General features: G+C 43.3%; 1 protein-coding gene, 4 non-coding genes and 2 pseudogenes across 5 annotated transcripts; 2 read left to right on the forward strand and 5 right to left on the reverse strand.

The window, feature by feature from the left end:
• The first annotated feature begins 9,522 nt into the window (after positions 1-9,522).
• On the forward strand, positions 9,523-9,600 carry LOC121978999. The gene has a single exon (XR_006111300.1). It is a non-coding gene; the product is annotated as a small nucleolar RNA snoR35 (small nucleolar RNA).
• An 11,080-nt stretch (positions 9,601-20,680) lies between these two features.
• On the reverse strand, positions 20,681-20,896 carry LOC121978466 (annotated as a pseudogene).
• A 6,718-nt stretch (positions 20,897-27,614) lies between these two features.
• LOC121978467 (protein MIZU-KUSSEI 1-like) lies at positions 27,615-28,253 on the forward strand. Its single transcript, XM_042530808.1, has one exon. The coding sequence runs from the start codon at positions 27,615-27,617 to the stop codon at positions 28,251-28,253; it is 639 nt and encodes a 212-aa protein (XP_042386742.1).
• A 324-nt stretch (positions 28,254-28,577) lies between these two features.
• On the reverse strand, positions 28,578-47,341 carry LOC121978468 (annotated as a pseudogene).
• Positions 47,342-47,544: 203 nt separating this feature from the next.
• Positions 47,545-47,616, reverse strand: TRNAD-GUC. Its single transcript has one exon. It is a non-coding gene; the product is annotated as a tRNA-Asp (tRNA).
• Positions 47,617-47,715: 99 nt separating this feature from the next.
• On the reverse strand, positions 47,716-47,787 carry TRNAD-GUC. Its single transcript has one exon. It is a non-coding gene; the product is annotated as a tRNA-Asp (tRNA).
• A 100-nt stretch (positions 47,788-47,887) lies between these two features.
• TRNAD-GUC lies at positions 47,888-47,959 on the reverse strand. The gene has a single exon. It is a non-coding gene; the product is annotated as a tRNA-Asp (tRNA).
• Between the last annotated feature and the right edge of the window lie 24,130 nt (positions 47,960-72,089).

The raw sequence follows: 72,089 nt of genomic DNA on the forward strand, positions 1-72,089 counted from the left end.
CTTATCTGTATCATCCATCAAGTCTTCTTCAAAGAGTTCATTGATCATATGAGTGGTGAAGTGATTTGGATCTTCAGGCATATTGTAATAGAGAATGAAGCAAAAAAATGAAGTCAATAAAATTGTTAGAGAGAAATGAGTACAATTGATGATAAAAGTGAGGATGATATTGTTGGCGTTATTGCTGTGTGAAGTAATGATGTTGGTGTTACTGTTGTGTGAAGTAGCATAAACATGATTTATTGCTACGTTATTGCTGTGTGTGATAATGTAGAACATTTACTCCACTACCATTACTACTTCCAAGCTATAAGAGGAAGATGAGACCGGAGAAGGTGTGTGAATTAGTTGTGAAGACCATTCAAATAGAAGAGGGCTTTGGTTTGTGAACTCCGTGAAGAGCTTTTCAATCTCATTTCGTGATCACTCTTACAACATCAAGCAGTGACCAAGAACATCTCGGGAGATCACTGTGAGTTTTATTTTTGTATTTCATGCTATTAGATGCAATAGATACAAGTGAGGGGTTGATGCTTGTATTTAAACGGAAAAATATATAACGACTATATAAAACACTAGTTGTTATTTTACTAGCCGTTTGAAAATAATGGCTATATAATTTCATTGATCCTATTGAACGTAATAACATATCACGACCATATTATTAAAAGTTTGTGGTAAGAATGAGTTTCGTTCCAGTGCCTGGAAATAATATTCCAAAGCCCTTATATGCTCTACGTTGCTTGTGTGTACAAGTCATATGTTATAGAGTATATTGTTGGATCGAGAAATTCGCTAGAGGGAGGAGGGGAGGGGGGGGGGGGGTGAATAGCGATTTAAAAAATTTAGTAAGTACGCAGCGAAAAAATAAGAACAACACAATGCTAACACAAAATCAATTTACTTGGTTCGGAGCCTTCGTCGACTCCTACTCCAAGGCTCGCACTCGTTGAGAGCTTTCGTTGGGCAATCCACTAGCAATTCGAAATATTACAAGTGAAATTACAATTGCTTTAAAGGAAAAATACCAACAACAATAAGGAATGAAAAAGAAGTGTATTGTCGGAGGAGCTTCGCAGTGTCACAGGAGGACAGCACGGCAGAGCAAGCATTGGAATATCTTGTTGTGAATTGTGTTAGGATCTCTTCGTACGGCTAGAGAGGGGGGGTGTGAATAGCCGACCCCAAATCGTCGTTTCTTTCTACAAAACGTGTTAGCGCAGCGGAAAATACAAAGAAACGAAAGAGAAGAAAACCAAACCTTAACACAAGGATGTAACGAGGTTCGGAGATTAGGGCTCCTACTCCTCGGCGTGTCCGTAAGGTGGACGAGTCCAGTTAATCCGTCGGTGGATGAGTCCCCGGAGAACCGGCTAATACAATATACTCCTTGTGGGTGGAGAAACCTCGCCACAAACGTTTGCAACAGCAAACAAAGAGTACAAGAACAGTAAGAAAGGCAATACAATATGAATACAATAGCACTCTACCAATTGCTCGCTTTCTTGTCGACTGGAGGTGAAGCAGCAACTTCACAACCCAAACGCAGCAGCTTGTCGACGACTGGAAGCTCACGCGAAGCTTCGGAGGCGAGCTCAATCAAAGCTCAGTTGAAGCAGAAGCTTTAGCAGCAGAAGAACAAAAGTTCTAGGAAAAGAGAAGAAGTTTTCTGCACAGAAGATCCCTCGTCTCCTTATACCTGCGAAGAAGAAACAGCGAAGAAACTAGCCGTTGCGTCATAGCGGCTAGAACCGATCGATCGTGGACGATCGGAAGAAGCCTTATTGGTCACGATCGGTCCATGGACCGATCGGAACCTCTGATCGGTCCGGACCGATCGAGGAACTCTGATCGATGCGGGGACCGATCGGGCTTGATCGGTCCCCGACCGATCAGCCCCTCTGCGCCTCGCTCTGTTCGGCTTACGATCGACTCGATCGGTCACCCGATCAGTTATCAGATATGCTACGATGTTCGATCGGTCACCGACCGATCAGAATATTCATATCCGGATCGATCACGGATCGATCCAGACTCATGGTTTTCGCCCAAACCAAGTCCAACCAACATCCGGTCAATCTTGACTGTTGGTACATTGCGCCTAGCATCCGGTCACTCCTTGACCTGCTAGGACTCCCTTAAGTGTCCGGTCAATCCCTTTGACCCACTTAGACTTTTCTCTCCGTACCAAGTATCCGGTCACTCCTATAACCTACTTGGACTTCCCATCACGGATGTCCGATCACCCTTGATCCATCTGGATTTTCCCGTGCACTCACCGGGACTTTCACCTAGCTTCACTCACTAGGGTTTTCACACCTGCCTGGCTTCACTCACATCTGCGGCTTCACTCACCGGACTTTCCACACCGCCTAACATCCCAGTTAGGACTTTCCCCTGCTTCACTCACCGGACTTTCCACACGCCTAACATCCCGTTAGGACTTTCTCAGTCAAGACTTTCACTTTGCCTAACATCCCAGTTAGGACTTTCCCACTTGCCAAGCTCCCCTTGGACTTTTCCGTGCCAAGCTCCCGCTTGGACTTTTCCATGCAAGTCTCCATACTTGGACTTTTCATGCCAAGCTCCTTGCTTGGACTTTCCCTGCCAAGTCTCCATACTTGGACTTTTCAGTGCCAAGTCAATCCTTGACCTAGGGTTGGACCGATAAACTCCCAACCATCTATTCTTGTCTCACATCAAGAATAGAACTCTCACAGTGTCAAACATCAACATGCAACTCAACTAGGTCAACCTTGACCTAAGGTTGCAACAATCTTCCCAAGTCAAACATCAAAATACAACTCGGTCAAGTCACCTCGAGTCGGGTCAACCAGTCAACCTTGACCTAAGGTTGCACCAACAATCTCCCCTTTTGATGTTTGACAAAACCCATAATCAAGTTAGGTTAACTCGATAACCTAACTTAGGTTTTCAACCATCTTCCAATGTCCAATGTTCTTTCCTTGAACATTCTCTGGACATTCTCCCTTAGGTTAATCCGATAACCTAACTTGGGTTCTCAATAATTCTCCAATGAACACTCTCCCTTTTGACACACAAGAAAAAGGAGGGTATCAAGGTCAAGAGTTTCTTCCTAATGAAAGTCTCATACCTTTCATTGAAACTCTTAATTTCCCTTGATACTAAACTCAACAATCAACTTAGTGATAATCCCATATCACTAATCCTCAAAAGTCTTAAGGGTAAAACTCCCCATAAAAGTCAACTCCCCTTGACAATTAGGTAAAACTCCCCTAAAGGTCAACTCCCCTTTGACCATTGCACCAACAATGTCTTTGAGAGTTCCAAACCTTTAGAAATCCAAAACACCACTTCCATAACTGAAATTTCAGACAACAGTGAAAAATCAGAAATTAGGCACGCCCTGATCGGTCCCCAGACCGATCAAATCGCACTCGTGCTACTGGAACTCACTGGATCGGTCTGCAGACCGATCCACAATACTCTGGATCGGTCCGCAGACCGATCAGATCTTCCCTGGATCGGTCCCCGGACCGATCCAGCCACTGAAATCAGAACTTCTGATTTCCCCTTCCGGAAAATCAGAAACTCCTAATAAATTCAAGAAAATTCCAAAAATTGTGAAAATTTGAGGATACATTCCTCATAACATATATTATCATAGAAAAATAGTTTTCTATGAAAATAACTTCCATTTTTCAATCTTGATAAAAAGTTCAAAAACTTTGAAATAGTTCAAGTTTAACTCAACTTTGTATCACAATGTTCAATGATGAATGCAATCACTAAGATGACTTCATCAAGGTTTTTCAAATCAATTTCAAAATGATTTTAAACCTTTTAATTTAGGATCATAATCTTAGGGCTAAATGTACATGACTTGTACACAAGCTTTCCCTATGATCCTCCATTTCTTGAATTAGGCTCATCTAGGTACAAGAACTATGCACCTTGATCCTAACTCATGATCCTAATATCTCACACACATCTAAAGTGTATCAAACACATCCATGTCAATTTTGATGTGAGATATGGGTTTAGGTATCTTAGACTAAGGTCTCATGCATTTTCTAAACACAAATTTGATCTCAATATCAAAATGTGTTTTTCATCCTTAAATCAATTCAATTGATTACTAATGCAAGAGATGATGACATGGCATAAAGTTTGAAACTTAAATAAACATGACATAAAAACTAGCCTAAGCATTATCATGACATTTCAAATGATAATAAAACTAAACATGATGTCATGACATGTGAGGGCAAACAATCATGGCAAGATTTAGCATAAATAAATATACCTAGATTACCTATCTAAGTATCCTTAACCACTTGGCTAACTTCAAATTTAATCCTAGATTGCCCCAAAATGTCAAAATCCTAATTTTGACACTTCTTGAACTCTAGATTAATTCATGCCACTTAAGGATCAAATTTATCCTCAAAACTTGGCATGTTTCATTTTTCCTCGAGAGTTCTCTAGATTTTCCCAAATTGTGTCAATTGAGATTAAAAATGAAATTTCCAATCTTTAGTCACATTTAACTCTTCAAAGGAGTAAATGATAATTCCATTTCATTTTCAAAAGTTCTCAAAAACCTTGAAAATGCTCCTTGAGTGTCAATTTCCTCAAAGTTGGGTTAACTACCATTCTAATCGGAGTTGACACTCTCTAACCCATCTATGGGGTAGAGAAGATGCTCCTAGGAACCCAATACCTATTTGAGCTCATTGGGTTCACTAAATATTCACTAGGGATAACTTCCCTAGCAACCCTCCTAATGACCCTCTTAGGCTTTGAGGCCTTGGTCATTTGGGACTCATCAAGATCAACTCTAGGGGTGACTCCCCTTGTGACCTTGGTGGTGGTCTTCCTAGCCCTAGGTTTTGTTCCATAATCGAATGGAGCATTGTGGTAAGTGGGCTTGACCACTTGGGACTTAGATTTGTGACCCAAACCTTTCTTGTCCTGGGACTTTTGACCCTTAGGCCCTAGAGTTGACTTCTCTAAATTTTTAAGGGCCTTTTCTAGGGTATCAAGCCTTGACCTCAAGACTTGATTCTCCTTTTCTATTACCTCAAGTTTTGATTTGTCATTCTTTCTTGAGGTGTTCCTAGGCATGTGTCTAGTTGATTTAGGGTTTCTACCTAGGTTTTTCTTAACCTTAGAAGTGTTAATCATAGGGTTAGCATTCCTAGTAGTATCCCTATCTAGGTTGACATGTTTAGCACCTAAGCACATGTATTGATTTCTAGTGTTAACATGCTTATCATTATTGACTAATGCAATAAAATTACTAGCATGTATCCTACTAGAATTGCACGAATGAGCCTTAAAAGATACCTTAGGGTTTGCCTTAGCTCCCCCTATCGATGTGCATCCCTTGTCCTTGTGAGGTTTCCTCCCCTTCGGACATTGGCTCCTATAGTGTCCCCGTTGCTTGCATTGAAAGCACACCACGTGCTTCTTGCCTTTGCGTGTTGGGACGCCGGCTTCCTTGACCTTTGGTGCCGATGGAGTCTTTCTAACCCTCTTTGGACACTTGCTCTTGTAGTGCCCAAATTCCCTACACTCGAAGCACATTATGTGTAATTTGCTAGAAATTAAAATGCTTGAGTTACCTAGGGTTGAGGATGGATGAACGCTCTCATCTTCATCCCTTCCGGAGGTAGAAGCTTCTTCTTCTTGCTCCGACCTTGAAGAGGAACTCTCCTCCTCTTCTTCTTTAGATGTTGAGTGGCTCTCAACTTCTAAATCTTCTCCTCCATGATGTGAGCTACTTGGCTCACTTAGCTCCTCTTCATGGCTTGAATTTGAGCTTCCCTCATGGAACTTGGCCAAGTTATCCCATAATTCCTTGGCATTGTTGTAACCTATCTTACACAAGATGTTAGTAGGCAATGAAAATTCAATTATTCTCGTTACCTCTTCGTTGATTTCGGATTTGTGAATTTGTTCTCTTGTCCACTCCTTCTTCTCAAGTGGTTTTCCTTCCTTATCCACCGGAGGAGTAAAACCTTCTTGTACACAAAACCAATTCATTATGTTAGTCATAAGAAAGTACTTCATCCTTACCTTCCAATATGCGAAGTCGCCGCATTCGTAGAAGGGTGGAATGGTGATGTCTTCTCCATAGAGATCCATTCTCTAGCTTTGCTCCCACGGGTGTTGATCCGATGAAGAGCGACCTCGCTCTGATACCACTTGTTAGGATCTCTTCGTACGGCTAGAGAGGGGGTGTGAATAGCCTCCCCAAATCGTCGTTTCTTTCTACAAAACGTTAATACAAAGAAACGAAAGAGAAGAAAACCAAACCTTAACACAAGGATGTAACAAGGTTCGGAGATTAGGGCTCCTACTCCTCGGCGTGTCCGTAAGGTGGACGAGTCCAGTCAATCCGTCGGTGGATGAGTCCCCGGAGAACCGGCTAATACAATATACTCCTTGTGGGTGGAGAAACCTCGCCACAAACGTTTGCAACAGCAAACAAAGAGTACAAGAACAGTAAGAAAGGCAATACAATATGAATACAATAGCACTCTACCAATTGTTCGCTTTCTTGTCGACTGGAGGTGAAGCAGCAACTTCACAACCCAAACGCAGCAGCTTGTCGACGACTGGAAGCTCACGCGAAGCTTCGGAGGCGAGCTCAATCAAAGCTTAGTTGAAGCAGAAGCTTTAGCAGCAGAAGAACAGAAGTTCTAGGAAAAGAGAAGAAGTTTTCTGCACAGAAGATCCCTCGTCTCCTTATACCTGCGAAGAAGAAACAGCGAAGAAACTAGCCGTTGCGTCGCAATGGCTAGAACCCTGATCGGTCTATGGACCGATCAGGGGCCCCGATCGGTCCACGGATCAGGAACTTCTGATCGATGCGGGGACCGATCAGGCTTTATCTGATCGGTCCACCGATCAGCCCTCTCGCCTCGGCCGATCGACTCGATCGGTCACCGACCGATCGGTTATCCTGATACTGCGTGTATTGATCGGTCACCGATCGAATATTCATGGTATCCGGATCGATCACGGATCGATCCAGCTCATGGTTTTGCCAAACCAAGTCCAAACCAACATCCGTCAATCTTGACTGTTGGTACATTGCGCCTAGCATCCGGTCACTCCTTGACCTGCTAGGACTCCCCGCTAAGTGTCCGGTCAATCCCTGACCCACTTAGACTTTTCTCTCCGTACCAAGTATCCGGTCACTCCTATGACCTACTTGGACTTCCCATCACCGGATGTCCGATCACCCTTGATCCATCCGGATTTTCCCTTGCCCTCACTCACTCGGACTTTCACCTAGCTTCACTCACTAGGGTTTTCACATCTACCTCCAGTTAGGACTTTCTCCTGGCTTCACTCACGGGACTTTCCACACCTGCCTAACATCCCGTTAGGACTTTCCCCGGCTTCACTCACCGGGACTTTCACACCGCCTAACATCCCAGTTAGGACTTTCTCACTACCGGCTTCACTCACGGACTTTCCACACGCCTAACATCCCGTTAGGACTTTCCCACTGCCAAGCTCCTGCTTGGACTTTTCCGAGCTCCTGCTTGGACTTTTCCATGCAAGTCTCCATACTTGGACTTTTGCCAAGCTCCCTGCTTGGACTTTCCCAGTGCCAAGTCTCCATACTTGGACTTTTCAGGTCAACCAGGTCAATCCTTGACCTAGGGTTGGACCAATAAACTCCCAACCATCTATTCTTGTCTCACATCAAGAATAGAACTCTCTCACGAGTGTCAAACATCAACATGCAACTCAACTAGGTCAACCTTGACCTAAGGTTGCACCGACAATCTTCCCAAGTCAAACATCAAAATACAACTCGAGTCAAGTCACCTCGAGTCGGGTCAACCAGGTCAACCTTGACCTAAGGTTGCACCAACAAATTGTTCTTATCTCTAGGGTGCATCCTCCTTATATAGGAGGCTCCGAGCACCCGGATCCCTTCCGGGCGCCTAGAGTGTGACGTAGCTCTGCCAACCAGAGCGCTCCACATTGCAACGTCGCTTGGGGATAATTTTTGCACTCCGGGCGCCCGAACCACTTTTCTCCAGAAAGTCCTTCTCCTGCAAGAAAGAGTTAGTCCGAGGCAAAGTGCAAATTATATTACCCTGCAAAACAAAGTGTTAGCACAATTATAATAAACAAACAGAGTATTAATTAGATTCCATCTCACCGAGACTAGAATCTAATCAAGATCTCAACTTAGAGTTCCGAAATGGTTCTAAGTTGGATCGGCGCCTACGTTCCCTTCCCGGGAATGCGTCCTCACAATCACTCCACTACAACAAAAACCCTCATAGACATCGGTTTTCCACCGATGTCTATTATATTTTCGACCGATGTCTATGAAGGCGATGTAAAAGGTCTGTCATTTTAGACATCGGGTTAAAATCGGTGTAGTATCACTTAACGACATCGGGTGTAAAATCGATGTAATATTATATGTTAATAACACCAGTTTTGGCAGCGGTATACGACCGATGTAATATTAGTTAATGACACCGGTTTTGTAGCGGTGGAAAACCGATGTAATATCAATATTGTTTAACGACACAAATCTGATTTCCAAAATAGTGAAAAACCACTATTATCACCAAGCAAATCATAAAATTAAGTTAATATTATTAATTCACTAACAAAATCACAAATAAAAATGCACCGATGTATCTAAACACACCAAGTCAATATCCATATAACCAACACATAAATATTCTTCTTACAACATAAAAAGATAATAAATATTGTGCACATCAAGTCGGTATCCACAAATTATACATAACTATTCTTCTTACAACATTAAAAGATAATAGATAGTACACAAATATGTTTCTTACTGGTGCCAACGTTATCCTTCTTGCTCTGTGCATAGTAGCTAAGTTTACCCGTGAAGCTAAACCGGGCACAGATAATCCTCCAGAACTGATGCTTCTTCCCATGTTACCACTGCCAACAATGTTGCCTACAGAGCTTGTAAGTCTTGGCCCTACATTACCCAATACTGGAGAAACTCCCAAACCAGGAACAGAACTACAATTCCCAGAAGCTGAACTTGAGGAAATACCAGTTATTGACCCAGTGACTCCATTAATATTACTACTACTAAAAGCATGATTTCCAACAACATTAATACCCCCTCTATTTGTGACACCAGAGCCATGAGGCATCTGCATGAAAAAAATCCAGAATCAATACTATAAAACACATTCAAAGGATAATATGATGCAGTGAAGTAATGTGGAAATAAACTCATGCCAGACTTGAGATAATGCAACCAAAAGATTGTTTGATGAGAATCGTCCACTAGGAATGCTTCCTCCTGGTTGCTGAACACCACCTGATGGTACAACACCCATTGCAGCCTCTCTGGATGCAAACGAACCAGGCACATTTGGCAGGTTGAAGCTTCCATGAATATTATGCAATCCTTGAAGACCACTTATTTTTTTACAAACTGTAATCAAAATTCCACATATAAGCAAAATTTCACATGAATATGTTAATAAAGTTTATGTAGGAATGTCTAGCCAGAAGGATGGAACCCAGGCACTGCCGCAGACTGGCCAGAAAACAATGTGGTATAGGGTCGGCCTGAGGAGTCCGCAAGATTAGATGTTGAACCATTAAGAGTTGACTGTACCAAGAGACCCAGTAATTTGATCAGCAAAAGCAAGACTAGTAAAAGCACAGGGCATGGGCTAGGTGCTAACAAACTTGGTATGCTAACCAACAAGAAAGAAACAACCGCGTCAAGTTAGTATTTACATAAACTGTATTGAACATCTGCACCAAACAACAAAAGCTACTCATCTCTAACAATTGAAACTCAGCTAAGAATAAGGGATTATACTATTAATACCAAGAGTAAAATTACATCAGATACAAATCCCATACATAAAATAGCAGATAGGCAATTTGGGATGAATATTGAAGTCTATAACTATTTATTCTACTTCTCTCCATCAAGCTAGAACATAATGGAGCATAGACATTGCTGGTGCTTAGTTTGTCAAGTTGTACTTAATAAAGATTTGATTATCAATTTAGTAACCTTGTGATTTCTTAAACCATGCTCTAAAAATTTGTTTGACAGCATAGATAACTTTCTTAAATTGGAACATACCCTAGTGATTTCTCTGTATACACCCTAGTATGATATTTATGAAATCTATCTGGTAATCATGAATAATACCAAGGAGAATCCAGTGATCATGAAAAATAGTTTTAAGTAAAATAAATTAATTCCATCAACGAGAGAAAATATCCCAAATAATCCTCACAAAATGTCTAGATGAAGCCTTTTGCAACTAAGTGTATTTTCTACTGATCAATGTTGTCAACCACAACTATATTTAACAATAAAAACTATAGTTGTTAAATCATACAATTCAAAATTCTCGGGGGCACTACTCAGTTCATAGGCACAAGATCCAGTTATGTTAACAAGAGTATTACATGTCAACTGAAAATGAGATGCAATTAAAAAAAAATATCAAGTAGTATTTCATCAACTTGAAAATATCAGCAGTTATCTCATAAAATTGATTGGTCTAAAAGGAAAACTATGATTTTGTCTCACAAATTTTCCATAGAAAATATATGGAAAGGAGAGAATTAGAAAAACCTGAACATCGAGCATACAGGTTATACAGTCCTATGTCATGCGAATGAGAATAGAAAATGCAATTAATAAATTGAAAATCAGAAAAGCAAGAGTTACATTTAGAAGCCAAGACATTATAACTTTGCCACGTGCTCAAGAAAGACTCAATTCCAGATGCAGTGATCCTTCATTATGCCAGCCAATAAATAAAAACTCTCCGCACATCCGATTGGCAGTTCTGACTATACCCCGAGCTCAAAAAATAAAGCGCACTTTAGATATTAAGTTAGCAAATCATATGAAGTGGCTACACTGGTAGCAGCTAGAAGAATAAATGATGCTAGTCATACTATAAATACTGAAGACTTGTTTAAAGTACTACTAAAAAATTTCTTAGAAATAAAGATTATAATGAAATGTTTTTATCTTCAAAGGAGAAACTGTAACCATAAGATGTAAGTGATTGGCTTCATAGCCCAATTACAACCTAACCAAAAGTGATTCCTTCTTCCTTTTTTTTCCCCCATGAAGAATAAATTAAGCGAGTCAGAAAGACAAGATTTTATCTGGAAACATTCCCAAAGTAAAGCAGGCATGCATTTGTATTAATTTAAGATGGCAATCTATGGCAAGCCCAAAAACAACTAACAAATAAAGGTTTTATCCTATACTCATGCATTATCACACTCCATGAGTCTAACCTCTGGTCTTTATACTGATTTCACCTTTCGCTGTTAACAATGATATACTTATCTCAATCAGTAAAAAGTTGCAGCGGAACTTGCTCAACATACTTACCTCGCAGCAACGACGACAACCACTCCTAGTTCTACGCCTCGTAGAGGGAAAATGGAACAGAAATCAAAATCTATCAAGGACAAATCTCTTAGTGTATTCCTAACGACGACACGAAGCCTGTCCTAAAAGTTCCGATCGAAACCCTAAACCGAGATCAGTAGGGCAAATGAAACAATCTACCGAAAACATCACGACGAACAATGATAGGAGCGTGGAGGAGGAAGATTTACCCCGATGAACAAGTTCTCGACGCCGAAATAACAAGAGTTGAGGGTGAGACAACCAAAATCCACGACGAGCGGTGGGCTGGAATTGGGATCGTTTATAATCAAACACAACATAATAAGGCTGAGAGAAGGGGCGTAGATCTAGGAAGGGGAAGAGGGAGATGAGGCTGAGAGAGATGGTTAGACGACCAGCGACGAGGAGGAAAGTAGTGGTGACATCGCGACGGTATACGGTGGACGGCGCGATATAGGTTTAGGTTTGAAGGGAAGAGTGAAGTGTTGTAAATTTTGGCTAAGTATTGGTGGAAAAATTATATTATTTTATTTTGGTTCATAGACACCGGGTTTTAAAAATCGCTGTTAAAATCGGTGTCTATTAACGAAAAAAAGGTGCTCATAGACATCGCCTAAAAAACTGATGTCTATGAGCGAAAATCTGCACTCATAGACACCAGTTTTTAGAAAAATCAGTGTAAAATACTCAAAGACATCGGTTTTTGCTTAAAATCGTTGTTGTTCCACCGATGTCTATGAGGGTTTTTCTTGTAGTGCTCCCCTTCAGTGACTTACCTAAACTTACCTGTCAGACGTCTGGTCAGCCCTTCGACCCATCTGGACTTCATGCCATACGTCCGGTCAGCCCTTCGACCCGTCTGGACTTCGTGCCAAGCATCTAGTCAGCCCTTCAACCCGTCTGGACTTCGTGCCAACTATTCGATGGGTCCGTCGACCGAGCTGGGCTTCGTGCCAGACATCCGGTCTGCCTGTCGACCTGTCTGGACTTTTCCTTCACACTTGGTTAAAGTGTTAGATCACAATGAACTTAACTTAACCTACTTTGTCATTCATCAAAACTTGAGTTAGACCGTTAGTGCTAACCACACTAACAATCTCCCCCTTTTTGATGCAACGACCACCTGCATTAAGTTAGTGAAAAAGATGCAAGTAAAACAAGCAATTATAAGATTTTTAAGTTAGTCTTGTTTTATATTTGGTATTTTTTATTGTTTAAACTAACTTAAAGCATCTAACTCTCCCCCTTTGACATTCATCAAAAATAATACAGAAAAATAATAAGGAAGTAATGCAATCGAGAAATTGAATTAAAATCAAATTGACTCGAGGGAGTCTAAATTAGAAAACATTGAAAATTTTTCAAAAACTAGTTTTCAAAAATAGGGTTATCAAATTAGATTTGCAAAAATAAGCCAGATTTTTTTAAACGGATTTAAAATATTTTTAAGGAAATATTTTTTAAACACTAATTTCAAAATATTTTTGACTATGGGAAAATAAGTATGAGAGCAATTTATCCTCCCCCTAAACCTGACATAAATTTAAAATGAAACTTTTGAAAATATATACCAGAAAAATATTTAGATTTTCAAAGTATATATATATATATATATTAATTGAGGTAGGATTTTAGAAAAGCAATCTAAGAAATTTAAATAAAATTATTCTTAAAATGATTTTAAAAGAATTTTTTAAAAAATTTTTTTAATTATTTTTAAATAATTTTTAAAAAAAAATTTAAAATGATTTTTAAAGAATTTTTTAAAAAATAATTTTTAAAATGATTTTTAAATAGTTTTTAAAAAACATTTTAAAATAATTTTTTGAAATATTTTTAAAAAAGATTTTTAAAATGATTTTAAATAATTTTTTGAAAGAATTTTTAAAAAGATTTTTTAAAATGATTTTTAAATAATTTTTAAAAGAATTTTTAAAAGGATTTTAAAAATAATTTTAAATAATTTTTAAAAGGATTTTTAAAAGATTTTTTTTAAATGATTTTTAAAGAATTTTTTTAAAAAGATTTTAAAAGAATTTTTAAAAAATATTATTAAAATGATTTTTAAATAATTTTTTAAAATAATTTTTTAAAAAGATTTAAAAAAATGATTTAACTTAATTTAATTTAATTTAATTTAATATTAATTTAATTTAATATTAATTTAATTTAACTTAATTTTAATTTAATTTAACTTAATTTAATTTAATTTTAATTTAATTAAACTTAATTTTAATTTAATTTAACTTAATTTTAATTTAAAGTTCAGCTCTTAGTCATCTCACCCGATCTAAATTTTTAATCAGGGAATCCTATAATTTTTGTGAGATGAAATTAAGTTCGATTTTAGAGTTTGGTTTAACTTTGTGTTAGATTCATGTTTAGCTTTGGGCTCAATAAATAGACATTTTTTGGATAAACTTCTAGGTTATGGTGAGTCACTTGGACATCATTAGAGTAACCATGCCTACGAGGTTTTCCAAATAGTCCTATCAACTGAACTTAGTACAAAACCTTAGTCTAACTAGTTATGATCCGTAAGGGGTAGCTTTAGTTAGTTCCACTTAGTCAAATGCACCAGGTCGAAGTCATATCTTCCTAGACATGCATAGACAAAGCTTCCTTAACCTACTATCATCCAAAACTTCACCAGTACCGTAGGTCAAGTTAAACTAATATCCCTTTGAACTAGTCCTAATTACTCTGCCGGGTAGGTTGGTTTTGGTTACCATGTCGGGTAGATTTATTTTGGAGGTGCCAGCTATTCTGGAGTCTCTCCCTGAATTATTGATCCGATTTAGGTTTTAGTTTTGGTTAAGTTTTAATGTTTAATTTGTAACTTTAAATTTAAGTTTTTAATTTTGAATTAATTGAATTGGTCAAATTATCCTTGTTTAAAAGAGTGTATTTAATGTTTAAATTTTTATTAATTTTTAATTTTGAATTAATTGAATTGTTTAAATTATATCGTTTATCTTTTAACCTTTTATTAATTATTAATTTTGAATTTTCTAGACTATCTTTGTTTAACATGTTATCTTTAACATTTAAGTTTGTTAAATTTAATTTTAATTTTGTTAAAGTGTTTGATTTTATCCTTATATTTTCTTTGCCTTTAAGTTGATATGATTAGTTGAATTTATTAGATTAGTCTTGTCTTTAAAATTTAATTTTTTGTTAATTAAATTATCTTGCGGTTGGATATGATTTTCTGGATTGATATTGCCTAGATTATTAAATAATTTATTAAGAAATTTATTAATTTTATCTAGATCAATATTGACCACATACATCACTATGTATAAGTCCTAACAAATCAGTCGCTCTTTCGCTGTGCCCACTAAAGGGAGTCTTGGTCATCTTACCTAGTAGGCATGACTCGCACGTCTCATAAGATTCAAAATCAAATGAGTCCAGCAAACCATCCTTATGGAGCTGGAATAAGCGCTTGTCATTTATATGACCTAAGCGACAGTGCCAGAGATAGGTTTGGTTCACGTCATTTGACTTGAACCTCTTAGTATTAATGTTATAGATAGGGCTTTCAAGGTCTAGAATGTAGAGTCCGTTCATCAGAGGTGCACTATAATAGAACATATCTTTTAAATAAACTGAACAACATTTGTCCTTTATTATAAAAGAGAAACCTTTCTTGTCCAAACAAAAAACTGAAATTATGTTCTTAGTTAAAGCAGACACATAACAACAATCATCCAACTCTAGTACAAGCCCAGAGGGCAGAGATAGAAACGTGCTCCATTGCCTACACGTAGGTCCACCTCGCCCTTCGCCAATGCCCTGCTATTTCTCAGCGCCTGCACATTAGTACAAATGTGAGAAGCACATCCGATATCTAATACCCATGATGAAGAAATAGATAGATTGACTTCTATAACATATATACCTGAAGTGGAAGTCTCACTTCGCTTCTTCTTGAGATCTTCTAGGTACACCTTGCAGTTCCTCTTCCAGTGACCGGTCTGACTGCAGTGGAAGCAGGTAGCATCCTTGGCGACCCCTCCTTTAGGGTTCAGTGCCTTGCCTTTGCCCTTGGCTTGGGACTTTCCCTTGCCTTTGGGCTTGCCCTTGTGTTTCTGAACCATCAGAACAGAGTGGGGCTTAGCCTTCTTAAGGTTCAGCTCAGCAGTTCTTAACATGCTAAGCAGCTCAGGCAATGACGTTCATATTGTAGTTTAGAATGAACTGACTATAGCTATCCGGCAAGGATTGCAAGATCAGGTCAGTGGCCAGCTCTTGGCCAAGCGGGAATCCCAACCTCTGTAGGTTTTCTATGTACCCAATCATTTTGAGTACATATGGGCCTACGGGAGCCCCATCTGACATCTTGCACTGAAATAGTGCCCTTGAGATCTCAAATCTCTCGTGCCACGCTTGTCCTTGATATAGTTGACGAAGATGTTCAACCATATCATAAGCGCCCATTAACTCGTGTTGCTTCTTAAGCTCAGAGTTCATGGTCGCGAGCATTAGATAGGACACATCTAATGCGTCATCTTTGTCTGCTCGCGTGGCAATGGCAGGAGGAGCCTCCGGAATGGGCTGCTCCAGAACGTACAGTTTACGTTCTTGGGTGAGAACTATTCTCAGATTCCTGTACCAGTCCAGGAAATTTGCTCCGTTGAGCTTGTCCTTGTCAAGGATAGAACGCAGAGAGAAGGTGTTCGTGTTTGACGTCATGGTTATCTACAACAGAAAAATGCAGAAAATAAATATCATATTCTTTTAATCATTTAATTAGGCTTTTAACTAAATGATGCTCCCACTGAATTCTATTATTCATGTGGGACAAGATCCACATCATACTAACCCTTGAGTTAGCTATGGCTAATATGCCCAAGATTTAGTATGATCGGTAGGTAACGATTTACCAATTACATCTCTATGCAACTCTTGTTTATAGGATTATTATCCGCAGTTATATTAAAACTTGAGTTAACTTTGACTAATACGCCCAAGAATTAATATAAATGTGATTTATGTCCTACCTTTCCAACCGTTGGAAGAATGCCTACAGTTAAACTTGATTTAACTAGTTGTACTCAATCAAATTGAGTCTCTACTCACTCATGCGTTGATAGGCGGGACTAAGATTGTCCCTCCGTACCCTACCAAGATAATATGTGTTGCTCTGCTTTGGCAGATTCAACAACACATGTGATCGAGGTAGTGATAGGTATCACGGCATGGTAGGCATTTTTAGAGTTGACGTGATTGAGATCTAATCTAATTGTAGGGTGCATCTTGTACACGATTTAGATCTAATCTAATCGTTAAGGCGCTAATTAACTACTTTACTAGCATGCATCAAATACACACACACAAGCAATTAATTATACTATTTGTGATTAGTTATGGCCCTACTATGATCTTCTCAAGCCAATGAGAAGATCGGATGGTCAACATAGGGTCAACAGCTTCTCAAGCTCCTCCCTTTGACCACCTTGTGTTGCTCGCGCCCTCCTCGTAACTCCGTCTCGAGTGGACCTTCCACGGCTCCAATTTTGTACATTATAATTTTGAAACTCAAGTTACATTCGATTCTAAACTAATTTACAACAAGAATAAATGGAGAAAGGCACGACGCGCAGGTCGCACACAAATGACGGCGCGCAGGCCGTAATATGAATTACAACACAATTTTCAAATCCAATTTGGGTCTTTTGGGCCATGACTATCACAAAACAATACATAATTCTAAATTATGTATTTTCTATAATTTTCTGCAATTTTTACCACAAGTTTTACAATTTTTATGAGTAAAATTCCCGGCGGTCCCGTTTAGTGATTTTCGGGCGCAATCGCGGAACGAATCCCCTTGCGGGGCCAGGGGCAGTACCCCTACCCGCGATATAACCATCGCGATTGTTCCTAAGCGATCCTACAGCGCCTTAGCCCACTGTCCCAAAAAGATTTGGGGCGAAACCTTGCCGTTTCGAAAAAAATCTTCTCGGTAGCCGAAGCCTACAAGTGTCGAAACACTTGTTCTTCGCTTCTACGAGAAAAATACCCATAAAAACCATAAAACCATAAAATTACAGAAAGTTACAGAACTGATATTTTTCTTAAAAATACAAATTAAATTCATACAAGACTTCGCACGTGGCTCTGATACCACTGTTGAGAATTTCGGGCCGCAAAAACCACTTTTTTCGCGTTGCGGAAACCCCGATTCCCATGCCACGGATCCGTGCGAAGTAAAATTTTCGAAAACATTACGAGTACGAGTTTCTTATGCTAGTTCTAAACTAGATCTACAAGGAGAAGGAATTTACCCTCGATGCGATGCCCTTCGCAATCTCGCTCGTCCAACGGTTCGCCGGATCTCTAGATCGTCAAGTGTATGATCCTCTAGAAGTATCCACACGAACAAACTAGGTGGAGAAGACCAAACAAAGGTGTGCTAGCACCTTAGATGGTTCGGCCAAGGAGGAGGAGAGGAAGAGGAGAATGAGAGCAAGGAAGAAGATGAGTTGAATGCCTTGAATTGCATTCACTTGCAATTCAAATGTGGTCGGCCACAATTGTAACCCCCATTCATTTAATGTGGCCGACCATTAAAGAGAGGACTTGTAACCTCCATGAGGTGGCACACACATGTACTAACTATGATGATGTGGCACATCATCATCAGTCCTCCTAATGCCAACTCACAAATGAGGTGGCAAATGGTCAAGTCAAACTTAACCTTTCATCTTCCTTCTTAAGTCAAGTCAAACTTGACCAAATCTCTCTCATGGTTGATCCAATCTAACCATTTGATTCAAACCAACTTAATATAATGAATCTAATTCATTTAATTAAATTGATTCAATGAGTCATAATCTAAATTAGACTCATTGAACACATGAATCAACTTGAGTCCAACTCAATTAGCCCAATTAGGATTACTCTTAATCCAATTTGATTCATCACATGAATCTAATCCTCTTGGTTCATCATATGAACATAATCTCCATCTAATTGTCCTTTGTGTGTGATCCTATAGGTTCTTATAACGTTGGCAATGCTCCTAAACCCATTTAGAAGTATAAGTAATGAGCGGTATCTAGCAACACATCATTACTACCCAAGTTATAAGAATGTTGAGATCCAACATCACCTTGTGACTACTAATTGTGACTCCTCACAATATATGACATTGTCATTCTATCCTAGACATCTAGATTGATCAATGTGAGGCATAGACCGTGTCATCCTCTAATCAATCTAAATCTCGAATCCCAAGTAGACTCACTCGATCAAATGAGCTCAATATCTCATATTGACTCATTTGGGCATGTCCATGCACTTAGTGGTCTCACTCTATCAAAGATATCAATGTCACTCCCGTCATATAGAAGGGATAGATCCCATCTACATCACTCACATCCCTCTGCTTAATTTGTTACATACCGAGTAATCGCCTTTATAGTCCACCCAGTTACGGGTGACGTTTGACGAAGCCAAAGTACGTAACTCCTTATGTAGGGATCCATGGTGACTTCAGGTCCAAGGACTAGTAGTCATACTAATAGCCACATGAGAAAGTATATGACACTCATATAACGATCCATGATACTTTCTCATGGCGGGTCATTCAGTATACATTCTCCAATGCATACCCATGTGTTAACTTGATATCTCCATATCCATGACTTGTGAGATCAAGTCATCGAGTTGACCTATATGCTAGTCTCGTTGCATTAACATTGTCCCTGAATGTTAATACTCGACTAGGAATGATTAAGAGTAGTGTTCCCTATATCATCTCACTATCGATTCAACCAATCTATTGATATAGGTTAGAACCTTCTACTCAAAGACGCTACTATACTTAGTTATTTGGCACCAATACAAGTAAGTATAATAACCAAAACAAATGCCTTTATTAATACACAAGAATATGATACAATAAGTCCATACAACAATCATCAAATGATTGGCTCTAGGGCTCTAACTAACATACTCCAAGGCTTGCACTCGTTGAGTGCTTTCGTTGGACAATCCACTAGCAATTCGAAATGTTACAAGTGAAATTACAATTGCTTTAAAGGAAAAATACCGACAACAATAAGGAATGAAAAAGAAGCGTGTTGTCGAAGGAGCTTCGCAGCGTCGCAGGAGCACAGCACGGCAGAGCAAGCGTTGGAAGATCTTGTTGTGAATTGTTCTTAACTCCAGGGTGCATCCTCCTTATATAAGAGGCTCCGGGCACCCAGATCCCTTCCGGGTGTCTAGAGTGTGATGTAGCTCAGCCAACCAGAGCACTCTACGTTGCGACGCCGCTTGGGGATAATTTTTACACTCCGGGCACTCGGATCCCTTCCGGGCGCCCGGACAACTTTTCTCTAGAAAGTCCTTCTTCTGCAAAAAAGAGTTAGTTTGAGGCAAAGTGCAAATTATATTACCCTGCAAAACAAATTGTTAGGACAGTTATAATAAATAAATAGAGTATTAATTAGATTCCGTCTCACCGAGACCAGAATCTAATTAAGATCTCAACTTAGAGTTCTGAAATGGTTCTAAGTTGGATCGGCACCTAAGTTCCCTTCCCGGGAACGCGTTCTCACAGTCACTCCCCTCCAGTGACTTACCTTAACTTATATGTCAAATGTTTGGTCAGCCCTTCAACTCGTCTGGACTTCGTGCCAAACGTCTGGTCAGCCCTTCGACTCGTATGGACTTCGTGCCAGCTATCCGGTGGACCCGTCGACCTAGCTAGGCTTCGTGCCAGACATCTGGTCTGCCCGTCGACCTATCTGGGCTTCTCCTGCACACTTGGTTAAAGTGTTAGATCATAATGACCCTAACTTAACCTACTTTGTCATTCATTAAAACTTGAGTTAGACCGTTAGTGCTAACCGCACCAACATATATAACTTTAATCATAGGGATCAATTTTTAGTCACGTAGCTTCATAATAATTTTGTAAAGCTTCCGCATAATTTTCTTTGGATTGAACAATATCCTTGCGGTCGTTCAATCTATTCAAAGAATCTCCGTTCTAGAACCGTACGTGAGATTTTCAATTCATATGACTCCTCCCTTCTTTCTGCGCATAGTACTAAGGAAAATAATTCATAAAATTCAAATTTGACTATTCTCATTATGAATTGAAAGGAGCTAGTATTTTTACAAGAAATCTCTAGGCTCTAGCCAGCTTTCTTGCAGGGGGTTTTTTATTAACACCAACTGTATTAGTACTAGATGAAAATCGTAACTCCAACAGTTTCTTTATTCAACACCCCCTATTTTCAAGAATAGTCACTTCAACGATCTTTGATGGTTATACGGATACCCAAAGTACAAACAAGATAGATGTTTGTTGTCCCAACCATTCTTGTTAGCCCCGATACCGATAAGGAAAAGGGTAATTTATAACAAAGTTTTCATGTTGTTGATTCCTAGGTGTAGTATTTCTTGCCCTATGCTGCCTATTTGGACTAGTGGAGTAGGATTGACTCGCAATACGGAACCCATAGCTGTAACAATAATGGATAATTTGAAAGTGAATTTAATGAAAACTAAATTACATTATTTGATAAAATAACATTACATAAGCTGATGCATGTAAAAAACAACATACAAAATAAAAATATAAACTACTCCAGACCCCATTTCTTTTTAATCATTTGACAAGCATGGCTATGTATACGAAGTTGCTCCTCTGTCATTCCTACCGTATCTCATAAAAATTTCATACTCATGTTGGAAGGCTTCCAATTTCTTGTTTTCATTAGCAGTATCCAAAGTCTTCAACTTTTGCTGATTGTACTTTGTAAATTTTCCCAATGTTTTCTTCGTCTTTTCTTTAACATCTTCAAATATTGTAGATTTAGTTTTACCCTTCCTCTTAGCCACCTTTTGGTTGACTAGATGAGTGCGACTTTGTAATTGCCCACATCAACACTCGTATGTGTTGGACCTCGATTGGCCGGTTAGAAGGGAGGTTGAATAGCCCTGCACAATATAAAACCAAAATACCCTTCTCGGACTTTTAAAATAACACTTGCATAAATTAAATAAAGAACGAAACTGAAAAGATGAGGCTCACAGACTTGACTTGGTTATAACCAAGGAGGTTGTTAATCCAAGGAAGATGATCGCACTAAGTATCTCCTTTAGGCGGAGAAGTCTCTTACAGCAGTGAAAGCATAGAAAAGAGAAGCTAAACAAAACAGGAAAGCGCACAAGTGTTGTATTGCTAATTGCTTGTTGAATTGAAAAGCTTCTGGACCAAGGCTGTATTTATAATCTTGGTCGAGACACCTAGAGGGTTCCAAGCACCTGGAAGGGGGATAAAGTTTTATCCCCTTCGCAATGGATCACGGTCAAATGTGATCCGGTCAAAATCGGGGTTCGAGCGCCCGAAATCGCTCTGGGCGCTCGGATAACATAGTTGACTTTCGGTCTGGCCCCTGTGCTCCGGTGATGCTTGCCTCGATCCGGGTCTTCCGCTCCAGCTCCTCTCGCTTGAGTGATTTTAACCAACCGAAATAAGGCTCATCCGAATCTAATTTCGGCCCTCTCGAGCAACTTTCCGCTTCGACTTCTCATCCCTTGGAAACACCGGGCGCTTCCTTCTCGTCCGCCCGCGTACTCTTCAGCAGCACCTCGTCCCTCTAACGCACTGAGCCCGCCAACTCTCTCCTGTGTCGTCCTTCTCGCTAGCTGCGTCTTTTGCTCGACTTTTTGTGTTCCTAAGCTCATGCATACTTAGACCCAAGGTTAAAACACTACAGGACATAACCTAACTTGGTTGATCACATCAAAACATCCTTGGGGTTCTAACAATCTCCTCCTTTTGGATATGAACAATCCAAGTTAAGTTAGGATAAAAAGACATAAAATTAAAATAATAAATTCTGCAATAAAGTGTAAAAAATTAAATCTACCTCCCCCTAGTCTTAATCTTTTCCTTCTCCCCCTTTGATCACATAAAAATGGGGTACCAAGAAAAACTAAGGGTAGAAATTTTTTTGAAATAACTTTATCAAATTTTGAAAACTCTTGAAAATTTTTGACAATACTGAAAAATTTGTAAAAATTATTAAGTAAAAAAATTTAAGCAAAAAAATATTTTTGACTAACTATAAAAAATATATATATTTTTTAAAGAAAGTTTTGCTAAGTTTTTGCAAGCAAAAATATTTCTAAGAATTTTAAACAAAATTCAAGCCGGAAAAAATCTAAGTTAGACATTTCTTAAAAATATTTTTGAGACATTTCTAACTAAGAAAAAAATATTTGAAATTTTTTTAAAGCATTAACTAATCTCAATTTTAATGCTTTATCAGTTAGTTAATTGAACATTTTATTTCAATATTTTGACTTCCAGGCTGTGGTGAGGCACTAGGCCTTCTTGGTTATTGAATCATCAACCACTTCTAGACAAAGTCTCATACAGAAATTAAACGTTTAATTTTCTTGCTGAAAACACTAAATCTAAATTAAGGTTCAAGTTAAACATGACTTCAGAACCCAATATAGGTTCCAGCCAAGTGGATTAATTAGTTATTTCTTAGGGTCATATTTCTTTAAAATATTTTAAATTTGTCCCTTGTGATATCTAAAATACCAATTTAGATTATTAAATTTTCTAAAACTTGTATTAGATGAGCATGAAGGATTTTTTAAGTTATTTATTTCTTTTTGCAAATTATAATTTTCTAATTTTACTTTGTCAAACTCTTCTAACGGGTAAGATTTAGCTAGAATTAATTTTAAATTTTTTATTTCTTTTTCTAATTTGCAGCAATCTTTAGTTAATATTTTAACAAACTTAAATAATTTATTGGGAGCAAGAGATCGTACCTAACTTACCTTGTTGATCTCGTTATCCGTGGCACCCCCTGAACTGCTGCTTTCTTCCGACGTAGCTCCCCCTTCATCGATGCTCTCGATGCTAATTTCGGACGAGCTTGAATCGTAGTCTTCGTCTTGATGACTTTCCATTAATGCAAGTCTGGAGAAGGCCTTGATTTTCGATTTGGACGACGTATTGTCCCATGTTGCTTTCAATGTCTTGAACCTTTTTATTTGGACAGACTTCTTTCCTTTGTCCTTGTCCTTGTTCCTTAGCTTGGGGTAGTTGTCTTTGACGTATCCTTCTTCGTTGCAATGGTAGCATCTAATCGTCCTTTTCTTTCTACCCTACAGATGGTTAGTTTTACTTGAATTAAACAACTTTTTAAAGCGTCTTACCATCATTACCATTTCCTCGTCGTCGAGAGAAGATTCTGACTCATTTTCGTCTCTCGTTGCCTTAAAGGTGATGTTGTGCTTCGGTTCCTTTGTACCTGCACATCTCGATTCATGCACTTCAAATATAGAAAATAATTCTTCTAAGGTAATAGTTTCTAAGTCCTTAGAGATATAAAAAGCATCTACAAGTGAAACCCATTTCGTATTCCTAGGGAATGCATTTAATGCGTACCTTAGCGAATCTCGATTACTTACCTTTTCTCCGAGATTTGATAGTTCGATGATGAACTCCTTAATTCTCGAGTGAAAATGTGCAATTGTCTCGTCTTCTTCAAGCCGTAGGTTGGTCAGCTGGTTGCGAAGTAAGTCCCGTTTCGCGAGCTTGGCTTCGGACGTCCCTTCGTGTAGCTCAAGGAACTTCTTCCAAAGCTCCTTTGCTGAATCGTAGTTGCTGATCCGATTGACTTCTTGTGGTAGAAGGATGCTCAGCAGATGGAACTTTACTTTATTGTTTGCCTAATAGTCGGCTTACTCCTTTTTTGTCCACTGGTATTTTTCCTTACCTTCCAATGCTATAAAACCGAATTCCATTATTAGAAGTAAATCGAAATCAGTTTTAAAAAATACCTACATTCTCTTGTTCTAGCTAGCGAACTCCCTCTCGAACTTTGGCAGGTATATGTTTAGTTCGACCATTGTATTTGCTTCGATCGGCGGTTAGTCCTCCTGAAGTGTTTTGGCTATGATACCACTTGTTGGACCTCGGTTGTCTGGCTAAAAGGGTGAGGGGGGGGATTGAATAGCCCTGCACAATATAAAACCAAAATACCCTTCTCGGACTTTTAAAGTAACACTTGCATAAATTAAATAAAGAACGAAACTGAAAAGATGAGACTCACAGACTTGACTTGGTTACAACCGAGGAGGTTGTTAATCTAAGGAAGATGATCCCACTAAGTATCTCCTTCAGGCGGAGAAGCCTCTTACAGCAGTGAAAGCACAGAAAAGAGAAGCTAAACAAAACAGGAAAGCGCACAAGTGTTGTATTGCTAATTGCTTGTTGAATTGAAAAGCTTCTGGACCAAGGTTGTATTTATAGTCTTGGTCGAGGCACCTAGAGAGTTCCAGGCGCCTGGAAGGTGGATAAAGTTTTATCCCCTTCGCAACGGATCGTGATCAAATGTGATCCGATCAAAATCGAGTTCCGGGTGCCCGGAATTGCTCCGGGCGCCTGTACTATTAAAGTCAACATAGTTGACTTTCATTCTGGGCCCTCTGCTCCAGTGTTGCTCACCTCGGTCCGGGTCTTTCGCTCCGACTTCGCTCTCTTGAGTGATTTCAGCCAACCGAAATAAGGCTCACCCGAACCCAATTTCGGCATTTTCGAGCAACCTTCCGCTCCGGCTTCTCGTCCCTCGGAAACGCCGCGCGCTTCATTCTCATCCGCCCGCGTACTCTTCCGCAGCACCTCGTCCCTCGGGCGCACCAAGCCCGTCGGCTCTCTCCCATGCCGTCCTTCTCGCTAGCTACGTCTTTTGCTCGACTTCTTGTGTTCCTAAGCTCCTGCACACTTAGACACAAGGTTTAAACACCACATGACCTAACCTAACTTTGTTAATCACCTCAAAACATTCTTGGAGTTCTAACAGTATGCTCCTGATTCAGATGCCCTTGCCTTTTTTCTGGAACTATTGTCACTTGATTATGGAGCATACTTCTCGCATTCTCTGAGAATCTTTCACACATGTTCATATTTGAAAGACTTATTCTTTTTATTACTCATCCACTCTTAATGTGCCTTTGTTAGTATTTAATCGTCACTCCAACCGCTTGTACATTTGCTATGCCACTTATTATAGAGTCCACTAAACTCATTCACCAACCTTTAGAAGTTAAAGAAATGTGATTTTATCTGCTTCAATTGTTTCTCCATAGTACTAGCAAGCTAATGTTCGTTGTACTCCTCTGTGATACATTTCTAAAAAGATTTTTCCTTCTGTGCATTGCCAATCACATTGCCAATCATTGGATCAGTAGTTACAAAGATCCATGACCTTGCAAGAATCTTCTAGTGACCAAGCTGTCTTATTCTTCTTCTTCTGAGCATTCTCTATAGGATCGAAAAGAATTTAGATATCTTCACAATGGTATAATATTGTCCACTTTGGGCCTAAGCCCTCATGATTTTGCTCTTGAGCTCTCTCCAAAAGGCCTCATGCTCATGAAGATATTTTACCCATGATCTTTCCCATGTGTTTTCAATGTGAGACTATGTTTGCAACCTTGCAACCCCAATAATCCCTCCCTCAAACAAAGGACCACAGAGTTCCCCTCAAGCATTGGGTCACTTTTGACCTGCTTAGGGTCTCACCTCGAGCATCGAGTCACTCTTGACCTGCTCAGGGCTTCCCCTACTTTGTTCAAGGTTTCACCCACATGGTTTAATCTTGGATCATGGTTCTGGCTCATGCTTCTTCCGACAGTTAGTCTAGTAAAGAGCAACCTCACTCTGATACCAATTGTAGGATCGAAAAGAATTTAGATATCACCAAAATGGTATGATATTATCCACTTTGGGTCTAAGCCCTCATGGTTTTGCTCTTGGGCTCTCCCCAAAAGGTTTCATGCCAATTGAGATATCTTTTTCTTATAAATCCATGATTTTTTCCATATGTTTTTAATGTGGGACTATGTTTGTAACCTTGCAACCTCAACATTCTCTTCATAACTTGTCTCTGTATCCTTATTGATGGTAATGTTTTCTAGCCTAAAAAGAGATGAATGTGGTGGAAATGAAGACTCTGGTATAGAAAACGATGTTGCAGACTCCTTGTCGTTGTTGGTCCTTTTTGATTCGTCTGAAGGGAATGCGACTACATCTAGAGGATGAAATCCAAAAGGAGGGGGCGACATAAAAAATTGATTGTCCATCGTTGAAATATATTCATGAGGATACATATAAAATTGAGCTTGAGGGGCATTATGAGGAATCTAAAAATTATGATAATGTTGGGATACGTATGGAGTATTTGAGAAATTTTGAGTCTATTGTGTAAGACAAATAGTGGAATTTTAAGAAGATGATTTTTCTTCAATATATGAAGAATTCAAATAATTCATAAAAGAGTCATTATAATTTTCATCAATTTTGGCTAAAAATTATAGTGATACGATCAAAATAAATCAAAATATAGAGATACATTACTACAATTGATGAAAAAAATAAAACATTGCAAGATATTTTATAGGTAAAGAATAGTTGTTATTTTAAAAATAGTCATTATAAAAAATAAATTAAAAGAAATATTAAATAGGGTCCAAGATTGATATGCAACTTTTTTTTTTTTTATTTTTATAAACCGGTCCCAACCCAAGATTGATATGTATTTTTTTAAAAAGTATAAATCGGTCCTAAGATTTTGAGACTGATTTATCAAAAAAAATAATTAGAAACTCCACCCATATAATGGTGATAGTATTTATAATATAAACTTTATGCTATAAATCCGTAATTGTAGGTGCCCTATATCTATCGTGTCATTTATTTACTTTTATCAAATTATTGTTAAGCATCGTGACACATTGTTAATGCACATAGTTAATAATTTAATCACTCATATGTCTCACACTAGTTTATTAAGCATAAAAAAGAAATAATATAATTAAATAATTTTAATAGGAGGTGCAATGGCAAATAAAGGTTTAAGAGCAATTTATAAATAAATAAATAAATGTCATGATATATTTGTTACAAATTTAATGAATTTATTCATTTAAAAGTTAATGACAGTTTCCTTCAAAAATAAAAATAAAGCAAAATCTCTCGAACTATCGGAGATGTCGGAGTAATTAAGCAAAATCATTTTCCGTATGAAAAATAAAAATTAAAATAAATACTAATTAACACAGAATTGATGGCCAGGAAAAATGGGGGCATAGGCATCTGTTTATTTTGTGTATATTTCATGCGAAACAATTTATTAAAATTTCTTAAATGGCAGACGCACCTTCCAGAGAAGCCGCCGCCGCCGCCGAATCAAGATGGCGGAGAGCTTTTAGTTGGCTCGCCGACGCCCTACTCCTCCCCTGCAACCCCTTCTTCTTCTTCCCCCAATCTAACAGCTCCGCCTCCTCCTCCCCCTCCGCGGTCGCAGCTCACGTCGCCGGCACCTTCTTTTGCCGCCCCCACGAGAGTGACAACCGCATCACTCTCTGCCTCCAGCAGGCAACCGGCGCGGGCCCCGTGATCATCGACCTGCCGATCGGAGCGTCCGAGCTAAACGGCGCCGGGCGGATCGCGCTGGAGTGCGACCGGCTCAGGTGGACCGGGCCGCTCCTGGAAGCGCCTAGATGGGCTGTGCACTGCGGCGGGCGGAGGGCGGGATTCGGCGGCCCGAGGCCGGCGACGGGGGCGGAAGCGCGAGCCCTCGAGGCCTTGAAGGCCGTCACCTCCGGGGCCGGAAGGCTGCCCCTGCCGCCGCCTAGCGGCGGACGGGGAGAGTCGTTTGCGTATGTACGCGGGAACTTCGAGAGGGTGGTGGGGTCCGCCGACAGCGAGTCCTACCATCTGGTGGACCCCACTGGAAGCTTGGGCCTTCAGCTCAGCATCTTCTTCCTCCGTGTGGGAGAGTAGCCTAGTAGCTGCACAAACCGAACGGGTCGGGTCTGGTCCGTTCGACCGTGGATCCGGTCATTGTTCTGTCCGTTGACTGCATCTTGTATTTGACCCATCGAACAAACAAGTGATCAGAATTTGATTCTTTAGTTCTTCATTGTGTTCTCAAGTGGTAAAAAAAATGATTCGTTTGTCCTTAGTGTTCTCGTTAATTCGTCTCTAGGTTAACACGGAAGAGATAAATCACGGTGACTATTAGCCATTAGTGTAAATGGCCAAGACATGAGAAAGATTATTCTCGGTCACGTCGAATTTCGACCCCAAGATCTCATATGGTATATCTTAATCATCGCACCATTCCGAAGGAACCTCCATTGTATTCTCAAGCTCGTTGCATAAGGTAGTATGGAACATGTAATTCTCGTCCTCCAGCTCTTCGTGTAATGAATTGATAGACCGACCACTCGATCTTTCATTTTCAGAATCACCACTTTTCACTGTCCTCCCCTGAAAAATGCAAATGAGAAATTCATTTTGATCAATCATAACAAACACAAAGGACAAATGTCTTCCAAGGGAGAATAGATCTTCTGATCCGCAAATTATGGATCATGGGATGGTCCACTATATGTGGACCTTTGATTTAAATAAACCCCACCTATTTAAAGATGGGGTCTATCTAAATTAAAGGTCCAGATCAGTGGACCATCTCTTGATCCGCAATTTACGGACCAGAAGATCCCTGCCCCTTTCAAGGAGCATCTGAAAAACAACCTTCCTTGGATGTAGAAGAAATAATGAAAACCTTCCTCAAAGGTCTTCCACTCTACAGACCAAGTAAAGTTGGTTCTTTCAAATAGAGGCCGCCGGAAATGTGGCTACGAGTTAAACTAGCAATGTGAGAAATGGTAAAATAGAAAGATGTAGGAGATTAAGTGAATGGACCATGTTCAGCTGAGACTACCTGTCTGAAAGAAATTGAAATAAAGATGCCTTCTGGTTTGAGAAGGCTACGAACCCCCTCAAGCATTTTCATCACCTTATTTAGTGTTTCGGGATGGGGATTCCAATTTCCATGGATCACCGCTGTTCACAAACAATGCATCCTTTAAAAAGGACGTTTAATGACAGAAAATTAAGACATTTATTAAAAGACTAATGTCAGCTCACAAAAACTAACTAATAAGATTAATGATACAAACTTAAGAACATTCCTAGCAGTGATAAAAACAGAAGCTTGAATTAAGATTTAAAAGGTTTTCATGAGGAATGATCCTGTTCGAAATCTGAGTCAGATGGACCGTCAGGTGAGGTGGATGGAATGTTGACCGAGTCGCGATGTCCCGGAGGAGGGGTGTGCTAAGATGGCTTCTGTGTTGACGAAGTCTTCAAAAGTCCTCTGGTCAATGCTACCTGCAGCCAGCGACCGGATCTCCTCCGATCCTTGGTACCTCGAGGCTCGAGGTGGATCCAACGGACATATAAGTAACAGGCTAATAATATAATAATGAAATAAATGAGAGGCGAGTACGAAGACGTACCCTGGCCCAGGGGAGCGCCCTCGGATGGGACGCTGCTTGAGTTGTCGGGACCCGGAAGAGTAGACGCCCGATCAGGGTGGAGAGCTGGATCTGACAACGTGAAACCGGATACGACACGGAGCCAGAAGACGAGCTGCAGGTCGGGATATAATAGTGGCACGCAGGCCGACATATAACTCCAGCACGCATACCGATATAAGACAACGACACGCAAGCCGAGAGGTGACACTAGCATACAGATCAGGATAAAACCTCGGTGCATAGGCCGGAATAGGATCTCGGCACACAAGCCGAACTATAATAACACCAATGAAACTTGACACAAATCACACAGTTCGAAACACAATCGCGGCTCGAAGGCTGGAACATGACGATGATGTGGGACAGATGCGGCTTAGTGATGATCTTGCACTAACGTGGTCGGTCAACTTCCTGGCAGCGAACACAAGTTAGGCGATGACCCTGGAGGGTAGTGTTCGACACTGACTGTGGTTGGTGGAGAGCGGCACTGGGCTGCCGAAGGTTGTTGGAAGCGACTGTGGACGCCGGCACACCAAAGGTAGTGTGTGGCCTGCTGATGTGGACGTCGGGACGGAATGGGCAACGACAAGTGGCAGGGAGAAAGGAGAGCGAAGAGGCGATGTCGGCGTCCGAGAGAGGAAGTAGGGGGGAGCCACGATAGGCTAGCGTGCGTGAAGGAAGGAGGCGACGACTAGTTTACGAGGAGTGGTGTGGCTGCTTGGCGGCATCCGCGCCGAGAAGGCCGGAGGCGATGCGGGCTGCAAAGAGAGCGAGAGAGAGAGGGAGAGGGAGAGGGAGGAGGTGGTTCGTCGAAGACGACGACCCCGTGATTGTCCTCCTAGCGGCGGAGGAGACCTCAAGCCCAAAGCCCCTTCTTCCTTATGTTAGCGGCGGCCGCAGCATGCGATGGAGAAAAGGAAGGTGATGACCGGAGGTGCCTGCCGGCCGGAGGAGAAGAAGAGAAAAGGAGAGGTGGCAGTTGGCGGCCGATGTCGGCGCCGACGAGGAGATGGGAAAGAGGAAGAAGGTCTTTCTTCTTGGTTCCTCTTGGCCGCGGTGAGGCAAAACACGAACCCAGCCCCCTGCTACAGCGCCTCCTTTTCCCCCTTAAAGCCCTAACCAGCGAAAAGACTAAAATGCCCTCCTTCCTCCCTCTAATTTCTTCTCTACCCCTCAACCTATATCCACATCACAAGCCTCCCTTTCAAGTCTAGTCGAAGGAGGCGCAAGTCCGACTGACTAGACCAAGCCCAAAATAGAATCGCTACCGAACGGGGAATCAGATCACTGGGCTCGTCTTTATTACGTCGAACGAGTAGTTGTGGCAACGTTGGACAGGAAATCGAGCGATATCGAGCAGGTGATCGGACAATGCTAAGCAGAGCGATCGGGCGATTGTTGAGCGAGAAGTAAAAAACAAGTGTCGACCGGATGACGAATGTGGGGCAAAGCGACGAGTGAGATACGAGCAACGTGTATGACAGAACGACGACCGAGACACGGACGACGAGGGTAGGACAGAACGACGAGTGAGTCGCAAACTATAAATGTCAACCAGGCTATGAGTGTCGAATAGAATGACAACCGACCCAGATCGAACATCTGAACGATACCTGTGCAATAAGATTACTGCGAGTGGGTCGGAAGATGATGGGCGAGCGATGTCAAGCGCGCGACCGAGAAAATGTCAACCGACCATCAGTAATTGTGACCGGGCGATCGAAAATTACCGATCAGGAAATAGTGAGAATGTCGAGCGGGTCGAAAGATGATGAACGAGCGATGTTAAGTGCGCGACCGAAAAAATACCGATCGAGCGGCAATAAATCATGACCGAGCCATAGAGAGACTGATGGACAAGCAAACCTGTGAGCGCGATCGAGCAAGTGTCGACCGAGCGATAGTAAATCGTGACCGTGCCATCGAATAAGACTGACCTGGATCAAAAAATGCTGAGCGGATCGGAAGAAGAGGGGCGAGCGGTGTCGAGCGCGCGATTGAGCGACAATAAATCACGATCGGAAAACCAAAAAAATATCGACCGAGCGATAATAAATCATGACCGGGCAATAGAGAGAATAATGGACGAGCAAAGCCGTGAGCGCGACCGAGAAGAATACTGACCGAGCGTCAATAAATTGTGACCACGTAATAAAGAGAATGATGATCGAGCAAAGCCGTGAGCGCGACCGAGACAAATATTGACCGAGCATCAATAAATCACGACCGAGCAATAAAGAGAATGATGGTCGAGCAAAGCCGTGAGCGCGACCGAGACAAATATTGACCGAGCGTCAATAAATCACGACCAAGCAATAAAGAGAATGATGGGAGAGCAGAGCCATGATCGCGACCGAGAAAAATACTGACCGAGCGTCAATAAATCGCGACCGAGCAATAAAGAAGCTGCAGAACATGCTACCGAGATAATGCTGAGTGAGTAGACAAAGGACGGGTGAGCGCGCGATTGAAAAAGTGCCGACCGAGCGACAGTAAATCGCGACCGGATGATCGAGAATGCCGAGCGGTGCAAAGCAAACGCCTGAGTAGATGGCCAAGCAATACTGATCGGTCGACTAAGAGAAGGTCGGTCGTGTGATCGAAAGAATGTCAAGTGGGTGCAAAGCCTGCGTTGGATAGACACGGAGCCTGAGACCAAATGAGAATGGGAGAAGAGCCCGTGGATCGAGTGTGAATGGGAGCGAAGGCTCTATGAGCCAAGTCGGGCGTGGATCCTGAGAGACTGAAAGTGACCGAGAGCAAAGCATGTGGATCAGGCACAAACACGAGTAGAGCCTCTGGATGGAGCATGAACGGGAGTAGAACAATCAGGCGGTTATGCGAATGCCAAGCAAGGGGGAAAGTGGGTATCGACCGAGTAGCAACGAGCAACCGCGGCGAGCGAAATGCGAATGATGAGTGTCGGGCAGAGTGACAAGTGAGCAGTAAGTGCCGACCGAGCAACAGCGGTGAGCGAAAACGTGAGCTGAGAGTGTCGGGCAGAGCGGCAAGTGAATCAATTGTGATGCGTGCGGGGCAGAGCGGCGAGTGAGGAGTGAGTGGCAACCGAGAGGTCGTTGGGCATGAGAGCATGCTCACTTATAACTCGTACTAGGGCGAGAGTCTGGAATCCCGACCGGTAGGTCGTTGGGCGTGAGAGCATGCTCACTTATAACTCGCACCAGGGCGAGACTCTGGGACACCGACTTGGAAGGTTGTTGGGCGTGAGAGCATGCTCACTTATAACTTGCACTAAGGCGAGAGTCTGGAGGCGTGAGAGCATACTCACTTATAACTCGCACTAAGGCGAGAGTCTGGAGGCATGAGAGCATGCTCACTTATAACTCACACTGGGGCGAGAGTCCGGGACACCGACCTGGAAGGTCGTTGGGTGTGAGAGCATGCTCACTTATAACTCGCACTGAGGCGAGAGTCTGGGACACCGACCAAGAGGTGTTCTGGAGGCCTGACCAGGAAATGATCTGAAAGCCTGACCAGGGAATGCTCTGGAGGCCTGACTAAGAAATGCTCTGGAGGCCTGACCAGGAAAAGTTTTGGAGGCCTGACCAGTACTTGATCTGGAGACCTGACCAGGAATTGATCTAGAGACCTGACCAAGAAATGCTCTGGAGGCCTGACCAGGAAATGTTCTGGAGGCCTGACCAGGAAAAGTTCTGGAGGCCTGACCAATACTTGATCTGGAGACCTGACCAGGAATTGATCTGGAGACCTGACCAAAAAATGCTCTGGAGGTCTGACCAGGAAATGTTCTGGAGGCCTGACTAGGAAATGTTCTGGAGGCATGACCAGTACTTGATCTGGAGACCTGACCAGGAATTGATCTGGAGACCTGACTGGGAGATCGTTATCGATTTCGATTTGAGACCGGTGGTGATACTCTAGTCTGAGATCAGTAGCGATAGCTCGACCCTGAAAAGGGGGAAGATAAGCCCTGAAATACATAGAAGCGGAGCCCGTAGCAATATGAGGGAGGAGATCCTTTATTATACCTAACCGTGGAGTGGTGTCGACCGACTGAGGATCTGTCTCAGTCCCTCAACTTCAAAATACCCATGAAATCAGGGAGAGAAATAGTGTCGATCTCATGATTCCCAAATGTCCGCGGAGTCAAGGAGAGAATAATCTGAGCCCCGACCGTCAAAGGAAGTGAAGCCCATAGTCATATAAGGGAGCAGAGCCCGTAGCAATAAAAGGAAGCAGAGCACCATGGGTGAAGGGAGCAAAGCCTGTAGATGTAAAAGAATGCAAAACGGGTTGAGGATGCAGAGCATATAATAATAATAGAGTGAAGCGCTTATAGCAGTAAGAGAATACTGAGCCCTATGATGAATGATGCAGAGTCTGTAACAGTATGAGGATGTAGAGCCTCATGGTGAAGGGTGCAGAGCTTGTAACAATAAGGGGATGCAGAGCCTCATGGTGAAGGGTGCAGAGCCTATAACACAGATGATCGGGGAGTTGGGCCCCTGGTCCCTGATCGGAGAGCAAGGTCCCTAGCCTGTAATCAAAGAGCGAGACCCCTAGATCCTGATCGGGAAGTCGTACTGCGAGCCAATGATCAGGGAGTTGTGTCTCTAGTGTATGAGCGGGGAGCTGGGCCCCTAGTGTCCGATAAAAAATCGAAGGCCCTAGTCTTTGATCAAGGAACTAGGATCTTACTCTCTTATTAGGGAGCTATAGCAGCTCCTATAACCGTAAAAAAGGAGCAGAGCATGTAACATACCTGATCGGGGAGCCATGACAACCGGCTAAGGGTTTGTCTCGGTCCCTTGACTCCCGAATACCCGTGGAGTCAGGGAAAAAACATAATGAAAAAACTAACATGTCGGCCGACTGAAGCTCGATCCGATCCCTCAACTCCCGAATACCGGTGGAGTGAGGGTAGAAGATAATATGTTCTTCGGGATCCTCCGGAACTATGATAATGGCAGAGAACCTCCCGACGTCGTCCATCTTCATGTCTCAGAACAGGTGGAGAAGATTCCCATAGATGACGCCAAATTGATCCTGTCCGGAATCTGAGTCAGACAGATCGTCAGGTGAGGTGGATGGAATGTTGACCGAGTCGCGATGTCCCGGAGGAGGGGTGTGCTGAGATGACTTCTGTGTTGACCAAGTCTTCAAAAGTCCTCTGGTCAATGCTACCTACAGCCAGCGACCGGGTCCCCCCGGTCCCTGGTACCTCGAGGCTCGAGGCGGATCCAACGGACATATAAGTAACAGACTAATAATATAATAATGAAATAAATGAGAGGCGAGTACGAAGACGTACCCTGGCCCAGGGGAGCGCCCTCGGATGGGACGCTGCTCGAGTTGTCAGGACCCGGAAGAGTAGACGCCCGATCAGGGTGGAGAGCTGGATCTGACAACGTGAAACCGGATACGACACGGAGCTAGAAGACGAGCTGTAGGTCGGGATATAATAGTGGCACGCAGACCGAGATACAACATCGGCACGCAGGCCGACATATAACTCCAGCACGCAGGCAGAGATAAGACAACGACACGCAAGCCGGGAGGTGACACTGGCATACAGATCAGGATAAAATCTCGGCGCGCAGGCCGGATCAGGATCTCGACACACAGGCCGGACTATAATAACACCAATGAAACTAGACACAAATCACACAGTTCGAAACACAATCGCGGCTCGAAGGACGGAAAATGACGGTGATGTGGGACAGATGTGGCTTAGTGATGATCTTGCACTAACGTGGTTGGTCGGCTTCCTGGCAACGAACACAAGTTAGGCGGTGACCCTGGAGGGTAGCGTTCGACACTGGCTGTGGTCGGTGGAGAGCGGCATTGTGCTGCCGGAGGCCGTTGGAAGCGACTGTGGACGCCGACACACCAAAGGTGGCGTGTGGCCTGCTGATGTGGACGTCGGGACGGAATGGGCGACGACGAGTGGCAGGGAGAAAGGAGAGCGAAGAGGCGATGTCGGCATCCGAGAGAGGGAGCAGGGGGAGCCACGGTAGGCTAGCGTGCGTGAAGGAAGGAGGCGGCGACTGGTTTACGAGGAGTGATGTGGCTTCTTGGCGGCATCCGCGCCGAGAAGGCCGGAGGCGATGCGGGATGCAAAGAGAGCGAGAGAGAGAGGGAGAGGGAGGAGGTGGTTCGTCGGAGACGACGACCCCGTGATTGTCCTCCTGGCGGCGGAGGAGAGCTCAAGCCCAAAAGCCCCTTCTTCCTTATGTTAGCGGCGGCCGCAACATGCGATGGAGAAAAGGAAGATGATGGTCGGAGGTGCCTACCGGCCAAAGGAGAAGAAGAGAAAAGGAGAGGTGGCGGTCGGCGGCCGACGTCAGCACCGACGAGGAGATGGGAGGGAGGAAGAAGGTCTTTCTTCTTGGTTCCTCTTGGTCGCGGTGAGGCAAAACACGAACCCAGTCCCCTGCTACAGTGCCTCCTTTTCCCCCTTAAAATCCTAACCAACGAAAAGATTAAAATGCCCTCCTTCCTCCCTCTAATTTCTTTTCTACCCTTCAACCTATATCCACATCAAGAAAGATAAAATATCTGCAGAATGTCTATGTTATCATAGTGAAAAATAAATAATTTTTTTTTGTGATAATTAAAAGCAGATAATCCTTCGACCCAGTCCAATGCTCGAATACTATAGTACAATTTCATATTTGATACAAAAAAAAGTTCAGTCCTTAAACCAAAAATATATAGTTCACATATGTCAAGACTAGATCTAAGTTCTTGGAGACATAAAAAACCAGGTAAGCACCTCACAATTACATGGGTATCTTTTGCACCTTCTTTCCATTAAGTCAACCATATCCTGTCCAGTATAAACATGCATGAGATCGCAAACACTGAGTGATCCTCTTCGAGAGTCGAGATAATGGATGTTAAAAACGTGGTGCTCCTGATGATTGTGATGGACTCCTCATCAATGAAGTCTGTAACCATAGCAACGTCAGTGCCGAGCTAGGGAGGGGTTCCCTGATGATGACCCTCCGATGCTCAAGTCAAACATCGACGATGTAGAACAAACGAGGAAGCAAAATGACAGAGTAACTGTGGCTATAGTAGAGATTATGCATACATCCGTCGAAACTTGGGGGACTTTATATAGGACTCTCTGGGAGCGTGTACACGCTCCCCGATGCGTGCACGCTCCTCAAAGCATACCCTGAAGAGACGCGTCAGAAAGGTATCTCTGATACCATATATTAACGACCCGAGCATATCTCTGACAAGACAGTGGAAGCTTCCACCGTATGATCCTTTGTCTGTCCATGCCGCTAACCATGTCGTCTGTCAATGGCGCGAGTCCCTATGAGGATATCGGCTAATCCTCCTTTTGTCTGTTAGTAGGTCGAGCGAGATGGACGCTCGGCCAGCCCTTGGCGGTTCGACGGGCCTTGTCCTTGGGCCAAGCGGAATGGTCGCTCGACCAACATCGTATTGTCCTGGTTCCACGTTATGTAGGTCGGAGCTGTGTCTGAATGTAGCCTGCTCGGTCATTAATGTTTCGTCAATGTGTGTCCGAGCGGCCTGGCCGCTCGACGCCTACTTTACCTGTTTTGAGCGTCGGAAGCTCGGTATAAAACCGAGTTGTACTGGTATCAGCCTGGATCCTTTCCTCCTGAGCAGGAGAGTAGGTTGCCCGATCGGATTTTGACCTTCACCATGTCATTGACCATCCTACTGATCGAGACCCCTCCTTATCACCAGATCGTTGAATATTCTATACAACAACATTTAAGAAAGTATTTGAGTAAAAATACTATTACAATATTTCCATAAAGTAAATTAAGAAAAGAATGAGAGGATATATAGAAAAATGAGCACAAGGAAATTGATTTGGGACAAATAATAACATTTAGTTTGATTTGAAAACTACTTATTTGGAAAGATGAAAGTGTGGAAAAGACCAGATCTAGATTTACACATTCACACTTGTAGCTGGGTGGATTGGAGCATATTACACTTGCTGAATTCAAAGGTGGAACAACTCAACTTAACCAGAGACATTTTTCAACATATTGATAAAAAACATGCAGAGCCAAGACCTTTTGCTGGGATACAATTATGATTGATTGGTGGTCACTTGCCCCAAAATCTCATGTTGTTAAAAAAAAATCTCTTTGGATGGATCTAGTGGTTAGTACATGAGATATTATTATCATAAGATCTGAGGTTCGAATCTCGACAAAGCTGAGGTAAATACCTCCCTTATGTGCTAGTCACTATTCCAAAGGTTAGTAGCCGCCCGTGATTTATCCCCTCCGTGTTGGCCCTGGGACGGGTTGGCGGGGGTGCTGGGGGCGAGCGTATTCGCCTTTTGCTATCATGTTATTAAAAAAGAACCTAATCAAGACTTATATATTAGTAATAGCTATATAGAAAAAGATATCCAGTGCATATTAAGTGGTTCATTGTGTAAGTTGTTGGATCGTGATCGTTCGATAGAAGGGTTGGGGTGAATATCAATTTAAAATTTCGTCGAGTAAACACAGCGGAAAAGTAAAAAACAATGCTAACAAAGTCAATTTACTTGGTTCGGAGCCTTTGACGACTCCTACTCCAAGGCCCGCACGTAAGGGTGCTTTCGATGGGCAATCCACTAGCAATTCGAATATTGATTACAAAAATTAAGTACAGAAATGCTAGAAAGAAAATACCGACAATAAACAATAAGAAGAAAAAGAACAGAGCTTTGTCGGATGACTTTCGCAATGTCGTAGGAGCGCAGGAGAGCAGGTTTTCAGTTGTTGTTCTGACTCCAACCTTGACCCTCCTTATATAGGAGGTTCGGGGCGCCCGCAGTCCTTCGGGGCGCCGTGAAGTGACGTAACCGAGTCAACCAGTGAACTCCACGTGACACAGCGACGTTGGGGATAAAACTTTACCTCCAGACGCCCGGGTACCTCCTGGGTGCCCGGACCTTGATTTCCAGCAGCTTCCTTCCTACAAGAAAACGTTAGTCCGAGGCACTTATATCTCCTACAAAATAGATTATTAGCACAGTTATAATAAACAGAAATAGTATTAATTAGATTCCGTCTCTCCGAGACTGGAATCTAGTCAAGATCTCGACTTAAAGTTTTGAAATGGTTCTAAGTTGGATCAGCGCCTAAGTTCCCTTCCCGGGAACGCGTCCTCACAGTCACTCTCCTCTAATGACTTACCTTTACTTACTTGTCAGACGTTAGGTCAGCTCTTCGACCCATCTTGACTTCGTGTCAACTATCCGGTCAGCCCGTCGACCTAGCTGGACTTCGTGCCAAACGTCTGGTCAGTCCGTCGACCCGTTTGGACTTCGTGCCAGCTATCCGGTCGACCCGTCGACCTAGCTGGACTTCGTGCCATATATCCGGTCAGCCCGTCGACCTGTTTGGACTTCTCCTGCACACTCGGTCAGAGTGTTAGATCAACAACAAAACTAACTTAACCTATTTTGTCATTTATCAAAACCTGCGTTATACCGTTAGTACTAACCGCACCAACATAAGTACCCCGTGATAATTTTAATATGATCAACCAAATTAAGTTAGGTTGTAGTTTGATCATTGTGTCTAAGTGTGCAGGAACTTAAGAACACAAGAAGTCGAGCGAAACACACAGCTAGCGAGAAGGATGATACAAGAGAGAGTCGACGGGCTTGGTGCGTCCGAGGGACAAGGCTCTGCAGAAGCGCGTGAAGTTTTCGAGGGACGAGAAATCGGAGCGGAAGATTGCTCGAGAAGGCCAGAAAATGGCTTAGGGTAAGCCCTATTCCGGATGGTCAAAATCACCCAAGCAAGCACAGCTGGAGTGGAAGACCCTGATGGAAAGTCAACCCGAAGTTGACTGTGGTCCGGTGCCCAGATCGGTTTGGCCCAGCCGGGGGCGCCTTGGCGAGGCGCCCTTGGGTGAAGGTGGTCCGGGCGCCCGAAGCTATTACAGGTGCCCAGACCAGATAAAATATTATCTTTCGCCCGTTTTGTAGCCGTTGCGACGTAGATAAACTTTTATCCACCCCCAGGCGCCCGAACCCTTCTAGGCGCTCGGACCGTGCCACGTTAGTAACGGTCAGTTTCGACCAGTGGGCTATAAATAGAGCCCTGGTCTTCTTCCTTCATAACAACACAGTTTGTACTTCAAGTTTCATTCTGTTTTTCATTTCTGAGCGATATTTTTGTGTATGAGGCTTCTCTTCCTCTGATGTTTTGTTCGAGAAGAATATTGTCTTACTGAGCCAACTTTTATTGGAGTAGCAATCCTCTTATTGACAACCAAGTAAATTTTTACTTGTCTCGTACCTATTTTGGTTCTTTATTCTTTTAAGTGTGTAATTGTTAAGCCTGATTGTTTGAGAAAGATGTTTGTTTTTTAATTGTGAAGGGCAATTCACCCCCTCTTACCGACTGCAAGGGACCAACAAGTGGTATTAGAGCCCAACCACTTCAGAAGGACCAACCGCCAACTGAAGCACATAAGACGATGACCGGACCGAGCATCTATCTGCCTAAGTTCGAGGGGGAGTTCGCGATTTGGAAAAAGAAGATCGAGATATTTTTCAAAACTGACTTTGAATTATTAATAATAATGAAGTTTGGTTTTGTAGCACCAAAGGATCAACAAGGGAATGAAAAAGAAGAACATCAATGGATGAAAAAAGAGCAAGTCGACTTCGTGACAAATGACAAGGTAGAATTTCATCTGCTGAGTGTTTTACCTCCATAAGAAGTTAATTGGATTGGAGCCTACGAGTAAGTCAAAGAGCTCTGGGATAAATTCTTAGAACTACACGAAGGGACCTCGGAGGCAAAACTTGCGAGACGAGACCTACTCCGGAACCAAATTAGCAACCTCCGGTTAAAAGAAGGCAAAACCGTGGCACACATTCACTCGAGAATCAAAGAACTCATCACCGGACTCACAAATCTCGAAGAAAGTGTTGGTACGATTAGCACTAACAATCTAACTCAGGTTTTGATGAATGACAAAGTAGGTTAAGTTAATTTCATTGTGATCTAACACTTTAACTAAGTATGCAGAAGAAGCCCAGCTAGGTCGACGGGCCGATCGAATAGTTGCACGAAGCCCAGACTGGTCGACGGGCTGACTGGATGTCTGACATGAAGTCCAGCTAGGTCAACGGGCCGACCGAATAGCTGGCACGAAGTCCAGACTGGTCGACGAGGCTGACCGGATGTCTGCATGAAGTCCAACTAGGTCGACGGGCTGACCTGATAGCTAGCACGAAGTCCAGACAGGTTGACGGGCTGATCGGGCGTCTGGCAGGCAAGTTAAGATAAGTCACTGGAGGAGAGAGATTTGGTGAGGGTGTGTTCCCGGTTAAGGAACTTAGGCGCCGATCCAACTTAGAACTATTTCGGAAATCTAAGGTGAGATATTGACTAGATTCTGGTCTTGGTGAGACGGAATATAATTACTACTCTTTTTGTTTAAAATTGTGGTAACTTTTGTTTTGCAGGGTAATATAACTTTTTGCCTTGGACTTACATTTTCTTGCAGGAAAAGAGACTTTTGGAAGAAGGTGGTCCGAGCGCCCGAAGTGCAAATTTTATCCCGTCACAATCGTCGCACGTCGAGCTCACTGGTTGGCTGGGCTATGTCACAGTCCAAGTGTCCAGAGCTTCCTATACAAGGAGGGTGAGCCCTGGAGCAACAAACAACAACGACATCCGCTCTATTGCGCTGTGCTCCTGCGACGTTGCAAAGCTCCTCCGACAACGTGCTGCCAAGAGTTTTTCTTTCCTTTATTTTGTTGTCGGTATTTCCTTTTAAAGTTTGTGTACTTGCATTTGTAACCTTTTGCGAATTACTAGTGATTGTCCAACGAAAGAACTCAACGAGTGCAGGCCTTGGAGTAGGAGTCAACCAAGGCTCTGAACCAAGTAAATTGGTTTGTGTTAGCATTGTTTTGCTTTTATTCTTCCGCTGTGTGTACTCTAATTTGATACGATAATTTTTTGATCACTATTCACCCCCCTCCCCTCTAGTGACTTTCACAATTCAACAAGTGATATCAGAGCAGGTACCGCCTTTCGTTTTTTTCCCTCAAAAAGTATTTTTGAAAAATTCATTTGCATTCTTTCACCGTTGATTAGTGTTGACAAAATATCGCGTTTAACAAAATTTGTAATAATATTTTTTATTAATATTTTATTATTTAAAAAAAATATTTTTTTCGCGCATATTTCTTTATCTCCCACATTGTTTACCCCAAGACAAATTCTTGGAAATTATTTCTTGTCTATTTTTTGCAAATATACCAATGTCTATTCAAGAAGGACGGAGCATCCACAAACCACCACCATACGATTAAGAAGATTTCAACTACTGGAGGCGAGGAATGAAATGGTTCTTAGGAAGCCTAAATTTCAATAATGTGCTGATATTGAGAAAACCTTCTCGAGACTCAGAATTGAATGAAAATGTAAGTAAACTTATTTGTAATATTTTACCTAACAATGTTTTATGCAGACTAGAAAAGTACAAGAATGCACATGAGCTTTGGACCCAGTTGATCAATCTACACGAGGAGTCGTTAGAGCTAGAGGATCAAGTCAAAATCAAATCTGGACTCGAGTCAAATCTAATCAAAAGCCTACTGAATTAGGGGTGACGCTCAAGGTTAGTAATATTTACCAAAATACCCCTACTAGTAGTAGTTTAAAAAATATGCATGTTAATTTGGATATTTCTAAAAATATACGTGAAAATAGTATATTTGATAGTACATGCAAAAATACCCCTAGGATATTATCTGATAAAACAAATCTAATTAATTTAGAAAATTTAGAAAATCTGGAATTAATTAATAACCCTAAAAATTCAAATGATAACCAAATCAATTTGAATGACTCTACCTCTAAAAAAATTCAACTAATAATATTAAAAATATTACTTTACACAAAAATTTAAATAAAATTAAAAATTTAGAAAAGTTAAATATTAAAAATTCAAATTTAACTTAAATAAAATTGAAAATTCAAATGATAACGATGACAACATCAATATTGATCTAGATAAAATTAATATTAATAATCCCCGGGGCCATAGTGTCGTGGTAGGACATCCAGGTTGTCTCCCAGGCACCCGCGGTTCGAACCCCAACTACGGATACTGGGCTTCTGGGCTGGCCGCCGCGTGCGCTTCCCGATTTATCCTGGTGGTCGGTGGGTAACTTCCGTGGGACCGGACCGGTCACCCTCAGAGATAGTCAATGAGGCTAACTGGGATTATCATTTTTTAGATAAAATTAATAAATTTCTTAATAAATTATTTAAAAATCTAAACAATATCAATCCAAAAAAATCCTATCCAAACCCAAGATAATTTAACAAACTTAAAATTAAATATTAAAGATAACAGATTAAGCAAAGATATTCTAGAAAATTCAAAATTAATAATTAATAAAAGGTTAAAAGATAAACCTTTAAATAGATATAATTCAAACAATCTAATTAATTCAAATTTAAAAATTAATAAAAACTTAAACATTAAATACACTCCTTTAAAGAAGGACAATTTGATCAATTTAATTAATTCAAAATTAAATTAAAACTTAAATGGACTTAAAACTTAAATTAACTTAAAATTAAAACTTAAAAGAAAAAATAAAATTTAAATTTAAATTAACTTAAAACTTAAAATTAAACATTAAATCTTAACTAAAACTAATCTTAATTATAAAAAAATCTTAAAAGAAAAATCAATAATTTAGGGGAGGCTTCAAACTAGTTGACACCTCCAAAAATAATCTACCCGATAGGGTAATTAAAAATAACCTACCCGGTAGGGTAATTAGGGCTAGTTAAAAAAGGACAAAAGTTTAACTTGAACTGCGGTACTGATGAAGTTTTGGATGATAGTACGTTAGGGAAACTCTGTCTATGCATGTCTAGGAAGATATGACTTCGACCTGGTGTATTTGGCTTAGTGGAACTAACCGAAGCTACCCCTTACGGATCCTAACTAGTTAGACCAAGGTTTTGTACTAAGTTCAGTGGATAGGACAATTTGGAAAACCTCGAAGGCATAGTTACTCTAATGATTTCCAAGTGACTCACCATAGCCCAGAAATTTATCCAAAGAATATCTATTTGTTGAGCCCAAAGTTAAACCTGAATCTAACACAAAATTAAATCAAATCCTGAAACTGAATCTAACTTATCTCACAAAAATTATAAGATTCCCTGATTCAAAACATAGATAGGGTGAGATGTCTAAGAAATTAAATTAAATAAAAAATAAAAATAAAAATAAAAATTAAAATAAATTAAAATTAAAACTAAAACTAAAACTAAAATAAAAATTAAATTTTAATTTTAATTTTAATTTTAATTTTAATTAATTTAAATTTAAAATTTAAAATTTAAAATTAAAACTAAACTAAATCAAATTAAATTTCTGTAAAAATAATTTTAACTTAAAAATTATTTTAAAATCTATTTTTAAAATTAACATTTTTTTAAAAAATCGTGTACTTGTTATTTTTACCATTATTTGTTTTTAGTTTATCCTAACTTAACTTAGTTTGCTTAGATCAAAAAGGGGGAGATTGTAAGTATCCCGTGGCAGTTTTGATGTGATCAATCGAGTCAAGTTAGGTCATGTTGTGGTTTGATCATTGTGTCTAAGTGTGCAGGAACTTAGGAACACAAGAAGTTGAGTGAAACATGCAGCTAGTGAGAAGGATGGCACGGGAGAGAGTCGACGGGCTCGGTACGTCCGAGGGACGAGGTGCTGCGAAAGAGTACGTTGGCGGACAAGAAGGAAGCGCACGACATTTCCCAGGGACGAGAAGTTGGAGCGAAAGGTTGCTTGAGAAGGTCGGAAAATGGATTCGGATGAGCCCTATTCCGGATGATTGAAATCACTCAAACGAGCGCAGCCGGAGCGGAAGACCCGGACGGAAAGTCAACCTGAAGTTAACTGTAGTCCGGGTGCCCGGAGTCTAGCTGCCTGGAGCTACTCCGGGCACCCAGGTTTAGCCGGGGGCGTCTTAGCGAGGCACCCCTGGGCGAAGGCGGTCCACATGCTCAGAGCTATTCCAGGCGCCTGGACTAGATAAAATATTATCTTTCGCCCGTTGCATAGCCGTTACGACATGGATAAAGTTTTATCGACACCTAGGCGCTTGGAGTCCTTCCAGGCGCTTGGACCGTGCCAGTTAGCAATGGTAAATTTTGACTAGTGGGTTATAAATAAAGCCCTGACCTTCTCCTTTCAGGACAACACACTCTGTATTTCAAGTTTTATTACTTTTTTAATTTCTAAGTGATATTTTCGTGTACGAGGCTTCTCTGCCTCCGACGTTTTATTCAAGAAGAAGATTGTCTTACTGAGCCAACTTTTCTTGGAGTAGCAATCATCTGATTGCTAAACAAGTAAATCTTTACTTGTCTCGTACTTATTTTGACTCTTTATTCGTACTTATTTTGACTCTTTATTCTTTTAAGTGTGTAATTGTCAAGTTTGATTGTTTGAGAAAAGTGTTTTTTTTTTTTTATTGTGTAGGGTAATCCACCCTTCTCTTACGGGCCGCAAAGGACCAACACATTGCTCTCCTTAAAATGAGCCATCCAAGCAAAAGAATGCAAATCTCATGTCTCATTTCTCTTTCAAACGCTTCCACCAAAGAAGCAATCCCCATCATTCTTTACGAAGAACCAACAAGAAGTGCATGTGTTTGGAATTTTTTGTGAAGGGTAAAAAAGAATACTGGGTTAATTGAGGTTCGTAGTCATTAAAACTAGCATTATTTTGTTAATTTAATTGGGAAAATTTGCATGCAGTCCCCATTGGCAGACATAATTTTACATGCAGTCTCTATTGAAACAAATCTTTATTTTCACTCCCTAGTCAAATATACTTATCTAATTGCCCCTGATATTTTAAGTGTAAAAAATCTAAAAATGAGTATAATTCTTCTTAAATTCAGTATATTAAACTAGAATCTAGTATATTTTCTATCAAATTGAGCACGATTCTTTTTCCACCTCAATTAAATGGAAAATATACTAGATTTTCTTTAAATGGTACTCAATTGGATGGAAAATATATTAGATTTTCTTTAAATTGTGCTGAATTTAGGAAAAAAAATCATTTAATAGGAATTAGTAGGGAAAAAGTCGTACTCAATTTAATAGAAAATATATTCGATTCTAGTTTAAAGTACTGAATTTAATAGAAATTATACTCATTTTTAGACTATTTATACCTAAAAAATATGAAAGGTAATTTTAATAGAAAATATACTCGAATATACTAGATTTTCTTTAAATAATACTCAATTGAATAGAAAATATACTAAATTTTATTTAAATGATACTTAATTGGATAGAAAATATATTAGATTTTCTTTAAATACTATTGAATTTAGGAGAAATTATATTAAAACAGGAAAAAAATATGCTCAATTTAATAGAAAATATACTCGATTCTAGTATACAATGTTGAATTTAAGAGGAATTATACTCATTTTTGGATCTTTTGTACTTAAAAAATCTGAGGGCAATTAGGTCATAATATTTGCATAAGAGAGTTGAACAAATAAAACTTTGCATGCAGGGATTAGAAACAAAATTTTTCATGAGTAGAGATTGCATGTAAAATTCAAATTGTGATTGGAAATTTTTCTCTACTTTACTCTTAATTTAACAACTTGAATAAAATAAAATTCACTGCTGCTAGGACATCTAACTAATACTACAGCCACTAAAGAACAAGCAATAACTAATAGAAATAGCTATTCAGTTGATTTCATTGACAGTAAGCATGTTGATATAATGAGACAGGAATATCAACAATCAAGCAAGGTGGAAGAAAATGGAAAATGCAGTTATGATACAGATGCAAAATGAATTATACGTCGAAAGAGCATTTCAGCCTTTACCATGGTGCCTTTCTCGATCACGATATCGAAGGACTCACTGCCAAAAGGTAGGCCTAGCATGTCGGCCCGAACCACCTTGATGCCTGGCGGTGCATGTCAGACCGTCAAAGTTGACATTTCAATAAGCAACGCAAGAGCAGCGGAAATCCTACTCAGACTCATCACCTTCAAGTCCCTTGTCTCTAAAGCGGCTCCGCATCCTTTCAACCGCGACAGGAGAGATGTCGACGCAGGTCATATCGGCCACGCCATCCTTGCGAAGCTCCTCGCAGAGCCGCGAGTAGCCGCAACCGATCTCCAACACGTAGCAATACCAAAGAATCCAAATTGAATGCTATAACTATGCACGCATGCCGGAGGCGTCAGTGAGACAGCGAACACGGTGAAGTTACCGAGTGGGGTCGATTGAGGAAGGGGCGGAGGAGGTGTTGGAAGTGGGAGTAGTCTTTGAACCATTCATAGTGCTCCTCGGTGGCGAACCTCACGCCCCTATTAAGTCAGAACAGAGATTGAGGCAGGAAGCGAAACGAAGGAAAATAGGTGGAAAAGAGTGGCGAACGGCCAGACCAATAGTGGGGATCGAGATAGGAGGTGGCGGTGCGCGGGGCGACGACCACGGGACTGCTGCGGCGATTTTGATCGCCGGAATCGCCCATCGGTGGCGGTGAGCCCTAAGCAGGGAGTCGAGCTTGTGCTCCGTCGATTTAAGCTCATGAGTCGGATTTGAAGAGGAACGAGCCCAAAATGAATTATTGGGCCTAACTGGGTCATGTCTAGTTGGCTCAGTTGCACGAGCAATAATTGGTGCAATTTCGGAAAAGAACAAATGGAAGGGGGAAAAAACAGGCTAAATTAAAAACGCCGTTGCCGGGGATCGAACCCGGGTCACCCGCGTGACAGGCGGGAATACTCACCACTATACTACAACGACATTTGTTTATATTCGCTTGGATATTTACTCAAGACTTAATTAGTACAATTTCGAAAAAGAGCAAATGGAAGGGGAAAAAAATAGGATAAATCCAACAAACGCCGTTGCCGGGGATCGAACCCGGGTCACCCGCGTGACAGGCGGGAATACTCACCACTATACTACAACGACATGCGTTTATAGTTTCTTGGATAATTACTCAAGATTTAATTATTGCAATTTCCAAAAAGAGCAAATGGAAGGGGGGAAAAATAGGATAAATCCAAAATAACGCCGTTGCCGGGGATCGAACCCGGGTCACCCGCGTGACAGGCGGGAATACTCACCACTATACTACAACGACATTGGCGGTATTCTAGTCTCATTAAAACACTAATAGATATTTATTTTAGGGTGCCCACAATTCAGGCGGCAATGCAAGGAGCACATTCACCCCCGCTGCCGCCTGCCGGTACGTCGGGCACCGAATCTGCCTTGCCGCCGGCGACAGGATTTAGACTCATGGTTCCTGAGGTTTCTTCACACAGCAACCCTTATCGAATTGAAGGTTCGCACAATCTAGATCCGATTCATATCAAATACAAGGTACTCTCCAGTTTTGTAAAAAGCAAATTTTCGAGCATTATCGACATCAATGAAGGTTTTCGCAGGACGCAGGTCGGAGAGGATTCCAACCGAGGGCTTGAGTCCCAAGAGGTCCACCCATGGAGGCCCCTCAGGAGATTGGAAGCCAACTCGATTGTCTTTGGTTAGCTTCGCTCATCCTACACAATTGTGAATCCAACCGAGCAAGATCATACTCATGCGAGAGCTTAAGGGGCGATCGAGAGTAAATCATTGTCATGGTTGGAAGTAGTTGAGGATGATAATTCTATGGAAAAAAACCCGCTGCCAAATGACATTTAAAATAGTAAAATGAGGATTTAAAATAATTAAATCATTAGAGTGTAAATTAATAATATTACTTCCTATTCACATATATGTTCATATGGGGATCAAAAGGTTTTCTCGGGATGGTCTAGTAATTAGCGCATAAGGTGTTACTATCATAAGGTCTGAGGTTCGAATCTTGACAAAATCGAGGCAAATGTCTCTCTTATGTGTTAGTCACTATTCCAAATGTTAATAGCCTTCCGTGATTTATCTCCTCCGTGTTGGTCCTAGGACGGATTCACGGGTATACTGGGGTGAGCGTATTTTCTTTTTGCCACCATATGAGGATCAAAATTAGATATTATTATACTTTGTTGATATTAGCCCCAATTGTTCACTTTTAGTTGATTTTTCAAATTTACATCATTATTGATAACATTTATCCATGTTGATATTATACCATGGATGACTTATATACCTGTTAATTTAAGAATTCATCTTTAATCAATGATAATATATGGAGATGAATTCTAATTCTAGCATACAAATGCTAGTGATCATAATATACATGCATTTATGTACAATTTAAAAACTTAAAGAAGAATTAAGAATAAATTGTGCTTCATTGAGCTCTTAAATAAAATTAAATTCAGGTACATATTTCCTAATTACTCATTTAGTTATTTAACTTATTGTTTGCTTTCCTTAGCCTCTAATTTTATAGGCACATGGATCTTTTTAATATTATAGTTGGTTTCAATCTTACATAGAACTGCTCAGAGATCTTGATGTGCTAATTCCTAGGTTATTTTACTTTTGTTTTGTTATATTTATGTTTTATTTCATATGTTGTTTTATCTATATAGTTTTGTTATTTACCAAGAATATGATATATATAAATTTGATGAATTTCCTAGTTATTCAGTTTATATAGTTCTTAAGGTTTCTTTTATTATATTGTCATCGAGTAGGGTTCTTGGAAATTCACCCTAGGGGCATGATAATTTTATTGGTATTAGAACTCGATTTGTAATTTATGTTAATGGGGTTCGATCTTATTTTGAAATCTTTGTTTTCTGCTTATGTGATGCTCGAGCAAAAGAATTTTTATGCAAGTTGAGTTGTATCTCTGAATTATAGGATTTAAGAGTCATTCATTGATTTAACTATCTTTTTGTTATGATTGATTGTTAAAAAGTTTTATTTGATTTTGTAGGCAATGCCACGAGCTCATGGTTATGATTGGGGTAGTAGTCATGCTTGTAGTCGCAACTATGTTGCAATGGGGGTAGTGGTTGAGGTAGTGGTTGTGCATGTTAGCGTGCCTCTGTTAGGTAGAGGTTTGATCATGGTTTGGATGGGGCTCATATATCCCCATTTGGGATGATACTAGAAGCTTAAGTTGGTCTCGGTATTGGAGTTGGTGGTCAGACAGAGGGACAACCTCATCTTGTTGAGCTCATGTAGCCAGACCAGCCATCCCCACAACATCCGTTCTCATTGAAAAAGCTCATATTCCATTGCTTGCTAGTTTAGCAAATGATTGTTTTACACTATTTCATGGAGGCACCGATCCTTGGGTGGCACGTACATAGTTGGAGGACAATAAGTGTACTTTTGGGTACATGTTCTATTTATACACACAGAAGATAGAGTTAGCCGTTTATTTAAAAGACTATTTTTGGGGATCAAGTATCTCTTGGAAATCATTAAGAGAGGCGTTAGACAATATTTTCCTGTGACATTTTGTATTTCTTGACGCTAGGAATTCATGAATCTCAAGCAAGGTGACCAAAGCATGCTAGACTATAGTGCAAAATTTAGCCCACTTGTCGAGTTTTGCTCACATATGGTAGCTCAGGATTCAGATCATACGTTTCACTTTACACAAGGACTTGCAACATATATTCAGATTAGAATGTATGGATTCCCATTTACTACTTATCGGGAAACACTTGATCAACCCATATTTATTGAGATGACTCATCAACAAGTCTTCTAGAAAGGGAAGCTAGCCAACATACCTCGCAGACCTCACACTCTAGATAGCAGAGTTGAGGTTATCCACCCTGTGGTCAGGATACAACTGTAGAGTCTTCACAGTCACAAAGGTGGCTAAGATATCACAGGGATCTATCCTCTCACTCCCATCACAGAGGGGCCAGATACCCCTAAAGTGTTTTCAATGTGGTGCACCAAATCATGTAACATCATGATATCCACTGGATCAGAGTATATGTTTCTACTGTAAACTACAGGACATGCAAAAAGATTATACTTTGAAAGCACAACATCAAGCAGGAGGTTCATAGTATTAGCAACTCAATGTACATCATGACTTCCATAGCCTCGATAGTAGAGAGGTCCATAGTGCCCATAGTGTTGTGATCGAAGGATGTTCACATATCTCCACAATGAGATGATATTGTCTACTTTGAGCCTAAACCCTTATGATTTTGCTCTTGAGCTCTACCCAAAAGGTCTCATACCAATGGAGATATCTTACATCCTTTTAAACGCATGATCTTTTCCAAATCTTTCCAATATGAGATTTTGATTGAATGCCCAACAATCCTCACCTTAAATGAAGGACCATAATTACTCTCATAGTTCAACTCTCCTGCTAGCTTTCAGTCATTCTTGACATATTTTGGATCTCTCCATAAGCATATGATAATTCTGAACCACTCCGAGATCTCCCCGTGAGTATCCAGTTAATCTGAATTACTCTAGCTTCCCGCAAACATCTGTGTTTGGTCACTTTTGACATGCTTTGGGCCTCTTCGTGGGCATTCGGTCACTCTGACTTGCTTCGGGCCTCTCCGCAAGCATCTGCATCTGGTCACCTTGACCTTGTCCGGATCTCCCCCATGAGTATCCAGTCACCTTTGTTAGGGTCGATTTGTAGATAGAGGGGGAGGGGGGGGGGGGTAAATAGCTCATCGTGCTTTGTTGTCTTGTGTCGTGATAATGATATGCAGCGGAATGAACCATGAAACACACTTACAACGCTAACAAGTAGATTTACTTGGTATCAACCTCAAGATGAGGTGACTAATCTAAGGATCCACACACACGGTGCTCTCCACTAAGAAAAATACTCTTTCTCGGTAACTATCGGAGGAGGAGAAATCTCATACAAGACTCACACAACACAACACAAGAAGAAAAATACAAATACACAAAGGAAAAACCTTTTCTTGCTTGACCTAGTTGTAGTTGATCACCTCTTAAACCTTGGAAGTGTAGCAGCACTTGTCCCCAAGAGCTTCCAAGAACTGGCGGTGAGTATTGGAGAAAATCACGTGAGCTGGAGAAGAAGAGTTGTGTACGGTGGAGCCACCCTTGTGTCAAATCCAAGTCCATCTTGGAATTGCATCTTGAAGTTGAGCTTCTTGAATTCTTTGACTTTGATAATTTTGCTCCAACTTCTTCACCCTCTAGCTCTTCTTGTTATGTTTGCCCCTTCCGGCGATGATTCCGGTGAAGAGCGACCTCGCTCTGATACCACTTGTTGGGACCGAAATGTAGCTAGAGGGGGGGTGAATAGCTCGTCGTGTGCTTGTGTGCTTCGTTTCTTGTTTCTTCAGAGATGTGCAGCGGAAATACAAAGAAACAACTATAACAATGCTAACAAATGGATTTTACTTGGTATCCACCTCACAAGAGGTGACTAGTCCAAGGATCCACGCACACACACACACCTCCACTAATAAACACTCCTTTTCGGTAACTACCGAAGGCGGAGAAGCCCTACAAGTTCACACTACAAGAAGAAAAAGGAAAGGATACACAAATACAAGCAAAAGCTTACAATGAGTATAGAAAACTCTAACCCTAGCTTTCTTCTTCAGCTGTAGATCCGCCTCTTGACTTGGAAGACCTCCAAGAACCTTCAAGAGTTGGCGGTGAGAACCCTGTGGAGAAGAGCTGAAAGCATAGAAAGAATTGGAGATGAATCGTGTAAATTCTACCGAATGAATCGAACACCTGCGGCTTAAATCGATGCTAACGGTCGGACCCCGATCGATTGGATTGCTCCCAATCGATCGGGGAGGCTTTGGATCGATCAGTCGATCGATCCAGAGCGCCTCTGTGCTCTGCAGGAAAAGCCTGGATTGATCGGCTGATCGATCCAGCCTTTATCACATAAAAACGCGCCACCCCAATCGATCCACTGATCGATTGGGGTCTCTGGATCGATCCACTGATCGATCCAGAGGCGTTCTGTGTGCTCTGCGACTTGCCCACTCGAGGCTTGTCACGGGGACCTTCCCAATCGATCGCCTGATCGATTGGGCATTAGCCAATCGATCGACTGATCGATCCAGCCTTGGTTTTTGCCCAAAACCAAGTCCCAAGCCCCCAAACTAACATCCGGTCAATCCATGACCTATTGGTTCATCATGCCTAGCATCCGGTCACCCTTGACCTGCTAGGACTCCCTCACCAAGTGTCCGGTCAATCCCTTTGACCCACTTGGACTTTTCCTCATCGTGCCAAGTATCCGGTCACTCCCTTGACCTACTTGGACTTTTCCTCATCGTGCCAAGTATCCGGTCACTCCCTTGACCTACTTGGACTTTTCCTCATCGTGCCAAGTATCCGGTCACTCCGTTGACCTACTTGGACTTTCACTAGATGTCTGGTCTACCTTGACCCATATGGATTTCCCCGTGTCTGGCTTCACTCACCAGAACTTCCCTTCTGCCTAGCTTCACTCACTAGGACTTCTCTTCTGCCTGGCTTCACTCACCAGGTCTTTCACCTAGCTTCACTCACTAGGATTTTCACCTGGCTTCACTCACCATGATTTTTATCTGCCTGGCTTCACTCACCAAGACTTTCACCTAGCTTCACTCACTAGGATTTTCCTTCTGACTTCACTCACCAGGATTTTCCTTCTGCCTAGCCTCCCAGTTAGGACTTCCCAGTCAAGTATCTGGTCAACCTTGACCTACTTGACTCTTCTTCAATCAACCTGATCAGACCCTGATCAGAGGGGAATTGCACCAAACAATCTCCCCAAATGAACAACTGCACCTGCACTTTTCCATATCATCGAAGTCTTGTATTGTCAAACATCGAAACTCAAACCAAGACTCAAGCTTAGTCAACCAAGTCAACCTTGACCCCCGTGGTAGTTTTAATGTGATCAACCAAGTTAAGTTAGGTCATGTGTATTTGATCATTGTGTCTAAGTGTGTAAGAGCTTAGGAACACAAGAAGTCGAGCGAAAGACGCAGCTAGCGAGAAGGATGGCGTGGGAAGAGAGTTGATGGGCTAGGTGCATCCTAGGGATGAGGTGCTTCTGAAAAGTACATCGGCGGACAAGAAGGACGTGCATGGTGGTCCGAGGGACGAGAAGTCAAGAAGGAAGGCTGCTCGAGGAGAATGCTAGAAAATATGTTTGGATGAGCCCTATTCCAGTTAACCAAAATCATTCAAGCGAACGAAACAACAGAAGAGAAAAATAGAGCTACTGGAGGCTATTGGAGGCGCCTCCAACGCTACTGGAGGCGCCCTCACACCTTTCTGGTGGAAGGTGCCTTCGAGCCTTCAAGCTATTGAAGGCGCCTTGAAGCCTTCATGGAAGGTGCCTTCAATCACTTGAAGACGCCTTAGACTAGGCAAAAATTGGTCGTTGGCGAGGATAAAGTTTTATCCTCGCCTGCTTGGCTAGAGGCGCCTTCCAGCTTGTTAGAGGTACCTTCCAGCCCCGGATAGAATTTTTCAGGGGCTATATAAAGACCCCTGGAGTTAGGAAATATATATCAACTCTTGTATTCATTTCCTAGCAACTGTCTGAGCATTCAACGAGTGTAAGAGGTTTCTCCATCTTCATCGAAGGAGACTTTTAGTACTTTTCATTTGTCTTGGATTAGCAACCACCTAGGTTGTAACCAAGTAAACTTCTTTGCCTTTTCTTTCATTTTTTTAATTGTTTAATTTACTTGTTATAATTATACTGTTGCTACTAATCTGAGTTGAAAGTCGAAAAATGTTTATTTTTTTAACAATCAATTCACCCCCCTCTTGTCAGTCCACTAAGACCAACATATTCCTTCTCCAAAATAATCTGGAGGTGGAGAAACCTCTTACAACTCACACAAGCAATACAACTTAAAACAAGAAGTAAATACATAAATACAAATGAAAAACCTTCTTGGTTGATCTCTTGTTACTTGTGAATGCCTCTTGTAAGCTTGGAAGTGTAGCAGCACCTCAACCCTAAGCTTCCAAGAACTGGCGGAGAAAATGGAGTAAAAGGTTGGCATTGTTTAAACTCGTCGTCGCCTTTATATCTGTGCTTTTAGGGCTCCCAATCGATTGGGCCTGCTCCTAATTGATTGAACCTACTCCCAATCGATTGCCATGTCAGATCTGCGCGATCCCATCCATCCAAACCTTGCAACCTATGCTCAATCGATCAAATGATCAATTGAGAGATGTTGGATCGATCGGCTAATCGATCCAAAATGCTTCTGTGTTGTTATAGAAGTCCCCGGAATCGATTGACCAATTGATTCCAACTTTCCTCGTGTTACTGCAAGAAATCAAACCCTAATCAATTAGCTGATTGATTGGTGCATCCTAATCAATCAGCTAGGAATGCTTTTGTGATCGCGAGAATGACTCCTAATCGATCGATTGATCGATTAAGCTGCCTTTGCTCACGGGACTCTCCCAATCGATCAATTGATCAATTTGGCTTTGGTTCAATCGATCACCAGATTGATTAATAAACCCTAACTTGTTTCACTCAAGTCTAAGGTTTCAAATCTCAACATCCGGTCAAGTGTGATTGATCTTGTCCGAGTGCTGAGTCGACAGACGCTGGGGGCGTGGCACGCTCCGCTGTCTCTGGCCGACGATGAATATCTCCGATAGACCTACAAAGAAGCCGAGTCGGGAGGGGTTTCCTGGTGACGACCCTCCGACGCTCAAGTCAGGCAACGAGAAATGAGAGAGACAGCGTAACTGTGGCTACAGTGAGGATTGCGCATACCTTCGTCGACGTCTGGGGGTCCTTATATAGGACCCCGGGGAGGCACGGGCATGCTTCTCGATGCGTGCACGCTTCCCCAAACATACCTTAACAAGCCCATGTCAGAAAAGTACCCCTGACGCTATTCCGCAATCGTCCAAGCATATCCTGGATGTGACGGTGGAAGCTTCCACCGTATGATCCTGTGTACGGCTCGGCCGCCCACCCTGCTCCCTGTCGGCGGCAGATGTCTCGAGGATGATGTTATCCCCTGTCTCGTTTGTCCTCTTGCATCTCCTGTCTATTCCAAGGTTGAGCGGTTCGGCCGCTCGGCAGACATATCACTTCTACCCTGGTCGTAAGCTCAGATGAGATTGCTCCTGCCTGTCTTTGTTGCCTTGTGCCCCGGCCGAACGAACAGCCCGCTCGGCCCTGAAATCTTTTTACATTGAGCATCGGAAACCCGACCCCTAGTCGGGTTGTCTTTCATTTGGCTCGGGGGATTCCCGATCGGTCGGCCCTCTTCGTCCGGTCGGTCGGGTCTCAGCGTTGAATATCTTGACCTTTGACCTCCACATGTCATTGACCTTCCGCCCACGAGGGTCCCCTGTCCTTACCACCGGATCACATGCCTCCCCCTCAAGTCTAGTCGAAGGAGGCGCTAAGTCCGACTGACTGGACTATGAGTTTGGCCAAGTGACACTGCCGCTGGCTTTGCTACCGTGTCGACGGTCAACGCTGACGCCCTTCGGATCTCCTTGGAATTCATGCAAATCCTCTCCATTAAGACCGAGCACGCGCGCTGCGTACCGTAATGACGCTCATTAAATACGCCCTTGTGGCATGGCGCCACGTGGCACCTCCGCTGGCGTCATTGTATGGCTCGGCGATGTGTCCGATGGGACATCGGCGGTTTGAAATGAACGACCCGATGTGGGCCTCGGTTCCTGTGACCTGTATCCGACGGTCGAGGTCGATCGGGCCCGACCTTATAAAGCCTTCGCCTTCTTCCTTCGCCGCACCTTTGCGTTCACGTGTCCCGCAGCCTTCTTTGGTGCTTCAGCGTTCCGGCGACTCTGATTTTCCATTTTCCGATGATTCCCCGCCTCCTTCCTTCGATCCTCAGCTTCTTTGTAAGGTTCTTCCGCCTTTCTTCTCTGTTTCCCTTGTGTTTTTTGTCAAGTTCTTGTCTTCTGGTCGCTGTCCCCTTCATCATCTTCTTCCTTCTGCCGTGTGTCTTTTTCTTGCCTTTTGCTTTCTTGCTCGGTCGGACAATGGTCAGTTCTTCCCGACCCGCAGACCTCACTTTAGGCCCCTGGTATACTACCATGGAGTCTCGCTTCGATCGGTGCGACGCCGAGACCTTGCTTGATGGTTATGATATTCCGTCCGACTTTGAACTCGTTCTACCCTCACCGTCCGCTCGGCCGCACAAACCACCACGCGGAGCTATCTGTTTTTTCCGCGACCAATTCATAGTCGGTCTACGGTTTCCTCTTCACCCCTTCTTAGTCGACGTTTACAATTTCTTTGGTTTCCCGCTCGCCCAATTAGTTCCCAACACTTTTCGCCTTTTGTGTGGAGTGGTGGTGTTGTTCAAGATACACCGCATTCCTCTCCGCCGGAAATTTTTTTATTATTTTTATTATCCCAAGCAGTCCGAGCTGGGTACCTATCTATTCCAGGCTCGGCCCGGCCTAGTCTTCTTTGATAAACTTCCCTCCTCCAATAAACACTGGAAGGAGTATTACTTTTATCTTCGTCTCCCCGAGCGGGCTCCCTTCTAAACTAAATGGCAGGTCGGACCGCCTACTTCTCCCGATCTAAATGTTGGTTGCTACTCATAAAACCTAGAGGTTCCACTGTACAAAAATTTTGTACAAAGGTCTGAACCTTTTCCTAGCTACCATGTGTTCTTTTAAATTAAATTTTGGATCGCCTGCGGAACTTAACACGTTTGATCCAAAACTTAATCTATTTGTTCTTTTAGGTTTTGACTTGGATCTCCTGCGAAACTTAACACGTTTGATCCAAATCACCTAAGTTATTAATTTCATTAAATATTAATTTCCAAAATTGGTTCCCAGTACTGACGTGGCGAGGCACATGGCCTTCTTGGATATGGGAGCAACCACCACCGACTAGACAAAACCTTTTAAGGAAAACTAATATTTAATTTCCTAAAATAACTTTAGGTCAACCGAAAAGAACAATCAAATCACAAGGAAAAGAAAAACAAAAGAACACTATATCGAAAACAAATTCGAAACACTAGAATCGTATGCCTCTTGTATTTAGTATTATTTCCAAAAATAACTAGTATGATGCGGAAAGAAAAAATACTAGTTATACCTTTTTAGAAAACCTCTTGATCTTCTACCGTATTCCTCTTCTAACCTCGGACGTTGTGTGGGCAACGATCTTCCGAGATGAGAACCACCAAGCACCTTCTTCTTCCTTACAAGTTTCGGCCATCAAAACTTCTCCTAGGATGAAGAGGTTTGGCCACCACCACCATGCTCCAAGGGATGCTAGAAAAGAGGCTTCTTTTCTCTCCTTCTTCTCCTTCTTAGATCCGGCCACCAAAGCTATCTCCACCATGAGAAGGTTTCGGCCACACAAAGGAGAGGAGAGGAAAGAAAGGGCCGGCCACACCCAAGGAGAAAAGAGAGGAAAAATAGAATAGAGTTCTTTTCCATGAAGCCTCCTCTACCCCCTCTTTTATAATCCTTGGTCTTGGCAAATAAGGAAAATTTAATAAAAACTTTCTTAATTCTTTTGCCATTGAAAAAGAAAATTTATTTAATTAAAAATAATTTTCTTCTCATCAATTCATATGGTCGGCCATATTAAAGCTACAAACAAGGAGAGTTTTAATTAATTAAAACTTCCTAATTTGTCTCTAGAAATTTATAAAAATTTCTCCAATAATTTTCATCCCTTCATGATTGGTTAATAAAAAGGAAATTTTATAAATTAAAATCTTTCTTTTAAACATGTGGATAAAAAGAAAGTTATCTCTAAAAATTAAAATCTCTTTTAATCTACAAATAAGGAAAGATATCAAATCTTTTCTTAATCTCTTGTAGAAACTTATAAAAGAGAATATTTAATTTTTAAACTCTCTTTTAAATCATGAACATGGTTAAAAAGGAAAGTTTTCTTAAAATTTAAAATCCTCTTTTAATCAACAAATAAGGAAAGATTTCAAATTTTAAACTCTCTTTTAAATATGTAGATGATTTACAAATTAGGAAAGTTTTTACCAAAAATTAAAACCATCCTTTTAAACTACAAATAAGGAAAGAGATTAATCTCTTCTCTTAATCTTTTGTAGAAAGCTATAAAAGGAAATTTTTAATTTTTAAACTCTCTTTTAAAATCATGATATCCACATAAGAAATAATTTTAATAAAAATCCTTTTTAATATTCTAGTGGTCGACCACCTAAGCTTGGGACCCAAGCTTTGGCCGACCACCTACATGGCTCATCCACTTGGTCTTGGCCGGCCCTAGCTTGGGTTCCAAGCTAGCTTGGCCGGCCCCATTGGATGGGTAAGAAGGTGGGTATGCGGTGGGTATAAATCTCTATATACTAGAGGCTACGATAGGGACCGAGAGGAGGAATTGGTTTTGGTCTCCCGATGAAATTAAGCATCCCGTGTTCGCCCCGAACACACAACTTAATTTCATCAATAATAATTCATTCCACTAAATAACTATTATTGAACTACCGCACCAATCCCAAATTACATTTTGGGCTCCTTCTTATTATGAGTGTGTTAGTCTCCCTGTGTTTAAGATAACAAATGTCCACTAATTAAGTAAGTTACTGACAACTCGCTTAATTAATATCTAGCTCCAAGAGTAGTACCACTCAACTTCATCGTCATGTCGGACTAAGTCCACCTGCAGGGTTTAACATGACAATCCTTATGAGCTCCTCTTGGGGACATTCTCAACCTAGATCACTAGGACACAGTTTCCTTCTATAATCAACAACACACACTATAAGTGATATCATTTCCCAACTTATCGGGCTTATTGATTCATCGAACTAAATCTCACTCATTGATAAATTAAAGAAATAAATATCAAATATATGTGCTTGTTATTATATTAGGATTAAGAACACACACTTCCATAATAACTAAGGTCTTTGTCCCTTTATAAAGTCAGTATAAAAGAAACGACCTCTAATGGTCCTACTCAATACACTCTTAGTGTACTAGTGTAATTATATAGTTAAGATAAACTAACACCTAATTACACTACGACCTTCCAATGGTTTGTTCCTTTCCATCATGGTCGTGAGCTACTATTTATAATTTATAAGGTACTGATAACATGATCTTCTGTGTGTGACATCACACACCATGTTATCTACAATATAAATTAATTGAACAACTACATTTATCACAAATGTAGACATTTGACCAATGTGATTCTTATTTCTAGATAAATGTTTATACCAAAAGCTAGGCTTTTAGTATACACTCTAACACTAAAAAGATTTAAGACCCGACCGGACTATCTTCATGCCGCGAACATGCTTGTCGATCTGAAGCTCGACATCAACAAGCTTCTGCCTGAATGCGTGCTGTATATATTCGGCCTGAGTCCGAGCCGAACTCCACTCTCGAGTAGCTTCGGTAAGAATTTTACTTGTGTATGTACTTTGAGTGCTAACTGATTTTCTTCTTTTTTCTTTGCAGCGAATATCGTCATGGAGTCCGTGATGCTCGGGATTTTGAAGAGAAAAGTGGAGGCGCTTGAGGCGGCAGCCGCCAAGGAGATGGAGCAACTGGGCATCACCCCGGTCGGCTCTCACGAGGGTGAGAGCGGGACAAACGCGGAGGAGTCGGCCGCTCAGGCCTCCCCCGTGGAGGTGACAGGAGGCGCCACATCAAACAGGGAACCGACCGTCCAGGAGGAAGGCTCCGATTGGGAAGGCGAGCACCCGCTCAGACGAAAAAGGCGCCAGACGGAGATGCCGCTGCGATCGGCTACTTCCGGTGTTCATGTGTCCGAGCGGACGGGATCTGATTCTCGTGGGAAAACACCAATGGTGGAGGCATTATCCTCCGATCGGAATCCGTCTCAACTGAACCCGCCTGCCAACCCTATCGAGGCTGTGCCGGTCAGCACTCTTCCACCTGCCTCCCGTCGGGTCCAGCGCTCGACCATTTTGTCCAAGTTCTCCGCCCCGGCCTCTGATCCCTCTGTGTCTGCTCACACGACTCCCGGCCGGAGCCGCACCATCAGGGCCACCCTGCACCTTCCCACCGAGGAGCTTTTGGCCGAGTCTGATCGATCGACAGCGCCCGAGCATACAATCACCATGAAGGGGCCCCTCGCCGAGATGTGGGCCGATGCTCGGGCCCGTGTTGCGATGATTCCGCTCGGCAACCTAGCCAACAGCCAAATGCAGCAGGCCACTGGGGTAAGTGTGCTTTCTTCCGAAGTCCTTTACGCCATCTTTCCGATCGGCTATTAATACTCTTATTTATGTCAGAGATGGGTGGAGGAGATCGTTGTCGCCAACCGACTGGCCATGGCGAATGAAGAGCTGAAGAGGCTGAAGAGCGGCCCGTCCTCCCAGGGCCCCTCATATGCCGAGCTGCAGAAAGAGCTCAAGAGGACCAAAGATTTGTTGGAGGCCGAGCGAAAGAAGACAGCCGACCAGGCCTATACGCTGGCCGAATTCGAAAAACAGGTCAAAACTTTTGACCGGAAAATAAGCCTGGCCACCGATCGGAAGAAGCAAGCTATCGTCGATCTGGATAAGAAAAACGTCGAGGCGCGGGCCCTGGAGCAACAAGTTAAGGAGTTGATGGAGCAGTTGGACGGCGAGAAGGCGGGCCGCTCGGGGGAGGCGACCAAACACAAGGACGAATTGAAGACCCTGCAGGAGGCTCTTGAAGCTTCCCGAGCTGCCTTCAAAGAATATCAAGAGGTCGAGCCAGGCCGGGTCGCAGCCCTGAGACTGCAGCATATCCGCTCGAACGAATTTTCTGAGAAAGTCTGCGAGCGGATGTATACTACCTTTGAGTTGGCCATTATCGCCACGACGGACTATCTGAAGTCCAAGGGTCAGCTTCCCGACTCCGCTGCCATCCCGGCCGAAGACTATGCGGCGCTCCTTTCTTCCATCCCGAAGCACGTTTATAATTTCCTTGAATGAAGTGTTTTTTGTAATCACTCCGACCGGCTCTAATGGCCTGAATTTTAATGAAGATATGTCGTCCTTTTGTTAGCTTACTCTTTTTTCGTCAATACCTGTGTCTTCCGATCGGAGCGCGAACTACTGTCGTTCACGTCCCCCACCTTTCCATCTCGTTAATCGTCTCTCGTCTTGCCTTCCTCGCTTTCAAAAAGAATTTTTCACGAAGTATTTTCTGTAACTGGGCCGCTTGTCTAAACACATCCATCTCTTTAAATGGAATTCCCGTTGGATGTTCGCGAAGTACCTTTTGTAACTTGACCTTTTGTAACTTGGCCAATCGGCCGCTCGGCTCACAGGCCGACCTTTTTATTATCTTCTTACCGATCGACCCAGACGGAAGTACGTTATTATTTTCTTCTTGCCCCTAAGAGCAAGGCTTGTCGATTGCTGGTGTTTTACCACCGAGCCGAAGCCTGCATGACTTGTCTCGTCCAGGCAGTTTATAATCGCCGGTTTGACTCTAAGATTTAACATCACTGCTCGACGGTCTTCCGGCCGGAGGGTTTATAGTTGCCGGTTTGACTCTAAGATTTAACGTCGCTGCTCGACGGTCTTCCGGCCGGGGGGTTTATAGTCGCCGGCTCGACTCTAAGATTTAACGTCGCTGCTCGACAGTCTTCCAGCCGGAGGGTTTATAGTCGCCGATTCGACTCTAAGATTTAACGTCGCTGCTCGACGGTCTTCCGGACGAAGGGTTTATAGTCGCCGGTTCGACTCTAAGATTTAACGTCGCTGCACGACAGTCTTCCGGCCGGAGGGTTTATAGTCGCCGGTTCGACTCTAAGATTTAACGTCATTGCTCGACTGTCTTCCGGCCGGAGGGTTTATAGTCGCCGGTTCGACTCTAAGATTTAACGTCGTTGCTCGACGTTCTTCCAGCCGGAGGATTTATAGTCCCCAGTTCGACTCTAAGATTTAACGTCGCTGCTCGACGGTCTTCCGGCCGGGGGGTTTATAGTCGCCAGTTCGACTCTAAGATTTAACGTCGCTGCTCGACGATCTTCTGGCCGGAGGGTTTATAGTTGCCGGTTCGACTCTAAGATTTAACGTTGCTGCTCGACGGTCTTCCGGCCGGAGGGTTAGTCACCGATTCGACTCTAAGATTTAACGTCGCTACTCGACGGTCTTCCGGCCGGAGGGTTTATAGTCGCCGGTTCGATTCTAAGATTTAACGTCGCTGCTCGACGGCCGGAGGGTTTATAGTCGCCGGTTCGACTCTAAGATTTAACGTCGCTGCTCGACGGTCTTCCGGCCGGAGGGTTTATAGTCGCCGGTTCGACTCTAAGATTTAACGTCGCTGCTCGACGGTCTTCCGACCGGAGGGTTTATAGTCGCTAGTTCGACTCTAAGATTTAACGTCGCTGCTCGACGGTCTTCCGGCCGGAGTGTTTATAGTCGCCGGTTCGACTCTAAGATTTAACGTCGCTGCTCGATGGTCTTCCGGCCGGAGGGTTTATAGTCGCCGGTTCGACTCTAAGATTTAACGTCGCTACTCGACAGTCTTCTGGTCGGAGGGTTTATAGTCGACGGTTCGACTCTAAGATTTAACGTCGCTGCTTGACGGTCTTCCGACATAACTTGGATAATATACGCCCGGCTCAATGGCACGGGGTCTCCACCATGCCTTCATGCAGCTACCCGCTGGGCGCACAATGCTCATGCCTTTGCTTTGTTCTTATAACTTTCATTCCTGCAGCCAAAGGATACATCCGAATGGAATATTCATGAAATATATTACATCGGCCCACCTTTCATCCGGCCCGATAGGGTTGGAGGTGATTTGCTCTCCATGGTCTCTCTAGCCGCCGTCCATCCTCATCCTCCAAGTAGTAGGCTCCCGATCGGAGCTTCTCGATGACTTTGAAGGGTCCTGCCCAGGGAGCCTCCAGCTTGCCTACCTCCCCGACCGGCTTCACTTTCTTCCAGACCCAATCACCCACCTGGAATGCTCGGGGAATTACGCTGCGGTTGTAGTTCTGCTTCATTCTTTGCATGTAGGCCATCATCCGGACAGACGCTTTGGCTCGCTCCTCGTCGATCAAGTCCAATTCTAGCTGCCTCCACTCGGCATTATCCTCGTCGTAGTTTTGGATCCGGACGGACTCTACGCCGACTTCAACTGGGACGACCACCTCGCCTCCATACACCAGGTGGAACGGTGTTACTCTCGTTCCCTCCTTAGGGATCGTGCGGATGGCCCATAAGACTCCCGGCAGCTCGTCCACCCAGCTTCCTCCCATGTGGTCGAGTCAAGCCCGAAGAATTCGAAGGATCTCCCGGTTGGCTACTTCGGCTTGACCGTTACTTTGGGGATATGCCACAGACGTGAAGTGCTGCTCAATGCCATATCCCTTCCACCATTCCTCGAGCTGCTTTCCGACGAACTGTCGCCCATTGTCCGACACGAGCAGACGTGGAATGCCGAACCGACAAATGATGTGTTGCCAGATGAATTTCTTGACCATCTGCTCGGTTATCTTGGACAGTGGCTCAGCCTCCACCCACTTGGAGAAGTAATCGACTGCCACCAATAGGAACCTCCGTTGTCCGGTCGCCATAGGGAAAGGTCCTACGATGTCCATGCCCCATTGGTCGAACGGGCAGGACACTGTGGACGCTTTCATTTCCTACGTCGGCTTATGAGAGAAACTGTGGTACTTCTGACAAAGAAAGGCATGTTGCCACGGTTCAAGCGGCGTCCTCGTGTAGAGTTGGCCAGAAGTATCCGGCCAGCAGGATCTTCCTAGCCAAAGACCGGCAGCCCAGATGACCTCCGCAAGATCCTTGGTGTACCTCCTGGAGAATGTACTCAGCGTCTTCCGAACTGACACACTTCAGCAGAGGTCGGGAGAACGCCTTTTTGTAAAGCTGATCTCCGATGAGCGTGAATCGACCGGCTCTCCTCCTCAGTAGCTGGGCTTCCTCCCAATCGGACGTCGTGGCCCCTGAGCGCAGAAACTCCATGATGGTTGTTCTCCAATCGCTCGGGATGTGAGGCCTTCCATCCGGTCCATGTGCGCTACCAAGGATACTTGCTCGATTGGTTGTTGGATGACGACCGGCGATATCGAGCTTGCGAGCTTGGCTAATTCATCTGCCGCCTGGTTCTCCGTTCGGGGTATCTTCTGGACCGCCACCTCGGTGAAGCTGGTCTTGAGTTTTTCAAAGGCCTCCGCGTACATCCTGAGTCTTGCATTGTTTATCTCAAAGGCGCCCCTGAATTGTTGAGCGGCTAGCTGGGAATCCGAGTGGACCACCACCCGGCTGGCTCCAACATGTCGTGCGGCCTGTAGTCCGGCTATGAGGGCTTCGTACTCTGCATCATTATTTGTTGCCCGATAGTCCAGGCAAACGGACAAATGCATCCACTCTTCCTGAGGCGAAAGTAGTAGGATCCCAATTCCGCTCCCGAGCCGAGTGGACGATCCGTCCACATATACTTTCCATGTAGCTTCGGGCTCAGGCTTTTGTACCTCAGTCACAAAATCTACCAAGGACTGTGCCTTGATCGCCGAGCGGGGTTGGTATTGGATGTCGAATTCGCTTAGCTCCGTCGTCCACTTGATGAGCAGTCCGGATGCTTCAGGGTTTAGGAGTACCCTTCCCAACGGGTTGTTCGTCATTACAATAATGGTGTGCGCCAAAAAGTAAGGGCGCAACCTCCGATCGGCAAGGACCAAGGCGAAGGCCAACTTCTCGAGACCGGTGTAGCAAGACTCAGCATCCTTTAAGATATGGCTTAAGAAGTACACAGGCTATTCTTCGCCGTTCGGCCTTACTAATGCCGAGCCCACAGCATGCTCGATTGAAGATAAATAAATGCGGAGTGGCTCGCCTACGACTGGTTTTGCCAACACGGGTAAGGAATTCAGGTAAGTCTTCAATTCCTCGAATGCCCGATCGCACTCCTCATCCCATTGACACTTGGTAGCTTTACGCAGAATCTTGAAGAATGGTAGGCTCCGGTCGGCGGTCTTAGAGATAAACCTTGACAGCGCCGTTATCCGACTGGTGAGACGCTGTACCTCTCGAAGATTTCTGGGAGGCGACATGTCTTGCAATGCCTTTATCTTTCTGGGATTTCTGGGTTCGCCTCTATGCCCCGCTCGGTTACGATGTAACCCAGGAAGCGCCCGCCTTTTGCTCCGAACAGGCACTTCTGAGGGTTAAGCTTGACTCCATATCTTCTTAATGTTTGGAAAGTCTCCTCCATATCCGCATAGAGATCTGCCGCTCGGAAGGACTTGATAAGTATGTCATCCACGTACACTTCCAAGTTGTGTCCGATCTGCTCCTTGAATACTTTGTTCATCAGACGCTGGTAGGTAGCTCTTGCATTCTTCAGCCCGAACGGCACTACGTTGTAGCAGTAGGTGTCGTCCGCTGTGATGAAGCTGACCTTCTCCTGGTCTTCTCGGGCGAGCGGCACTTGATAGTAGCCTTGGTATGCATCCAGCATGCATATCAACTCGCATTCGGCCGTGGAGTCTACCAGTTGATCGATCCGGGGCAGGGGGTAGAAGTCCTTCGGGCATGCCTTGTTCAGGTCCTGGAAATCGATGCAAACTCTCCACTTGTTGCCCGGCTTGGAGACTAGTACCACATTTGCGAGCCAACTCGGGAATTGCACTTCCCTTATGTGGCCGGCCTCTAGAAGCTTCTCTACCTTCGCCCGGATAATTACATTCTGCTCAGCGCTAAAGTTCCTCTTCCTTTGCTTCATCGGTCGAGCGTCTAGCCGGACGTGAAGCTCGTGCTGCGCTATGCTTGGCGAGACCCCTGGCAGCTCCTGGGTCGACCAAGCGAAGACGTCGCGGTTTCGCTGGAGACATTTGATTAGCTTTTCCTTCTGGTTCTCCTCCAGGTTGGATGCTATGAAGGTGGTGGCCTCCGGTCGGGAAGAGTCAATCTGCACCTCTTCCTTTTCTTCGTAAACCAAATAAGGTGGTTTTTCGGTTATAGCATTTACCTCGACTCGCGGCACTTTTCGAGCGGACTTGGCTTCGGCTCGGACCATCTCCACATAGCATCTTCGAGCTGCCAGCTGGTCTCCCCGCACCTCCCCTACTTGATCTTCCACCGGGAACTTGATCTTCTGGCAGAAGGTAGAGACGACCGCCCGGAACTCGTTGAGAGTCGGTCGCCCCAAGATAATGTTGTACGCAGAAGGAGCATCAACCACGATGAAGCTGGTGGTCCTTGTCCTTCTGAGCGGCTCCTCTCCCAACGAGATAGCCAGCCAGACCTGGCCAACCGACAAGACTTCGTTCCCAGTGAACCCGTAGAGGGGGGTTGTCATTGGCAGTAGTTCAGCTCGGTCGATTTGCAGTTGGTCGAAGGTCTTCTTGAATATTATGTTGACCGAGCTTCCTGTGTCAATGAAAATGCGATGAATAGTGTAGTTAGCTATTACCGCTCGAATGATCAAGGCATCATCGTGCGGGACTTCGACTCCCTCGAGGTCCCTAGGCCCGAAGCTGATCTCGGGTCCGCTCGCCCTCTCCTGACTACAGCCGACCACGTGTATCCTCAGCTGCCTTGCGTGTGCCTTTCTGGATCTATTGGAGTCTCCTCCGATTGGGCCTCCGGTGATGATGTCGATCTTGCCTCGAGATGCGTTGCCCCTATTCTCTTCCTCTCGAGCGGATGGTCGAGGTCGTTCATGCGACGCCCGATGGTGGGCTCCGGGCTGCTGACGATGCTGCCGCTCGGGGGATCTCCTTTCTATTCTTTGAACGGGGCTCCGTTGTCGATGTCGCCGGTCTGGTGAAGGTGATCTGCGGCGGTAGCTCTTTGGCGCAGGATGAGTGATGGGGGGAGACTCCGACAGTCGCGGGTGTTGTGAGTAGCTGACTGATGGAGTGAACAAAACATCGGGGTCCATACCTTCCCCTTGGGCTTGGGCCAATCGACCGCGACTTGCTGGACGGCGTGCGACCGAGTGTGCTGATGAGGATGGGCTGCTTCGGCTCGCGGTCCTCTGGGGGGCTGGTGACTGACGGGCTGCTTCCGCTCAGCGAAAGCTAGTTGGTCCGTCAGGGCTTCCTTTCTTCTCGCCGCATGGGCTTCCTTCACATTGATGTACTGGTTGGCCTTATGCAACATATGGTCGTAGTCCCAGGGTGGCTTCCGGATGAGTGAGCGGAAGAAATCACCGTCCACGAGTCCTTACGTGAACGCGTTCATCATTGTTTCCGAGGTGACTGTTAGAATGTCCATGGCCACCTGGTTGAAGCGTTCGATGTAAGCTCGGAGTGACTCCCTCGTGCCTTGCTTGATGGCGAACAGATTGACGCTGGTCTTCTAGTGGCGCCTGCTGCTCGCAAAATGATGGAGGAACGCCGTTCGAAATTCTTTGAAACTCGTGATAGATCCGTCTGGCAGTCTCCGGAACCACTGATGCGCCGATCCCGAAAGGGTGGTGAGGAACACTCGGCACTTCACACCATCTGTGTATTAATGCAGAGTGGTTGTGCTGTCGAACTTACCCAGATGGTCGTCTGGGTCGGTTGTCCCGTTGTATTCCCCGATTGCCGGGGGCACATAATGCTTCGGCAGTGGATCACGTAGGATGGCCTCTGAGAACTGCCGGTTGATCCGCTCGGGTGACATGTCTGTTCGGGGTGCTTTTCCTTTTTTGACGTCTCGGACGGGTGCTTCGCCCGATGAAGATCCTTTGTCTTAATTAGCTTGTGCGACCTCCGAGGGCGTCTGGAACAGAGCCCGATGAAACGATATCGGGGCGGGCGGCGCCCCCACCTGGGTGTTGATCGACCCCTTATTTTGCCCCCATATTAAGAGCTGCTCTGGCCGCTCTTTAGGTGTCGCTCGGCCCCCCGATACTGATGTCGCCTGCTGCGCTGCCCGCTCAGCCTGAGCTTTCTGCTGTTGCTCCACGATTTTTGCTGCTCGCACTTGGATGAGTGCGTCGAGTTCTTCTGGGGAGAGCGTCACCATGAGTTGGCGTCCAGCTTCTTCCATCATCTCCACTCGGATTCAGGTGCGTTCCCACAGACGGCGCCAATTTGATCTTGTCCGAGTGCTGAGTCGACGGATGCTGGGGACGTGGCACGCTCCGCTGTCTCTGGCCAGCGATGAATATCTCCGATGGACCTACAAAGAAGCCGAGTCGGGAGGGGTTTCCCGACGACGGCCCTCCGACGCTCAAGTCAGGCAACGAGAAATGAGAGAGGCAGCGTAACTGTGGCTACAGTGAGGATTGCGCATACCTTCGTCGACGTCTGGGGGTCCTTATATAGGACCCCGTTGAGGCACGGGCACGCTTCTCGATGCGTGCACGCTTCCCCAAACATACCTTAACGAGCCCATGTCAAAAAAGTACCCCTGACTCCATTCCGCAATCGTCCGAGCATATCCCGGATGTGACGGTGGAAGCTTTCGTCGTATGATCATGTGTACGGCTCAGTCGCCCACCCTGCTCCCTGTCGACGGCAGATGTCTCGAGGATGATGTTATCCCCTGTCTCCTTTGTCCTCTTGCATCTCCTATCTGTTCTAGGGCTGAGCGGTTCGGCCGCTCGGCAGGCATATCACTTCTGCCCCGGTCGTATGCTCGGATGAGATTGCTCCTACCTGTCTTTGTTGCCTTGTGCCCCGGCCGAACGGATAGCCCGCTCGGCCCTGAAACCTTTTTACCTTGAGCATCGGAAACCCGACCCCTAATCGAGTTGTCTTTCATTTGGCTCGGGGGATTCCCGGCCGGTCGGCCCTCTTCGTCCGGTCGGTCGGGTCTCAGCATTGAATCTCTTGACCTTTGACCTCCACGTGTCGTTGACCTTCCGCCCACGAGGGTCTCCCGTCCTTACCACCGGATCAGTGACCTTTTGGGACTCCCTCATGCCTAGCATCTGGTCAACTTTGATCTACTGGGACTTTGTCACCAAGTTTTTTATCAATCCTTTGACCCATTTGGATTTTTCTCCCCTTGTCAAGTGTCTGATCCTCCATGACCCACTTGAACTTTCAAACACCAGGTGTCTGGTCAATCTTAACCTACCTGGATTTCGACTGCCAGGCTTCACTCACCAGGACTTTCCATCACCTAGTTTCACTTACTAGGATTTTGTTGGGGCAATTTTCCTTGGTCAAGTTTGACCAGTTTAACTAAACTTGAGTTGAGTCAAGCTTAAGTCGGGATTTGAGTTTTGATGTTTGACAATATATGGAGATTACTAGGGCAATCGTTCGGTTGTGGAGATGGTCAAAGGGTTGATCAGGTTGATGAGAATACAAGTCAAGTAGGTCAGGATTGACAGGAGACTTGACTCTGGAAGTCCTAACTGGAGGTTAGGCAAATTGGAAAATCCTAGTGAAGCTAGGCAGGAGAAAGTCCTGGTAAGGAGCCAGGCAAATTGGAAAGTCCTAGTGAAGCTAGGCAGGAGAAAGTCCTGGTAAGGAGCTAGGCAATTGGAAAGTCCAAGTGTGATCTTGGCAAAGGAGAAAGTCCTGGTGAGGAGTCAAGCAAGTGGAAAGTCCAAGTGTGATCTTGGCAAAGGTTGTAAGTCCAAGCATGTGGTCTTAGCAAGGTAAGTCCTAGTATGACTTGGCAAGGAGAACTCGACAACTAGGATGAGGCCGAAGGAAGTTCCTGAAGGCAAGGCATGAAGGATTGGGAGATATCCGAGGGACGCAAGGCTGATGGAGGAGGCTAGAAGGCTAGTTCAAGGTTGGTCGAGTGTGGTGATATAATCCGACAACTAGGATGAGGCCGAAGGAAGCTCCTGAAGGCAAGGCGTGGAGGATGGGAGATATCCGAGGGACGCAAGGCTGATGGAGGAGGCTAGAAGGCTAGTTCAAGGTTGGTCGGGTGTGGCCAAATGCTAGGCATGGAGACCCAACAGGTCACGGTTGACCGGGAGTTGGGTTTGGGATTTGGACTTGAGTTTGAGTCAAGTCCAGGCTGGTCAATCGATCGGGCGATCGATTGAACCAGAGTCAAATCGATCAGTGGATCGATTGGAGTGTGCTGCGATTGTGGGAAGGCCCAATCGATCGGTCGATCGATTGGGATGTGAAATCGCGAGCACAGAAGCTTTCCCAATCGATCGGGCGATCGATTGGGCAAGGGAGTTCTCGAGCGATCGCGAGAAAACAGAAAGCTTCTTAATCGATCCACCGATCGATTCAGATGTTCCCAATCGATCGGTCGATCGATTGGGATTCGGTCATTGGGCAGGATGCAGGTGATGGATGACTGCGATGGAGCAGTGCTGACGTGGCAATCGATTGGGGATGGATTGGATCGATTGGGAGCACTGTTTAAAGTCTTAGCGGAGCGTTTTCTCCGCAGATCTTTGTGATTTCTTCCTGCGGTTTTCTGCGATCTTCACTAGCGATTTCCTCCAAGTTTCTTGCCAGTTCTTGAGGGTTCTTGGAGTGCATCTCCAAGATTCAAGAGGCAACAACAACACACAGCATGTAAGCAAGAAGAGTGTGTTTTCACTTGTATTTTTGTATTTCTCTTTTTGTGTGAGTTGTATTTGTGTGTTTGGGTTTGTACGAGGCTTCTCCGCCTCCGGCTGCAACTGAGAAGGAGTATTTCATAGTGGAGGAGTGAGTCAGTGTGTGTATCCTTGGATTAGTCACCTCTTCTTGAGGTGGATACCAAGTAAATCCTACTTGTTAGCATTGTATAGTTTGTCTTCGAGTTGTATTCTGATGCAAACCATCAAGATGAAGCAAACGACGCAAGTGCGCGACGAACCGCTATTCACCCCCCCCCCCTCTAGCGGGCACATCGGTCCCAACAGATTTTTCATCTGCTTAACTTTACCCACCGAGGCTTTCCACACCAAGTGTCCGGTCAACACTAACCCATATGGATTTCCAAATACTAGGTGTCCGATCAACCTTGACCCACCTGAATTTTCACTGTCTAAGTTCACTGACTCAAGACTTTCCATCACATAGCTTTACTCACTAGGATTTTTCATCTGCCCGACTTCACTCACCGAGGCTTTTCACACTAAGTGTCTAGTCAACACTGACCCACTTTAATTTTCATCTTCTACTAACCTTCCAGTTGGACTTGCCCTTGCTTATCCTCTAGTTAGGACTTTTCAGCCAAACATCTGGTCAACGTTGACCTATTTAACTCTTCTTCGCATCAAACTAGTCAAATCTTGACTAGAGAAAAATTACACCAACAATCTCCCAAATGGACAATTACACCTGTAATATCCATACATTGTCAAACATTAAAACATAAACCTCAAGACTCAAGTTTAAGCCAACTCAAGCTTAGTCAAACTGGTCAACCTTGACCCAGGAAAAATTACACAACATATTTTGTATCACAACATCAAACATATTGATTATGACATTCTATATTCCAATAACTCTATAGGATACATCGTTACCCATTAGA

This window comes from Zingiber officinale, chromosome 4B (assembly GCF_018446385.1).
Source record: "Zingiber officinale cultivar Zhangliang chromosome 4B, Zo_v1.1, whole genome shotgun sequence".
In the NCBI taxonomy this organism is placed as follows: domain Eukaryota; kingdom Viridiplantae; phylum Streptophyta; class Magnoliopsida; order Zingiberales; family Zingiberaceae; genus Zingiber; species Zingiber officinale.

Bases quoted from the DNA above. Each gene is read 5' to 3' on its own strand.
- LOC121978467 (XM_042530808.1), top strand. From the start codon at position 27,615: ATGGCAGACGCACCTTCCAGAGAAGCCGCCGCCGCCGCCGAATCAAGA.